Source organism: Neoarius graeffei, chromosome 17 (genome assembly GCF_027579695.1).
Source record: "Neoarius graeffei isolate fNeoGra1 chromosome 17, fNeoGra1.pri, whole genome shotgun sequence".
Taxonomy (NCBI): domain Eukaryota; kingdom Metazoa; phylum Chordata; class Actinopteri; order Siluriformes; family Ariidae; genus Neoarius; species Neoarius graeffei.
The window spans coordinates 14,436,686-14,508,774 of NC_083585.1; the positions used below are offsets into that span (position 1 = coordinate 14,436,686).

Genomic DNA, 72,089 nt, shown 5'->3' on the forward strand with positions numbered 1-72,089 from the left:
CTGACATCATTGTATTCTCTGTTGCTCTCTGCTGGTGGTAAGACGTGGAGCTTTGTCCACATCGGTCTTCCTCTCAGCAGCTGGAAGGGACTTTTGGTAGTTATATGATCAGTGGCTCAGTAGCTCTGCAGCATCTCAGTCACTGCAGGCTTCCATGGATGCTGGGCTACCTCTGCTGCCTGTATACAGTCTTTCAGAACCCGGTTGAAGCGCTCAACGCACCCGTTCGACTGTGGATGGTACACACTCATTTTGATGTGTTTAATGCCCCTTTCCTTTAGGAAGTCAGCAAAAGCGGAGGATGTGAATTGTGGTCCGTTGTCAGTTGTAATTGCAAGGGGGTTGCCTTCACGTGCGAACACATTGGAAAGGAATGTCATCACTGTGGCTGTAGTTGCGTTTGAGGTAAAGGCCACCTCAGGCCACTTGCTGAAGTAGTCAATGAAAGTAATAGCGAATCTGCAGTCATAGGCTGCGCGTTCGAATGGGCCTACGATGTCAATTGCCACGTGCTGAAAAGGGCCCCCAGGAAGCTCAACAGGCTGTAATGGGGCTGGAGAAGCTTTGGCAGTTTTGTCACATGACTGACAGATTGAGCAGGACAGTAGAACTTCGTGGACCAGGTCATCCATGTGTGGCCACCAGTAGAGTTCTCTGAGGCATTGCTTCGTGCGGACCACACCTTGATGGCCTTCATGCGCAAGATGCACGATTCTCTCCTGAAGAGACTTGGGAACCAGCAGGCGAGTACCCCGGAAGATCAGTGGAGCCTCAACAGCAAGTTCATGTCGTAACATGTAGAATGGCTGTAGTTCAGTTGGGAGTGCTTTCTTCACCTTTGGCCACCCTGAGCGGATAACCTGTCGCAGCTGTGTCAGTACGGGGCAATCTTCACTTTCAGCTTTGAAGTCGGCAAGCGGCAGTGCATTGTGAATTGAAATCTCAGCAATCTCTGTGCATAGGTCTCTGTCAGCTTCCGCAGTGGTGCTGGTGTCAGTGAGGGGAACACGGGACAGACAGTCTGCCATGACGTTCTGACTACCTGGCCTGTACTGCATGTCGTATTGGTAGCACATCAGCTTAGCCGAACATCTTGCAATCCTCATGCCAGCTCTGTTCATGCCTTTGGTGTTGAGGAGAGTGGTCAGTGCCTGGTGGTCAGTTCGAAGTGTGAATCTGTGTCCCCACATGTACGTGCGCCATCTTTCCACAGCCCACACACAGGCTAGGGCTTCCTTTTCTGTAGTCGAGTACTTCCTCTCGGCTGCAGACAGCGTGCGTGAAGCAAAGGCCACTATGCGTTCATGGTTGTCAGGGTGCAGCTGAGTCAGTACGGCCCCTAGGCCATAATCAGAGGCATCCGTCGTAATGAAGGTAGGTAGCTTCGGGTCAAAGACAGCCAGAACAGGACTTTCCAACAGCATTGCTTTCAGCTTGGTGAAACTTTTCTCTGCATCACTGTCCCACTGTAGCTCAGAATGTGGACTCGATCTGGGCAGCTGTCGCAGTGGCTCAACCAGCGTTGCATAGTTTGGCAGGAATTTGCTGAACCAGGATGTTAACCCCAGGAAGGAACGTAGTGCTGCCATGTCTTTTGGGGCAGGTGCATCAGCAATGGCAGTGAGATGGTCTGGGCTAGGGCGTAGCCCTTCTTTGGAGATGACGTGACCCAAAAAGGGAATGCTTGTCTGCCCAAATGAGCTCTTTTCGAAGTTAATCTGAAGGTTTCCGTCTTTCAGGCGCTGCAGGACTGCCTTCAAGTGCTCATCATGTTTTTCTCTGGACTCTCCACTGACTATTATATCATCTAAATAGTTCTGTACTCCGGGCAGGTTTTTTAGAATCGATTGCATCATTTTCTGGAATGCTGATGGAGCAGACACAAGTCTGAATGGAACTCGTGTGAATCGGTAGAGACCATCATGTGTAATAAAGGCGGTGAGGTTGCGACTCTCAGTGTGAAGTGGTAACTGGTGATAGGCTGAGCTCAAGTCAATCTGACTGTAGTGTGTGGCGCCTGCTAGTGCTGAGAACAAATCCTCCATATGAGGAAGTGGGTAACAGTCCATGATCACACTTTTGTTGGGCTCACGGAGGTCAACACAAAGGCGTATTCCACCTGAGCGCTTTCGTGCAACAACCAGGGGACTAACCCATTCAGATGCATCCACACGCTCAATGATGCCGGCCTGAAGTAAGCGATTCAGCTCCTCCGACACCTCTTCTCGTATGCTCAGTGGCAACCGTCTCAGCTTCTGGCGAACTGGCTGCACCGTGCTGTTCACCTGGACCTTGTGAATGAAACCTTTCACACAACCAAGTTGTTGGGGTGAAGAAGAATCAATGTTATTCACTGTTGCATTTTCATCATGTTGCCTAGCGCTATTCACCTTGCCTCCAATGATGTTCACATTGAGTGCTTTAATCAGGTCAAGCGCCATCAATGGCGATCCAGCTTTCACGATGTAGAAGTGGGTAGAGACTCGTTTGTCATCTGCAATGTAAACTGTAGCAGGTAAGCATCCAAGTACAGGTAGTTCACCTTTTGCATAAGTAACTAATCTGATTTTTGGTTCACAGAGTGAGCAATCTGCAAAGTTAGTCTTATACATGGCTTCTGACAAGATAGGCACGGAAGCGCCAGTGTCTACAATGAGCTGCATTGTGTGATAATTTCCTTGTGGTGCTTCGACCTTCACTGTGCATGTAATCTTTTCTTCGGCTGCTGCCGCGGGTTTTGTCTCATCACCCACGCAGAGCACCTCGAGCTCCGGCACCGTAACTTCTCTCACTTCACTCACGGACGATTTGCACACTTTTGTGAAATGTCCCTTTTTTCCACATTTATTGCATTCCACAGAGGCAGCTGGACAGTTCTTTTCATTCGCTAAGTGTTTATTGGATCCGCATCTGTAACACTTTCGATCCCGCCAATTTGCATTTGCATGTACACGGCGATCTGTAGCTGAGGGCTTTGCTGGACGCACTCCCCTTTTCCCATGAAAATGTGCATTCGTTGCCCTGATAGCTTGCACTGATGCTGTTGGCGGGTTTTTAGCTGAAGACAGTAGCGTGGAATTTTTAACAGCTTCTTCAACTTGACACGCAAGTGTCTGTGCCTTGTCTAAAGTTAGATCCTCCTCCATCAGTAATTTATCCTTTACAGCACTGAGATATGCACAAGAGATAAGCTGATCTCGATCATTTCGCTTTCCATTGCTCCGAACTGGCATTGTGTAGCTAAGGCTCTCAAAGCAGCTACGTACTGAGAAGCGGTTTCATCAGCTCGTTGCACACGTTGTCTGAACTTGTGTCTGCACGCTATAACATTCACTTTAGGTACAAATGGCTTTTCTAAAGCAGTCATGGCCGCATCAAAAGTAGTACCTTGATCTGGCAAATCATAGAAAATGCGTTGTCCCTCCGGGACCGAGGCATTGTAGCAAAACGGCATGTTTACATGCGTCAGGCCATGTGTTTCCAGTTGCATGTATGGCTAGCATGTAATTATCAAAGATTTTCCTCCACATAGCAAACGGAATCGGTGGCTCACCCACTTGTGGAAGAAAAACTGGTGGACTCGGTACCAATGTGCTCATCCTCGTCGCCAATTTGTGATGTTTGCCCACGGAGGAATTGTAATAGATTTTAAAGAATGAGGAGGCAGTAGTTATCATTCATCCTTTTACTTGTCCTTAACTCTCAACGGTACACTGCACAATGCATAGAACAGTCTCATGGGATCTCTACTCTCCCGAATTACGTCACATCTACTCTCCAATATAACCAGTGCCACCTGCTGGTGGGTGAAGTATACTATGCATCCTAAAGCATTAGTAATCTGCAAACACAACACATCTTAATTATTGTTTGTGTCACAATAAAACAACAATTTGCCCCTTTCAAGTTGTAGGCATGTTGTCTAAATCAAATGCTGCTAACCCCCCCAAAAATCCATTTGATTCCAGCTTGTAATGTGACAAAACAGGACAAACACCGGGGGGGGGGGGGGGGGGGGGGGGGGGGGGGGGAATACTTTTGCAAGACACTGTAATGTGTGTGTGTGTGTGTGTGTGTGTGTGTGTGTGTGTGTGTGTGTACTATTCAAAACTCTTAGGCACCCTTTTTTCATACAAACTTTGTGATAGATTTCTATTTTATGACTTCTGTATTATTGAGTCAGTGCAAAAGCATTTTAGAGTTCAAATTGTTCTTTTTCCAGCACAAAATTATATGTTACAGAAAAAAATGATTGTATCTGAGCAGGAGATTACATAAGAAAGTACTTTTCAAATGTAAAAAGAAAACATAATGAAGGCTACTGGGTTTTGCTGCAAAATTAAGAAGCAAGTGTGACAGTCAAAGTGTCCAAAAGAACTGTGTTCTGCAAGATGCTCAGTAAAACGTATAGCTCATTTCCTCATAAAACTGCACTCACTGTACCTGAGAATACTATTTTTTAAAGTGTCTCATAGCAAATATTGACTTTGACTTTGTTTCATTTTTTTATGGCTTACTGATGTTTCTTTTTTATGTTGAAACATTTCATTTCATAATTTTTAAGCCATTTTTGGTCTACAGCATTTCTTTACATGTGTCTAAGACTTTTGCACAGTACTGGTCTCGCACCATAGTACCTGAGCGAACTTCTGGTCCTCTATGACCCACCACGCCTACTTAGATCAAAAGGTGCAGGCTATCTGCTGGTACTGTACCTCGCATAGTGAAGGCTACATCAGGGGGCAGGGTCTTTTCTTACAAAGCCCCACAGTTATGGAACAGCCTTCCAAGTAGTGTTCAGGAATGAGACACAGTCTCAGCATTTAAGTCTAAGCTGAAAACATATCTGTTTAGTCAAGCCTTTTGTTAATGGTGTTTATGAGGTAAAGGTGTAGATCTGGAGGGTCCTCAGACATAGAGTGTTTTGGTAAACTGGGATGTATGGATGCTGTCAGTCCCCACTTGCTTGCTCACTCGAGTTTGTTGATGGTGTAGTGGCTGGCTGCTTTCTGTCCCAGGGCTCCCTCATGCCTGTGTGCTCTCTCCTTTTAGTTATGTTGTCATAGTTAGTTTTGCCAGAGTCCCTGCTTGTACTCAGTGCAAAATATATACTGTACCTACTTATTCAGGTGACATTGGGCATACCTAACAACCTGTGTTTTCTCTCTCTTCTCCCCCCCTCCCCCCAATCTGTCCCTCTGAGTTACATGTCAATCTTGGGATCGAGGTGCTGACGTCTTCTGCTCCTCGGACCTGCCTGATCCATCCTGATGCCCTATGTCTGGTTGGAGTCTCATCACATTGCTCCTTTGGAGGATAGCCCCATATGGACAATTGAAAGTCACACTTGGAAGACACTTACAGTAATGCTTTTGTGGCTGAGGACTATAGTTGGCTTGCTAACTTTAGGACTGGTTGTCATGAACAGTTTTGCACTCAAGTTTCCATTAATGAAGAGTTATAACATCAACAAAACTGACTTCATGTTGAAACTGTTAATGTTATAGTCATGGTGTTTGTTGTTGTCCAGGTGAGGATTGGTTCCCTTTTGGGTCTGGTTCCTCTCGAGGTTTCTTCCTCATGTCATCTGGGGCAGTTTTTCCTTGCCACCGTCACCATGGGCTTGCTCATTGGGGATAGATTAGGGATAAAATTGGCTCATGTCTTGGGTCATTCAGATTCTGTAAAGATGCTTTGGGACAATAGCGCTTAAAAGCGCTATACAAACAAACTTGACTTGACTACTGTTTTTTATATATATATATATATATATATATATGGCGGCACGGTGGTGTAGTGGTTAGCGTTGTCGCCTCACAGCAAGAAGGTCCTGGGTTCGAGCCCCGGGGCCTGCGAGGGCCTTTCTGTGCGTTCTCCCCGTGTCCGCGTGGGTTTCCTCCGGGTGCTCCGGTTTCCCCCACAGTCCAAAGACATGCAGGTTAGGTTAACTGGTGACTCTAAATTGACCGTAGGTGTGAATGTGAGTGTGAATGGTTGTCTGTGTCTATGTGTTAGCCCTGTGATGACCTGGCGACTTGTCCAGGGTGTACCCCGCCTTTCGCCCATAGTCAGCTGGGATAGGCTCCAGCTTGCCTGCAACCCTGTAGAAGGATAAAGCAGCTAGAGATAATGATATATATATATATATATATATATATATATATATATATATATATATAACCCCGATTCCAAGAAAGTTGGGACAAAGTACAAATTGTAAATAAAAACGGAATGCAATAATTTACAAATCTCAAAAACTGATATTGTATTCAGAATAGAACATAGACAACATATCAAATGTCAAAAGTGAGACATTTTGAAATCTCATGCCAAATATTGGCTCATTTGAAATTTCATGACAGCAACACATCTCAAAAAAGTTGGGACAGGGGCAATAAGAGGCTGGAAAAGTTAAAGGTACAAAAAAGGAACAGCTGGAGGACCAAATTGCAACTCATTAGGTCAATTGGCAATAGGTCATTAACATGACTGGGTATAAAAAGAGCATCTTGGAGTGGCAGCGGCTCTCAGAAGTAAAGATGGGAAGAGGATCACCAATCTCCCTAATTATGCGCCAACAAATAGTGGAGCAATATCAGAAAGGAGTTCGACAGTGTAAAATTGCAAAGAGTTTGAACATATCATCATCTACAGTGCATAATATCATCAAAAGATTCAGAGAATCTGGAAGAATCTCTGTGCGTAAGGGTCAAGGCCGGAAAACCATACTGGGTGCCCATGATCTTCGGGCCCTTAGACGGCACTGCATCACATACAGGCATACTTCTGTATTGGAAATCACAAAATGGGCTCAGGAATATTTCCAGAGAGCATTATCTGTGAACACAATTCACCATGCCATCCGCCGTTGCCAGCTAAAACTCTATAGTTCAAAGAAGAAGCCGTATCTAAACATGATCCAGAAGCGCAGACGTCTTCTCTGGGCCAAGGCTCATTTAAAATGAACTGTGGCAAAGTGGAAAACTGTTCTGTGGTCAGACGAATCAAAATTTTAACTTCTTTATGGAAATCAGGGACGCCGTGTCATTCGGACTAAAGAGGAGAAGGACTACCCAAGTTGTTATCAGCGCTCAGTTCAGAAGCCTACATCTCTGATGGTATGGGGTTGCACTAGTGCGTGTGGCATGGGCAGCTTACACATCTGGAAAGACACCATCAATGCTGAAAGGTATATCCAGGTTCTAGAGCAACATATGCTCCCATCCAGACGACATCTCTTTCAGGGAAGACCTTGCATTTTCCAACATGACAATGCCAAACCACATACTGCATCAATTACAGCATCATGGCTGCGTAGAAGAAGGGTCCGGGTACTGAACTGGCCAGCCTGCAGTCCAGATCTTTCACCCATAGAAAACATTTGGTGCATCATAAAACGGAAAATACGACAAAAAAGACCTAAGACAGTTGAGCAACTAGAATCCTACATTAGACAAGAATGGGTTAACATTCCTATCTCTAAACTTGAGCAACTTGTCTCCTCAGTCCCCAGATGTTTACAGACTGTTGTAAAGAGAAAAGGGGATGTCTCACAGTGGTAAACATGGCCTTGTCCCAACTTTTTTGAGATGTATTGTTGTCATGAAATTTAAAATCACCTATTTTTTCTCTTTAAATGATACATTTTCTCAGTTTAAACATTTGATATGTCATCTATGTTCTATTCTGAATAAAATATGGAATTTTGAAACTTCCACATCATTGCATTCCGTTTTTATTTACAATTTGTACTTTGTCCCAACTTTTTTGGAATCGGGGTTATCTCTCGCCGCTTTATCCTGTTCTACAGGGTCGCAGGCAAGCTGGAGCCTATCCCAGCTGACTACGGGCGAAAGGCGGGGTACACCCTGGACAAGTCGCCAGGTCATCACAGGGCTGACACATAGACACAGACAACCATTCACACTCACATTCACACCTACGGTCAATTTAGAGTCGCCAGTTAACCTAACCTGCATGTCTTTGGACTGTGGGGGAAACCGGAGCACCCGGAGGAAACCCACACGGACACGGGGAGAACATGCAAACTCCACACAGAAAGGCCCTCGCCGGCCACGGGGCTCGAACCCGGACCTTCTTGCTGTGAGGCGACAGCGCTAACCACTACACCACCGTGCCGCCAGGAATCGGGGTTGTATATATATTTATATATATATTCATTCTCATATAGAAATTCTCCTTGTAGACTTCTCTCCACAGGGAGAAATTTACTGACTTATGCAACACAGGCAACCTGGTCATTTGAGGGAGTTTCTTCCAGCACAAGACAATACACAAGGCTACCTGCATATCATCAAACCTGTTAACAGAGAACCAGATCAGATAGACCATGTGTGCATTAGGAAGAAGTTCAGGAGATCCCTTCAACATGTGCACTTAAGGTGAGAAGCCAACATTGCATTGGACCATCATCTCCTGGTAGCCCAGTTGAAGCTCAAGTTGAAGAGGAACTTCACAGGAAAGACTAGCAATCGCCAGTGGTACAATGCCACCCTCCTGAAAGACATAACCAAGCAGGAAAAGAGTTCAAGATCACTCTCTCCAACAAGTGCCAGGTCCTGCAAAAGGTGCTAGAGGAGGAGATCATCAATGAGAAGTGGCAGGAAATGAAGTAAGCAATCACATCGATGTGTCATGACGTGTTGGGCCCCAAGAAGTACAGTCACAAGGATTGGCTCTTGGCAGAGACTCTGAAGAAGACTCTGAAGAATAAGACAGCAGTCAACAACTGTCATACATGAGTGGGAAAAGCCAAGGCACAGGAAGAATACATGGAAGTGAAAAGAAGTGTCAAGGGGAGCATCAAGACAGATAAAAGAAACAACATGAAGATGCTTGCAAACAAAGCAGAAGAAGCCGCTCACCAAGGGAACATCCTAGATCTCTACACTGCTATCAAGAAGCTAACTGGAAAGTTCAACAGGCCAGAGACACCAGTGAAGGCCAAAGACGGAAAGGTGATACGTGATGAAGAGGGACAGAGGAAAAGATGGGTGGAGCATTTTGAACAGGCCAGAACCACAGAACCCACCAAATATCCAGCCAGCTGACAGCAGCCTACTGATCAACTGCAGCACACCTACCAAAAAGGTTTGCCAGGCCATTAAGCAGCTAAGGAACAGCAAGACTGCAGGACCAGATGGTATTTCAGATGGCACTGAAGATTGATATCGACACCAGTGTGGTGATGCTTGTAGAGTAAATTTTAGTGTCATACTTTTTTGTAATTTTCCTTTTCTCTGAGCGTTGCCTCTTCAAGGACAAATGACAGAACATTTTGCACTGAAACATGTTTATCTTATCATGTTCCTTACATGTATAGCAGTTGTACAGTATGTAGCAGATGACAAGACAGCGATTAGACAAGATACAATCAGCTTTAGACCTGATCACGCTCCTGGCGTGATCAATGATGCAATGCTATAGATGTAATGTCTCCTTTTTATCTAGTATAGAGTACCGGTATATATAGATTTGAGAACAAAGGGACGGTATGAGGGGTGTGCTGAACCCTCATCACTTGTCCATTTCTGCAATAAACCTTCTTTCTCTTGCAAAAGGGCAAGACTGGTGTTGGTGTTTGTCATTTTTCTATGACATGCTCTAACCATCTTCAAGAAGATCTGGAAAGGGGAGCATGTCCCATTTGAGTGAAAGGAGGGTTACCTCATCAAGCTCCCAAAGAAAGGTGACCTAGTCTCCTGTTCCAACTATACAGGGATAACATTGCTATCCATCCCAGGCAAAGTGTTCAACCACATTCTGTTGAAAAGGATGAAAGATGCTGTAGACCCCCAGCCTCAAGACCAGCAGGTGGGCTTTCACAAAGATAGATCTTGCACCAACCAGATCACAATACTGCTCATCATCCTTGAGCAGTTGCTGGAATGGAGCTTGCCTCTCTATGTCAACTTTGTTGACTATGAGAAGGCCTTCAACAGTGTGGATAGACAGGAAGCTGCTGAGACACTATGGTGTGCCAAAGACAATCACTGACATCATCAAGAACTCCTATAAAGGGCTGACCTGCAGAGTAGTCCATGGACAACAGATCACTGATGCCTTCCAAGTGAAGACAAGAGTGAGACAAGGATGCCTGCTTTCACTTTTCCTGTTCCTGCTGGCCATAGACTGGGTGATGAAGGCCTCCACCTCTCAGCAGCAGAATGGCATCCAGTAGACACTCTGGAATCAGCTAGATGACCTAGACTTTGCCAATGATCTGGCCCTTCTCTCCCACACCACAACAGATGCAGAAGAAAACTAACACTGTTGCAGACAACTCCATTCAGCATTGGGCTGAATATCCATGGAGGGAAGAGCAAGATCCTTAAGCTCAATACAGCCAACATCTGCTAGAAGGAGAACCACTAGAGGAGGTGGAGGGTTTCACTTACCTTGGCAGCATTGTTGACAAGCAGGGTGGGACAGATGCTAATTTAAGAGTGCAGATCGGCAAGGCAAGGGCAGCTTTCCAACAGCTGAAAAATGTTTGGGGCTCCACAGACCATCGAGATTAGGATCTTCAACACCATAGTGAGGCCTGTTCTATTGTATGGAGCCAAGAGCTGGAGAACCGCAGTCTCAACCATGAAGAGAATCCAGACATTCATCAATACTTGCCTCAGAAGGATTCTCCATATCTGCTGACCTGATACCATCAGCAACCAAGAACTGTGGCAGAGAACAAATCAGCAGCCTGTAGAAGACACGATCCTCCAGAGACATTGGTGATGGATTGGCCGTACCCTCTGAAAACCTGCTTCCAGTACTCCAAAACAAGCCCTTACCTGGAACCCTCAAGGGGGAAAGGAAAAAGACCGGCAAAAAAAAAACACCTGGCGCCGAGACCTGGAGGCAGACATCAAGAAGATGAGCCACACCTAGGGACAGCTGGAATGACTGGCCCAGGATCGCAATACCTGGAGAGTGCTTGTTGGTGGCCTATGCCCCAGATGGGACAACAGGCAGAGATGAGATGAGATAATAACCAGATAGCATATGCATTTACATTTTGGCCCATATCTCACAAACCATACATTGTATAAATTGTATTTTATACTCAAATAAACCTACTTTTATGAACTAGTCCAACTTTAGGGACTTTAGTGTCAAACTAGTAGTGATTTTGTCTTTAGCTTGACTGATTTGCTGAAACTCTGCCATCTCAAATTTGTGATAATTTGCATTATATCTGTGTGGCAGTGGGGGCATGCTCGAGTGCCAGTTTGTGAATGGAAGGTGAGGCCGGGGAAGGTGAGTGGCAAAGTAATCATACCAGTGTTTAATTAATGACTTGTGTGTGTGTGTGTGTGTGTGTGTGTGTGTGTGTGTGTGTGAGAGAGAGAGAGAGAGAGAGAGAGAGAGAGAGAGAGAGAGAGAAAGTATAAGCTGAAAAACTAAAATAAAATGTTACCAGAGTCCTGTCCCACCTGTCCCAGTGCGTCAGTATTCCACCACTCCCAAAAAAGCTGTTACAATGTGAAACCTACTTTTGGCCAATCTTTGTAATAGGAAGAAGAAGAAGCCTTTATTTCTCACACGTACACAAGCACAGTGAAATTCCCCCTCTGCATTTAACCCATCTGAAGCAGTGAACACACACATGCACACAAAAGTGAGCAATGAGCGCGCGCGCATACACACACACACACACCCAGAGCAGTGGGCAGCTATGCTACAGCACCCAGGGAGCGGTTGGGGGTTAGGTGCCTTGCTCAAGGGCATTTCAGCCGTGAGACAGAGGGAGGGGAAAGTGCTGTTCATTCACTCAACTCCCTTCATATTTTTCCTGCCAGTCCCAGGAATCAAACCAGCAACCCTTTGGGCCTAAGGCAGCTTCTCTAACCTTCAGGCCACAGTAAACCTCAATATTTATCAAAAACATGCAGAAATTACTTATCAAAGATGATGAAATACTTATCAAAAACATGCTGAAAGTTTTAAACAATATGGCCACCACATCTCAATCAGTTCTTCGGCAGCAGAGCTGCTTTGGTCAAATAGTTTAATTCCTGATTGGTTATATGGATTTGAAGAAAACTTGAAAGACATGTTCAATACAAGGTTCTGAGGATGTAATCAATGGGGTGTGGTCATCAAAAACGGTGAAGTTAGTTCCAAAGAGCTTTTTCTCAGGAACCAAAAGTTGGATTGAGCTGAACTGTTAGACAAGCCTTCAGTTTCCTCTTGGATATCAGTGTTTTTTTTTTTTTATGGTTGAATCTGGAACCCTGACCTTTTCTGAGGCAGACAAGGCCTGTAGTTCCACAGATGTTCATCTGGATTCTTTTCTGAATTCCTGGATGAGTTGTTAATGCAATCTAGGAGGAATTTTGGTAGGCTGGCCACTTCTGGGAAGATTCAAGTTTTCTCCTTTTGAAGATGATGACTCTCATTGTGCTTCACTGGAGTCCCAGAACTTTAGAAATGTCTCTGTAACCTGTTCCAGGCTGATATAGTTCAATAACTCTTATTTCTCATCTCTGTTCACAGTTTCTTTTGATCAGTGCATAGTGTGCTGCATGGTGAGACCTAATTAGTCTAAATTAATATAATTCACATTGCTGAAGAGGTTTTATGTCAGTGATCTTGAGATTCAACAGGGCTAATAGTAATCAAGTCTGGTGTAATCAAGTGTGTCTAGTCTAACTGATCCCAGGGCTAGTTGGTGTTAAATAACTTTTTCCTTCAATGAATGAAGGAATGACTGTATTTTGTGTTAACTCAGGCAGTCTTTGTCATATACTAAATTTTGTTTTAAGATCTAAAACAATTAAGTGTGACAACATGCCAAAATAGAAATAAATTATGAAATGGAGCATTTTTAAAGGCACTGTCATGCCTGAGAATGGCAGGGTTTGTTTTCTGTGAATGTTTTGTCACAGAGAATAGTGGAAAAAAAAGTATGACAAATGTTTAGACCTGTTGTTGTTCTGTAAAAACTTGAATTTTTTGTCAAAAAAGAAAAAGCTGTCATGCGTGGCTGCATAGGCTAATTGTCAATTTAATTGTCCTGTGGACTCTTCTTTTGAATAACTTTATTGTTTTCATTCCAACTGACACCCAGTGATGATGTGCTGCAACCCATAACTTCAATGTTTTTGATAGACGTCAAGCATACTTTATTTCATGATTGCCAGAAGGATACTATTTAAACATTCTCATTCATATGTATGCAAAGCTTAACATAATAGACTAAGATTGTAAGACTGTGGGTCACATATTGATTTAAAAAAAAAATCACAGTAAAGCACTGCACCACAACATCCTATCATTTGTCAGTATGTGCATTTTTTTTTTTTTATTCAAATTGGTATAAGTGACTGGTATAATAATTGGTATCAATGACAAACACACTAACCCCTAACAAACAGCTGCCTCAGACCTAGAGCTGCTCACTAAAGCCTAATCAAAGTCAGCCAAATTACTGAACAGATGAGAAGAGTGTATGTGAGAATATGAATTGGCTATTGGACTGAGTATTGCTTCATTGTCAGAGACTCAGAGACACAAAAGACAGAGAAGCAAAAACACCACTGAAATAATTATCAAATACAAAATTTCTGCAAATTAATAGAAGAAGAGAAATTGAAAATTGCCTTTGGAGAAATACACACTGCAGCCTTTGGCCTGCACACACCCTGACTGTTTTCTCTCTCTCTCTCTCTCTCTCTCATATATATATATATATGAATGAGAGAGAGAGTCAAAAATCTGGACACACCTTTGAGTTTTTCTTTATTTTTATTAATTAAAAGACTATTCATGTTTTAAAGTAAATTATAAATTTAAATGCTGGATGCAGTATTTGAGCATAAGATCAAAATATACTACTTATACTGGTGTACTGATTTTATGTCACTTTAAATTAAAAATAATCAGTTAATGAAGCAAGTATAAATTTAGCTGGCCTATCCATATGACTACAGTAGACAGTGCAGATTGTTAATACATTACAGTGCTCTAACTTTATAACAATGAGCATAGCGTAAACAAACTGTTATAACGAGTGATAGGCTTTGATTTGTCTGTACTGAAAGAGGTTGAATAAACAAAGTATGGTCTAGGAATGTCCTCTGCCACCCAGGAAATTCTGCCTCACAGATCTGGGTGCAAACAGTCACTGACACAGACACACTCCTCTGCCACATAGAAGATTCTGCCTCACAGATATCCAGGTGCAAACAGTCACTGACACAGACACAACAGAGATGTTCAGAGATGTTTCTCAGTTTACTGTAGGACAAACATGAGTATATTCAAATTCACGAGTGTCTTGTAGCTATGTGATTGGATGATGATGATGATGATGATGATGATGATGATGATGATGATGATGATGTGATTGACAAAGCTAAGTTATCTATGTATGACAGGGTAACATCAACAGGTGATGAAGCATTACATTACTTTAGACTACACTACTTTATGAAAGAAGAGAGACATTATGTACCATGACATCACCCGTCAAGATCATAATCTTCTGAAAGCAGAAAGACATTACTGGTCAACATCACCTTCATTAAGCAGAGAACAGAATGTGTGAGTGAAGATAATTGTAGCAATCAGAACAGCCTGTTCCAGTTTCAAGCATGCCAAACATATATTTCTATCAGTGAGCCTTCCCAGCAGCAGCATTCTTCTCATGACTATGACTGACACACTGCTGCCTTCTGAGAGCTGCATTCCACAGTCCATAGCTGCCCAGAATACTGGTTGTACTTTTTAACATGAAAGGTTTAATAGTGCATTTAAATATTAAATTCTTTGGGCAGAGTCAATTACTGTAAGCAAACTGAATATTTTGTAGTTTATTTTTGGTTTAGAAATACACATTTGTTCATTTTTCCTGGAACACTCACACAAAATGTTTTGATGCATTGTGCAGTGTGTGGGTGGATATTAACCTGTATACGCTACTGAGACTGTCAAATAATACCAAGGAATGGCCTCTAGTGGATAAATTATTAACTGCATCTGAAACCAGAAGATGATGAGAACTAGTAGATAAAGTGTATGGAGTTCATTTTGGATCATCATTAGTGTTTCACCTGACTGTATGAATGAATTATCCTGTGTTGTGCTTCAGTGAATTGGTCTAAAAATTCTTGAAGTGATTCTTTATTTATAATATGATGCATGACACCATTTTAGCATCTTGGTGAATTATTTAGGGAATCTACATTTTAATACTGCTTCATCAGAAATGTATGATATTACTCTAAAATATTGCATTTACCCTTATACCAAATAATAGGGTGATTTCAGGTATATTGGGGCATCTTTCAGACTGATAAATCAACAGCTATGTTACTAATGTGTTGCAGTGGAAGTTTGATAATTTATTTTAAATGAGGCTTTAATTCATGTGACATAAACTGATAAAAAAAAAAGTTGATCCCAAAAATTTTAAGGTAGGAAAAAAATTACATATGTTTTTGCTATTTTTTCAATCATGGTTATACAGTAAAATTTCTTGTTATTACATAAAATTATGTATGTTTATAATTTAATCATTTCCAATAAATCCCAAGTGGCCAATTACATGGTTTGGTCTTAAGCAGGGGAACAAGGTAGACTAGGAAATAAAGAATGTTACTTAAGTCTATTACTTTTAGCACAGATTTTTACTTAGTGTGCCTACTATGTTCATATGTGTGTGTGATACTGAAAGGTGTTATCTTTCTGGGGTGTTTTTCTGATGTGATTTTAATTTCACTTACTTAATGTTTTAAATGTGTCATTAAGGATGAAAGTAAAGACCTTAGCCTATGTGGAAATATGTGTCCAAATCTCCACAGTCATTTAAAAAAAAAAGTTTTTAATCAACTTTGACAAAATGGAAAGCCATGCTTCTTTAGAATATAGTATAAACATTTTTCCTTCACATGTAGCTAGTCAGGTGGAATCACCATTGGTGATTCCACCTGACTAGCTACATGTGAAGGAAAAATGTTTATACTATATTCCATATAAAAATGTTTATACTATATATTATATTCCTGACAGTGGTTAGCACTGTCACCTCACAGCAAGAAGGTTCTGGGTTCGAGCCCTGGGGCCTTTCTTTGTGGAGTTTGCATGTTCTCTTCATGCCTGTGTGGGGTTCCTCTGGTTTCCACCTACAGTCTAAAGACATCAGATTAGTTCATTTGGCTACTCTAAATTGCCTGTAGGTGTGTATGTGACTGTGAATGGGTGCCTGTTTCTCTATGTTAACATAACCTGAGGATTTCAGCAACATCTGCCTTATTAATGGCATGAAAGCTAAGACAAGCTGGAAATATCTGAATTTACGCTATATCCTGTTCCATTAAAGGTCATAGGAAACGGTTTTCAATTTATGCACATTTGAAACTTTATGTTAAAAAACCCTCTGTAATTTTCTTCTGGTCCCAAGAAGTATTGTAAATAAGTAATAATTAAAATAAGTTAGTGCGGATCGCGGCAAATTTCTGTTCAGCGATTTTCGTGACCACTCGGCACATGACATCATTCAAGACAAACAAACTGCTTGAGTTGAGTCCACTTCCGTTTACTTGCCTTGCCATTTGGCTTGAGTGCAGACGTGCGTTCAGGAATTTCCAAAGAAAAACCATGCCTTATTGTTGTGCAGTGAACTGTAACAACTGGACCAGTTCAGGAAGAAGTTTTTACCTTTTTCCGAGAGAGGAGAAGAGGCGGAGAGAGTGGATTGGCTTTTTCCAGAAGAGGAGAAGAGGCGGAGTGAGTGGGTTGGCTTTTTCCAAAAGAGGAGAAGGGGCAGAGTGAGTGGGTTGGCGTTTTCCGAAAGAGGAGAAGAGGCGGAGTGAGTGGATTGTGCGCATGAAACAAAATGAAGCAGTCAAAGAAGAAATGGACCAGCAATGCTCAAGCAAAAAGGAGAAGACTGGAGGTAAACATTTTTACTTTTGCTTGCAATTGACAAGTCAAGAATCCTGAGGGATCCTGTACAATCATTGTGGAAATGAGAAAAAGGGATATTTCCTCGCTTAGAGTAGGCTATAAATAGTATAATGCCATGGATAGCAGGCTAATGTGGCCTACTGGCACACTGTCAAGTAATCGTTACCTATATCCACTAGGGAGAGTGGTTTAATTATTCTTCAAAAGGGCTCTTATTTAGTATTACGATGAAAGTAAGAATTTATCATAACTACCAGGATAAATCATTTGGGCTCGAGTCTTGTTGAGGTCCGGGGTCACCGCGATCAGAGTCAGCTGATTCCGAGGCCGCACGGTCAAACCAGTGAGCCACATTCACCGATTGCTTTACAACGGCCATAGGTTCATACATACTATTTGGTTTCACCTCTCGATATTCAATTTGGAGAGTTCCTACTTCAAAATCACTATCGCTTTCAGAAATTTTACACAACCTCTCACGACCAAAGTCCGTACACATGTGCTCGGTTTGCAAGTAAACACAGAACTGCTCCCAGTCTGTTTGACTTGAATGACGTCACGATGACTGTCCCCTGGCGGTGAAGGTGCACATGAGATGTAAACAAACCTTCGGAAATTGGGCAAAACAGTATATTTTAACCGTTTTATTCAATTTTAGGGTGCAAATTAGACACCAGGAAGATTGAATTCGCTTTTTGGGTCGTTCTTCTAGACAATAAAGTTGATATTCTATGTTTCACCTCCGACCATTGCCTATGACGTTTAAAGCAAAGAAAAAACTATTTTCCCAGCATAGTCTTCTATAATGTGCAGTTCAGTGTATACTTTTTAGCCATTTGCCTGCATTTCTTCACTGTCTCCCTCACTTGTCTGTGAAGATTCTCAATCATCCAGGTCATAGTAAACTGTGGGTGGTAGAAATGGGCAACTGGACTTGCTTGAAAATTCTTGAAAACGTTTCACCTCTCGTCCAAAAGGCTTCCTCAGTTCTGTCTGACTAATAGGGAGTATCAGATATTTATCTTCTCCTGGATCAGAATCAGAATCAGAATTCTGATGACCAGCTCATCTAAGGTGTCATTGAGGCATCATGTTGGTGTGGGTCACTGGAAGCTGGATGTGAACGGCAAGTCATTAGGGTGATCAAAGTATTTCCCGTTAGGGTGATCAATGGCAATCTGACTCCCTCTGTCCTCCTGTGAGTCACCGAAAACAGCTGGGTCCTGGCGTACACCCAGCCGTCTGGGAAGAGTGTCCAAGACCGCCTTGTAGATGTTTGACAAATGATGTTCAGTGATGGCCGTTCCAGGTTGACAAAAATGGCTTCTTTAACTCCTCGCTCATACCAACGATCCTCTCTGGCTAAAATGTGTACATTACAATCCTGAAATGAGTGTCCTTTGTTGTTAAGATGAATGTAGACAGCCGAGTCCTGGCCTGAGGAGCTGGCTCTCCTGTGTTGGGCCAAGCGCCTGTATGGACCCTTTTCACGTGACGTCACGACAAACGCGGCCGCCATTTTGGACATGTACTACCAGTAGTTTACCACAGCCAACATTGAGGAACGGCAGCAAAGAAAGTTTTTACTTTCAGCAAGACTTCCATCATGCCACTATATTGTTGTGCACCTGGATGTAGTAACCATCAACAAACAAGGCAAGGGTTATCATTTTATCGGATCCCGACGGAGAAGATGGATAGCGGCCATTAACAGATTGGCAGCCCTCGGCATACCAACGCTTGTGTAGTGACCACTTTGTTGGAGGTAAGACGAATAAAATTAGCCAGAAAAGGCATTACATTGCTGTTAACATTCTGTGGTGGCGAGTGTGTAACCAAATAGGTTAAAATAACCCATTGTAACCTCTTTGTTCTTCTGTAGTAGCTATTGTTGACTAGCTAATGTCAACAACATAGTAGCTAGTATGTTACTGTAACAATGTTTACGTTCAGTCATTTGGATGACTGTTAATACCTTTCAGTCTCAAGTTTTTCCTTTACTGTATTTACTAGTTTACTGTAATTATGATCCGGCAGCTATTTACACCGGATCCAGTATAAATAGCTGCCGGAGTCAATGTCCGAAGTTCCGGAGCGCACTCCGGCTTGCTCCCCCTCAAATTAAGCAGCGCGCTCCGGCTTGCTCCCCCTCAAATTAAGTAGCGCGCTCCGGCTTGCTCCGGAGCAAGCCAGAGCGCGCTGCTTAATTTGAGGGGGAGCAAGCCAGAGCGCGCTCCGGAACCTCGGCCGGAGCACTCCTGGAGCAAGCCAGAGCACACTCCGGAACCTCGGACGTTGGCGTGTATGTGTATGGCGATGGGTTTTTAACGACATAGGTATACAGATCATGTGGGCCGAAGTCAGGTAAAGACGAGGGCTTCGTGTACTTCCGTACATCAGTGAACAATCCTGGTGGAAGCAGGTAAACGTCGTTCTCTAAGCCTGCTAACCTCAATTTTTGCAAATACCTCTCCCTCTGCTCGCCCTATAAATGCCCTACGTCGCTGGATAGTGAAGGTGTTTTCTGCATCTCGCTCCTTTTTCTTTTATGTTTTTCGTTTGTCGCCTTCCTCGCATTCAAACTGATTCGAGCCGAAGTCCACTACATGTCCAAAATGGCGGTCGCGTTTACGAAGGTCACGTGACTGAAAAGGGTCTATAGCGGTTGTTTTGTCTCCCCAATATACGAATCCGTGCAATCATCACTGCACTGAATTGCATACACTACGTTGTCCTGTTTGTGTCTGGGTATTCTGTCCTTAGGGTGGACCAGTTTCTGCTTCAGGGTGTTACTGGGTCTGAAATGTACTGGAATATTGTGTTTGTAGAAGATCTTCCTGAGTTTCTCGGATAGACCAGAAATGTAGGGAATGACAATGTTCTTGCGTTTGTTCCTGTTATCATCCTTGTCAGTTATGTTCCTTTTTATGCTCTTTAGGAAAGCCCAGTTGGGATAACCACAATTCTGAAGTGCTTTCTTGATATGATTCTGCTCCTTCTCTTTTCCCTCTAATGTTGTAGGAATGTTCTGAGCCCTGTGTTGCAAGGTCCTAATGACCCCCAATTTATGTTCCAGTGGGTGGTGAGAGTCGAAAAGTAGGTACTGGTCTGTGTGTGTGGGTTTCCAGTAGACCTCGATACTAAGGCTTCTGTCTTGTCTAATGTGTACATCACAATCCAAGAAGGCTAGATTATTCTCACTGACATCCTCCCGAGTGAAGTTGATGTTGCTATCCACTGCACTGATGTGTTTCGAGAAAGCTTCCACCTCATGGATTTTGATTTTAACCCAGGTATCATCCACGTATCTAAACCAATGGCTGGGAGCAACTCCTGCAAAATTGGTCAAAGCTATATGTTCCACTTCCTCCATGTATAAATTGGCCACAATAGGGGACACTGGTGATCCCATGGCGCATCCATGCTTCTGTCTGTAGAAACTTTCATTAAACTGGAAATAAGTGGTAGTCAGGCAGAGGTCAAGCAGGGTGCAAATCTGATCCGTGGTGAGTTTTGTTCTATCCAGTAAGGAGCTATCCTGAAGGAGTCGTTTTCTTACAGATCCGACTGCTTCTGTGGTGGGAATGCAGGTGAACAGAGAAGTGACATCATAGGAAACCATGGTTTCATCTGCATCTAGTTTGAGGTCTGCAACTTTAGAAGCAAAATCTTGGGAATTTTTGACATGATATGGTGTATTACCAACTAGAGGAGCCAAGATGGTGCCTAGGTGTTTAGCAATGTTATATGTGACCGAGTTTATACTGCTGATAATAGGTCTGAGAGGAGCTCCTTCTTTGTGAATCTTGGGGAGTCCATATATGAGAGGCACGGCTTCCCCAGGGTACAATCTGTAGTAAAGAGATCAGTTGATGGCTTGGTCCTTTTCTAGTTGTTGCAAACAGCTAACAACTTTCCTTTTGTAACCACTTGTGGGGTCCCTCCTCAATGTTTCATAAGTGGCTGTATCACTGAGGAGACTGGTCATCCTGGAGTGGTAGTCCGCTGTGTTTAGCACCACTGTGCATCTCCCTTTGTCAGCAGGAAGGATGGTGATGTTCTGGTCTCTTTGAAGCACTGTAAGAGCCCTCCTTTCTTGGCTGGTGAGGTTGGAGGGGGGTGCTTTTGCACTGGATAAAGCAGCTGATATCTTCAGTCTAAGTTGTTCTGACTCCGTGTTGGTCAGGTTGTTGTTCCTGATGGCTGTCTCTGTGGCTGTGATGAGTTCTACTACCGGTATCCGCTCAGGTGAAACTGCAAAGTTAAGACCCTTGGATAAGACCTCTCTCTCTGGTTGGGTGAGTACCCTGTCGGATAAGTTCTTCACCCATTTCTCTTCTATGTCCGGTTGTGTAGCCTGGTCAGATTTCTTCCTTCAAGTCAGCCCTTCTGTCTTGCCGGAGGAGGTGGTTTTAGACAGCAATTTTTGAAATTTGCGCATCTGTCGTTCCTTACCTTTGGTGTGTTGTGAAAGCTGTGCCTTCTCAGTGAGATCAGAGACTCGTTCCAAAACTTCACTGGGAAGAAGGGCTGTCAACTCCTCAAACCTCAGTTTAGTCTTGTTCTGGAGAGCATCGATGGTGAAATGTACTTGTCTCACTCTCTCATTGAGAAGCTGCTTCTGGGCTTTCTGCAGGATTGTCTCAGCTCTGTGTCCTTTAACCGTTGAAAATAGGCGTAGGCTGGTGGGGATAATGTTGGATTGTCGGCATCTCAGGTTAAAACGCAGGTGGTTTCTGTAGTCTGCCAGTTTTCTGGAGCACTTCTCATACTCCCACACCAGTCGAAGGGTTCTCATCCCAAAATGCGTGGAAACATGTCTGTGAAGATTCTCAATCATCCAGGTCATAGTAAGCTGTGGGTGGTAGAAATGGGCAACTGGACTTGCTTGAAAATTATTGAAAACATTTCACCTCTCATCCAAAAGGCTTCCTCAGTTCTGTCTGACTAATAGGGAGTATCAGATATTTATCTTCTCCTGGATCAGAATCAGAATCAGAATTCTGATGACCAGCTCATCTAAGGTGTCATTGAGGCATCATGTTGGTGTGGGTCACTGGAGGCTGGGTGTGAACGGCAAGTCATTAGGGTGATCAAAGGATTGCCCGTTAGGGTGATCAATGGCAATCTGACTCCCTCTGTCCTCCTGTGAGTCACCAAAAACAGCTGGGTCCTGGCATACACCCAGCCATCTGGGAAGAGTGTCCAAGACCGCCTTGTAGATGTTTGACAAATGATGTTCAGTGATGGCCATTCCAGGTTGACAAAAATGGCTTCTTTAACTCCTCGCTCATACCAACGATCCTCTCTGGCTAAAATGCATACGTTACAATCCTGAAATGAGTGTCCTTTGTTGTTAAGATGAATGTAGACAGCCGAGTCCTGGCCTGCACCCTGCTTGACCTCTGCCTGACTACCACTTATTTCCAGTTTAATGAAAGTTTCTACAGACAGAAGCATGGATGCGCCATGGGATCACCAGTGTCCCCTATTGTGGCCAATTTATACATGGAGGAAGTGGAACATATAGCTTTGACCACTTTTGCAGGAGTTGCTCCCAGCCATTGGTTTAGATACATGGATGATACCTGGGTTAAAATCAAAATCCATGAGGTGGAAGCTTTCTCGAAACACATCAATGCAGTGGATAGCAACATCAACTTCACTCGGGAGGATGTCAGTGGGAATAATCTAGCCTTCTTGGATTGTGATGTACACATTAGACAAGACAGAAGCCTTAGTATCGAGGTCTACCGGAAACCCACACACACAGACCAGTACCTACTTTTCGACTCTCACCACCCACTGGAACATAAATTGGGGGTCATTAGGACCTTGCAACACAGGGCTCAGAACATTCCTACAACATTAGAGGGAAAAGAGAAGGAGCAGAATCATATCAAGAAAGCACTTCAGAATTGTGGTTATCCCAACTGGGCTTTCCTAAAGAGCATAAAAAGGAACATAACTGACAAGGATGATAACAGGAACAAACGCAAGAACATTGTCATTCCCTACATTTCTGGTCTATCCGAGAAACTCAGGAGGATCTTCTACAAACACAATATTCCAGTACATTTCAGACCCAGTAACACCCTGAAGCAGAAACTGGTCCACACTAAGGACAGAATACCCAGACACAAACAGGACAACGTAGTGTATGCAATTCAGTGCAGTGATGATTGCACGGATTCGTATATTGGGGAGACGAAACAACCGCTATACAGGCGCTTGGCCCAACACAGGAGAGCCAGCTCCTCAGGCCAGGACTCGGCTGTCTACATTCATCTTAACAACAAAGGACACTCATTTCAGGATTGTAACGTACGCATTTTAGCCAGAGAGGATCGTTGGTATGAGCGAGGAGTTAAAGAAGCCATTTTTGTCAACCTGGAATGGCCATCACTGAACAGAGGTGGGGGTCTAAGACATCATTTGTCAAACATCTACAATGCGGTCTTGGACACTCTTCCCAGACGGCTGGGTGTACGCCAGGACCCAGCTGTTTTCGGTGACTCACAGGAGGACAGAGGGAGTCAGATTGCCATTGATCACCCTAACGGGCAATCCTTTGATCACCCTAATGACTTGCCGTTCACACCCAGCCTCCAGTGACCCACACCAACATGATGCCTCAATGACACCTTAGATGAGCTGGTCATCAGAATTCTGATTCTGATCCAGGAGAAGATAAATATCTGATACTCCCTATTAGTCAGACAGAACTGAGGAAGCCTTTTGGACGAGAGGTGAAACGTTTTCAAGAATTTTCAAGCAAGTCCAGTTGCCCATTTCTACCACCCACAGTTGTCTCCCTCACTGCCTTATGCGCTGCCCCAACTATTCTACATCTCCACAATGGCAAGTATGATAGTCTAATGTCTGTGAAGGTTCTCAGTCATCCAGGTCATAGTAAACCGTGGTTAGTAAAGAAGGCAACTGGACTTGCTTGAAATTCTTGAAGACGTTTCACCTCTCATCCAAAAGGCTTCTTCAGTTCAGTTGAAAACTGAAGAAGCCTTTCAGATGAGAGGTGAAATGTCTTCAAGAAATTCAAGCAAGTCCACTTGCCTTCTTTACCAACCACAGTAATAGTCTAATATATATAACCCATACTATATGAAAAATCTTTAATTGATAATAATTAATACTGTATTAAAAAATGAATAGTCTCAGTTTATGACCCTTCAGAGGCTCCCAAAATACCTGTGACCCAGAAAAACAAATTATTTAAAGCATACATTTAAAAATACAAGTATAGAACTGTGGAATTCTATCCCCCAAGGCATACAGAACTTGGACTCAATTAAACATTTAAGAGACATCTAAATGATATACATTTCTAAATTTAAAAATTAATTAGTTCCTTATAACTACTAGTACATATATTTTTAGAGTCACATATCTATAGTTACTAGTATATATATATATAAGAGTCACCTATACCTATACTTATTAGTGCATATATTTTAATAAAGTCACTATTGAATCATTTGATATCATATCTAATATTGTAAACAATTGTAATTTATTTTATTCATTATAATTCTGTTTTATTTTGTATCAGGGTGCCTGGGAGAATAGCTATGCTGAAGTGTGTATCCTGTATAAATAAAGCTTATATAATTATGGTGGATATTGAGTTTGGGACCTAAAGGTTAGAGAAGCAGCTTTGGGACCAAATGGTCACTGGTTCGATTTCCAGGAGAAATGGCTGAAGTGCCCTTGAGCAAGGCACCTAACCCCCAACTGTTCCCCCGGCTGTACTGGGTATGTTGTACAGTGGTGCTTGAAAGTTTGTGAACCCTTTAGAATTTTCTATATTTCTGCATAAATATGACCTAAAACATCATCAGATTTTCACACAAGTCCTAAAAGTAGATAAACAGAACCCAGTTAAACAAATGAGACAAAAATATTATACTTGGTCATTTATTTATTGAGGAAAATGATCCGATATTACATATCTATGAGTGGCAAAAGTATGTGAACCTTTGCTTTCAGTATCTGGTGTGACCCCCTTGTGCAGCAATAACTGCAACTAAACATTTGCGGTAACTGTTGATCAGTCCTGCACACTGGCTTGGAGGAATTTTAGCCCATTCCTCCGTACAGAACAGCTTCAACTCTGGGATGTTGGTGGGTTTCCTCATATGAACTGATTGCTTCAGGTCCTTCCACAACATTTCGATTGGATTAAGGTCAGGACTTTGACTTGGCCATTCCAAAACATTAACTTTATTCTTCTTTAACCATTCTTTGGTAGAACGACTTGTGTGCTTAGGGTCATTGTCTTGCTGCATGACCCACCTTCTCTTGAGATTCAGTTCATGGACAGATGTCCTGACATTTTCCTTTAGAATTCGCTGGTATAATTCAGAATTCATTGTTCCATCAATGATGGCAAGCCGTCCTGGCCCAGATGCAGCAAAACAGGCCCAAACCATGATACTACCACCACCATGTTTCACAGAGGGGATAAGGTTCTTATGCTGGAATGCAGTGTTTTCCTTTCTCCAAACATAACGCTTCACATTTAAACCAAAAGTTCTATTTTGGTCTCCTCTGTCCACAAAACATTTTTCCAATAGCGTTCTGGTTTGTCCACGTGCTCTTTAGCAAACTGCAGATGAGCAGCAATGTTCTTTTTGGAGAGCAGTGGCTTTCTCCTTGCAACCCTGCCATGCACACCACTGTTGTTCAGTGTTCTCCTGGTGGTGGACTCATGAACATGAACATTAGTCAATGTGAGAGAGGCCTTCAGTTGCTTAGAAGTTACCCCGGGGTCCTTTGTGACCTCGCCAACTATTACACGCCTTACTCTTTGTTGGTCGACCACTCCTGGGGAGGGTAACAATGGACTTGAATTTCCTCCATTTGTACACAGTCTGTCTGACTGTGGATTGGTGGAGTCCAAACTCTTTAGAGATGGTTTTGTAACCTTTTCCAGCTTGATGAGCATCAACAATGCTTTTTCTGAGGTCCTCAGAAATCTCCTTTGTTTGTGCCATGATACACTTCCACAAACATGTGTTGTGAAGATCAGACTTTGATAGATCCCTGTTCTTTAAATAAAACAGGGTGCCCACTCACACCTGATTGTCATCCCATTGATTGAAAACACCTGACTCTAATTTCACCTTCAAGTTAACTGTTAATCCTAGAGGTTCACATACTTTTGCCACTCACAGATATGTAATATCGGATCATTTTCCTCAATAAATAAATGACCAAGTATAATATTTTTGTCTCATTTGTTTAACTGGGTTCTGTTTATCTACTTTTAGGACTTGTGTGAAAATCTGATGATGTTTTAGGTCATATTTATGCAGAAATATGGAAAATTCTAAAGGGTTCACAAACATTCAAGCACCACTGTACGTCACTCTGGATAAGAGGAATGGCTAAATGCCATTAATGTAACATTACCCTACACTTCTGATTCAGAACCTATGAAGAAGGGACCTCTGGTGGGTAAATTGGGAACTGCATGTGGACGTCAATAAAAGTCAGAAAACAGCACCTAGTAGATTAATCAGAAAATGTAATGACTCCCAGCCTCTTTCCATCCCAGTTTCTTCATTAGCTAATCACATTAAAGTATGAATGTATTATTCTCTGTTGGGAATTAGTCCAATGTTTCTAATTTCCAATTTACCATTTTATCATCTATTCATATCTAATATTAACATAGTAACAGCTTTATTAAATATGTATTACTTTAGTTTTAAATAAACAATTGTGTTGATTCACTTAGACCGTTTATGCATAGTGTTCACAATTATGGACAGTCAATTTAAAGCTGTTTTTAGTAAAACATAAGTTAAAAATCACCTCCAAATCTCTTACTGTATTTTAGCATAAGCCATGATCCTGATTTCTGCTGCTCTCTGGATGGTTTGCCATTCTCAGTCCACCAGAATCTAGTTATTAATTAGTTATTTTTATAAAGATTTTTTAAAATTATTAAACATATATTAATTTCAGGTATAATTTTATTCTATTTATTATTTTATTAATACACATTGACAATCTAGTTACTGTACTTTTTAATATAATGGGAAAGTTTATTGTCCAAGGTCCTTCTACACATTTCTAATAATGGTTAGATGTTACATGACACATTACAGTCTCCACTAACTTGTCCACGTTTGGAGAAGTTAATTTACTGAGATTTGTGATTATTTAACAATCCAGCTCCACCATTTCCATTCCTCCTGTCTTAGGGTTACTGCATCAAAAAACCTTCAAAACAATGACTGTAAATTAAGTTAAATTTTTCTTGTATTTCCTGTGGATGCCTTTTGCTGACATTTTGAGTTCCATGATTTCTTTTGAGTTCTCCTGATTTTTGCACACAGCTTAGTCCATGACTTTTCTTGGAAAAACACATTCCATATTATTGTATGTCATTATAACCATTCATGTCATTTGCAGTAGTTTTGAGCCTGAGATACTGCTCTACAAAATAATAAGTTTAAAACAATATTATAAATAAAATGTCATAAAATATATGTGTATAGCAGACAACTTTGCTGCTAATTTAATATTGTATATTAGTTTCTCTTTTAAAATAGTCAGCAACAAAAACAAAAAAAAAATCCACAAGTGAATCAAAATATATTTGATTACCATAAAGGCCATACATTTTTGGTTTATGTTCATAAGACATTATAATAACAGACACCACAATATTATAATCCTAAGCAGTGTTGAAGCTTCTTGGTGTGATTCTAAAATTGTGCTAAAAAGAAAAATGCTGAATGCTAAAAAACTGATTGTAGAATTGCAGAAATGAAATGTCAGTGCCACAGAAATGTCAATAAGAAATCTAGCCAGCCTCAAACAAAAATAATTCTAAGCATGTGTCAACATTAAAACAATTATTTTTAATACCAGTATACAGAAGTGTCATAATTTCATTCACACTTGTGCTGTTTGATTCTGATGCTCATATCAGTTATCACACCGAGGATTTCCTGCAGTACTTTCCTTCAATATCAGCATTGTAATGAGTGAACTATTTATAGCAGACCTAATATGCACCTGGATATTTATATTAAAAATATAAATTACATTAGGCCTACAGTCTTTAAGCTCCTCACTAAATGACAGTGATTGTTTGCCGCAAACCTGCACAACAAAGCAAACGGCTTCTCATACTGATTAATGCAATTCCATGCCTTACAAATCGAGCAAATAATTTGGCAGCCTGTAATCGAAAAAATGGCAATAAAAGGTCAAATGGAAGAAACAAAGTCTACTTACTGTCATAATGTACAATGCAGTCATATAATGAGTCATGCAGTAAATCGTAACCTAACATGCTTTTCAATATTTCCAACATGCATTCAGTACCTGAGCCAGTGAAATTACCAAGAAATCTAAAAGCTTACTAGTGTGCTTCAAACCACAGTACATTGGCTGATAATGTACACTGCTTTAAATGTGATTAAATAAAAAAAGAAAAACTCTTAATCCTGCATCATTAAAAAAGACTTGCAAGCAAAATAAAAAATGAAAACACAAAAATGGTAGTCAAAAAAAAGCTAAAATGAAGTACACTTAACATTACATGACTCTGTAGTTACAGCACAAAATAAAAATAGCAGTAATTATTTTATTCTTACAAGTCCCCACTAAGCTATACCGTCATGCCCCACACAACAAACACATCTGAGCTAGCATATGTAGTATAGCTGTTGGTTTCTCCCTCTCTCTCTCTCCCTCTCTTTTTTGGTATAAATGATTTAATATGTACAGAGGATTGTAATAAAAAAAATTCAAACTGAATCATGAAAATGCATAATTTCTTTCGCTCTCATTAGAATACTAAGAATACTGGTCAGCCTAAGGCTAGTATCACAGTGTTCATGATATAATTTGCTAAATTTTATTTAGCAAACCCAGCAAACAGCTCTTTTCTGAGTCTCATCATTTACTTTGAACATCAAAAACATACTACCAGAGCTTGTTTAAAAAAAAAAGTCCCCGCTGAAAAAGCTGATCTTTAATGCTAGTGCTTAGGACAGATTTAGGCACTGGAATCCTCTTTGAGGCGCTGACTCCGAGCCTTATACACTTCAATCAGGAGGTCTTTGACATACTGGATCTCTCTCTCTACAGATTCGGCTTTGTCTCGCAGCTCCCTGTTTCTCCCTTCCAATCCATGAAGTTCTTCCTCCAAGCAGTCCTGCTCCGCCCTCTTCCGCTGTCGATACCTGGTTAATATGTTCAGATCAGATCAGAGTTACTTAGCTATTCTTGTCTGTGTGAGGACAATGCATACACAAAATTTGGCAAACTAGACCTCAAAGGATGTTGTTACATTCTTTAAAAAAAGTGTCTTCATTAAGCAAAAATATTTAACCTCACTTGTCAATGAAAGTTCTTGAATTCAGTAGCTACCTATTGTCACAATGAAACAATACCTGAGATGGAATCAACTGAACACAGACTTGTATTTGAACTACAAGGTGTCATGCAATAGGTGTCATGAAATGTTTTGGTATTTCAGTTGATTAAAATAAGCTTTATTCCATCCTGCTAATGTGGTAAAGAACATTGCCACAATACCTGTAAGCAGCTGTCTTGTTCTGGTCTCTTTTCTTCTGCTTGCGCTCTCCATGACTCCTTTCCAGGCAACTTACTTTGACCTCTGGCTTGAACATACACAGGTTTTCTCTTAGCCTTTGCATTGATTTCTGTGCTGGGAACTCCAAAGAAGATCCAACACTGTCTCCGGACAGACATTCAAAGCTTTGATCTACAAGGCATTCATGGCTTGAGTAACCACTATTCAAAGACTCGACAGCCCCAGACCGGACTGACTGATCTACCTCATTCATAAAGCCATGATATGGTTCTAAATTGGCAGTAATCTGACTAAAGTAACACTCCGCTACTTCTGGGTGTTTAAATGCAGGACTACTTCCATTTTCACTGCAGTGCATTACTGGCATCGCAACTGATTCATGACCATGATTGAGCATCTTCATTCCAGGAACTTGACCTTCCCTCCTGTGGTGGGCATCTAGTGGTGCACCAGCATCAAAACTTTTCACCATCTCTGTTCTGTAAAAAACATCTTCAGTGAAACATCTCTTTTCTTCTTCCTTTAGCAATATGGCACATTCTCTCACCTTTTTCGCACCGATATGGTTCTTCCCAAAAATCTTGTCAACAGCACACTGGTCTAAAGACATCTCTGCATAACCTGAATGAGTCCCTTTGAAAGTCCATGTCTCTTTCTCAAAAACCTCCACATCTTTGCAACCATTCGATGCTATCCTTTGGCTAGTGGAGTGGGTCCGAACATAGCTGTAAGGAGCAGGTCTGGATGTTTTAGATCTTCCAACAGAGCTGCCACAAAACCCTCTTAGGTCAAGCTCACCTGTTGCAAGTGTAACAAGCCTGGGGTTCGATTCGGACTGGTTCACACTGTATGAAGTACAGGGTAACTGGTAATATGATGGGGCAGACATTGCTTGGTAGCCTTTATCACATTTCTGCCACTTCTCTCCTTTCATGGGCGTTGATTCAAATAGGTAATAATCCTCGAGTTGAGCAAGTTCTTCTTTTAGGAGGGAGGTCATAACCTCCAAATCTGAGGGCACCTGGACATCATGTTCCAAAGGGGAAGGTGGAATCGATGAACCAGGAGACGATTCAGTTGATGCTGAAAGCGGGTAGGTGTCAAAATGTTCTGTCATCCAATCTGAAAATTATGAACATGAAATAACAGTAAATTATAAATTACAACAAAAGATTATAAAATAGAAAATTGTCCTTGTCACGAGTAGCGCAATTTTTAAGTCTATTCATTTTGACTTACTATAACTAAACAAACCTACGCCATCATTTCCATCCAGCCCTAGCATTTCTAGCATAACACACAATATGAAATAAAGTCATTAGCTTTACTTACGGTACGCCATTAACACATATACTGCAGTGCGGTGTCCACCGACTATCAGGTAAAATAAAAAACTATCTCTCTGCTTACCACTGTACGTCCGTACGTCTGTGTAGACTCCTCCCCTCTTTTCTGGTATTGGCTGTCATTAGCCAGTGGGAAAGAGAGAATTCGGAGGTCGGCTTTGCAAATGAAGGGAATTTTGTAGAAAAGGATCTATGCTGCCACAATGTTCTCTGATTTGCTTGAAGTACTCAATGGTGTACTCAAATGTGTCAGAATTGAAGGAGTGCTTCACACAGTGCAAAGGCAAGAATAAGTGATACCTATAAAAGACAGAGATTTTTAAAAACAAAAAAAAACACACCAATTGTGTGTGTGTGTGTGTGTGTGTGTGTGTGTGTGTGTGTGTTAATCAAACCGTTGAATTACATGGTTATTATATTGGGTTCTGCTGTATTCTTTTCAAATCCATCCCATAGCAAATAGGATGCTTTGCTTGCTGACTTGTATTTGAATTATTCAGTTTCATCAGTACTTTGCTTCAATATATATATATATATATATATATATATATATATATATATATATATATATATTACATTCAGAAAGAGTTTATAAGCAGTTTTATAATATTAAGATGAGTATTAGAACAGGTTTATTCAAGTCAAAGTAATTGATCTGTATTTACACACAAAATGTTACAGAATGTAAATTTAATGCCTTTTTTTTCGGGGGGGGGGAGAGCAAAAAAAAATCCAGCATGGATTATATAGTGAATAACTAAATCCTGTGGTTTATTTATTGTCATATATTTATAACTCATATATCCTTGGATGATTGAATGAACAGCTCATCTGTGTTCATCAAAAGAGCAGTCACGTGGTTACTGAACCGTTAGCTTTCATCCTCAGTGTAATGATATTAATGGCATTAAACAGGACAGGAGAAGAATTAAAGAACAGAACAGCTGTTGAGTAAACACACACTGAAAACATTTGCAGACATGTGATCTTTATCAGAAGGTGTGATATCTGTATAATAATATTATCTGTGATTGTTTGTGGTGATGATTCTCCAGAGCAAAGGATAAACCTTTGAAGAAAGCGACTTACCGAAATGTTTAAACTTTGTAGACTGGGGGCAAACTCCAGCCAAAACAAGATCACACAACAAAGTTTTTACGTTGATCTACATGTAAAAATAAGACAAATCGTACGCAAAAACACAGCGCAACGCAAAACAAAGTGACGCATCCACCTAGACTTAGACCTCGGGCGTTTTCTATCTTTCATAACAGTCTGCTCTAATAATAAATAAAACAAAGTGTCCACTTACTCCATGATGTTGCTGTGGGCTGAAGTGCGCTGTGTCCACGCGGTTTAACTCCTGCACAGGAAGAAAAAATTAATAAAGCATCGCTTCTATCTTGATCAAACCATATGATGCTGAAGATGATCTACTGAGGAAGAAAAAAAAAACCTTTCTAAAACTTTTGGCCACCGTGAAGCACAACGCCTATCTAAACACAGCCTTATCACAGCCACTCATATCAATCCGCCTCTTTCTGAACTGGGAGAAACGTCAACTGACCCGTTATAAACACTCCATTAGGTTATAACGCGTCATTAACTGATCGAGCTATTTATATCCTCATATCTGAAGGTTATGTCAGGAAAAGAAATGTCAGCTTAAAAGAGATGCAGTTCTTGCGAATGTTTAAAAAGTGGACTAATTTGCACACAAGTAGGTAAACAAGTGTAATTGCAGATGAGATCAATGTCCCAGTCCGTGTAAAAGTGTGAGACAGAGAGGACTAGTTAATGAGCGGCTGTGAGTGAGGAAGGACACCGGAGCTGTACAGTTTGGAGCGGGAGCCGGTTGCACGAGTGTTGCATCAGATCTGCTGCTGGAGTTTTGCCTGGTGTTCAAACTCTGCTGGCACTCACTCTGCTTGTCCATAACCTACGCTTCCGTGTTGAGAAGTTTCGCTCCTATAGTAGATTGTTTGGGAAGAGAAAATCACCCTCGGAAAAAAAAAGTAGTTTTTGTTTTGGAAATGTATTTACTTTCATTCCCCGATGTGACAATCCGTCTCAGGAAGTGTAGCCTGAGGTGTTGGAGCTCAATGTGTGTGAAAGCCTCAAACCCTCACAGATAGGCTGTGATCTGCTTAAAAGACGGACACCTACAGGACCTTGAGCCTCTATAGTGTTTATAAGCCTCTACAGTGTTTACACTGAGCCTCTAATAGTGTTTATAAGCCTCTATAGTGTCTACACTGAGCCTCTATAGTGTATAATAGTGTATAGTCCAAAATCACACTGAAATCTGATCTGACTGAAAACATGATAGGCACAGAAGCAATTCCAGTCTTATTTATTTACTTACTTACGTACATGTTACATGAGTGTAATTGTTTTATGATTGTTGTTGTTATATATTTTATTTAATGCCTTATTTTGCAACTTTTTAATTTAAGTACTTGTTTATTTTTATTTATTAACTTTGATTTGATTCCTTTCGTAAACACCTTAGAATTCTATTGGGAATTAAAGATGTGATGTAACAACAATATAATAATAATAATAATAATAATAATAAATTATTATTATCATTATTATTCAGCATACATAGCAAATAATAAGGCACTACTACTACTACTGCTAATAATAATAATAATAATAATAATAATAATAATAATAATAATTATTATTATTATTATTATTAAGACATTTGTTAATTATAATTTTAATATGATATTATCCTCTTATCATATTAAATCAGTTTTAGCACAGCAAGTCTGACCCTACATTTCATCTAATCATTCTTTATGAATTAATAAAATTTAATTTTAACATTTCAACCATATAAGGATGGAGTAATTAGGCACGTCATTATTCTTTACTCTTCTCTATTCAGTAAAATACACATATCACCAATACTGATGAATACAACACTGATAAATTGTATAGTTGATAGTTCTTTCATACATCATGCATTGCTAGTACATTGATTTATAAACCAGTTCTCATTATGCATTAGCTAAAATGAAGCTAAAAAGGGATTAATTAAACACCAAAATCATATAAATATCTAATGGGCACACACACACTATATATCACACACACAAACACATATACATACATACATACATACATATACATACATACATACATTATATATATATATATATATATATATATATATATATATATATATATATATATAAACTGAGAGTTGTCTCAAGTAGCTGATCTGTGATATGCAAGAGAGCACACCGCTGGTTTGCTAGTACATTGATAAAGGTTACACCATAATTTCATCACCAGCTCCCAAAGAATCATGCTGCCATTAATGTTTTATATGCAACTCAGAGTAACATTACACATGCATGTGTGGGTTGTAAGAATCCATTGTTCCTTTAGTAGCAAAAGCAAATTACCTGTTATGTGTTATATTTAATTAGACATAATTAGATGTAAAAATATGTAATCTGTGTGTGTGTGTACACACACATACACACACACACACATTATTTATATATATATATATATATATATATATATATACACACACACACACACATATACACATTATATATATATATATATATATATATATATATATATATATATATATATATACATACACACACACACACATATACACATACATACACACACACATATATATATATATATATATATATATATATATATATATATATATATATATATATATATATATATATAAACCATGAAATCATAATTTCATAATTGCCCTTTTAAAATGCATCACGTGAGAGAATATGTTAAGGTGACTATTTTTATAATGCTTTCAGCTGAATTGTGGTGTGAAATCACACTAAAGATTAGTCTGTTATTCGTGTTTCAGCAGTTGACTCTGTAAATGAAAGTTATTCATAAACAAAGCAGCAGCTTATTTCAGTCAGTAGCCTTTTCTTTAACACATATGGGACTTTTAAATGGGTACTCAGTAGTCCGGTAGTCAGAAAACTCTGAAAATGTTAGTTTGTTCAGTGTGATAAATAACCTTTGTTATGTTGTTTGTATGCTGCAATAACCTTTTGCTGTAAAATGCTGGAATCAAATTAAGGATGATGTATGGACAACACAGCAATGAATCATTCAAAATTTACTGCAATGAGCAGGAAAGAAAAAACGAAAAGAAAAATTCACTCTTTTTCATATGTCATATTATTATTATTATTATTATTATTATTACAAAAAAGGGCATTTACATAAGTACTTTGAATATACCTTTTTAATTATGCATTTAAATGAACATTTAAAAATCATTTCACTTTTTATTTTGATTTGGTTAGAAGGACATCATTTATTTATAATATAATATGTAAAGGATATTACACGGTTGCGCAAAAATATGAAGTTTATCTTCGAGTGGTGAAGAATATCTTCAACACGAGAAGATAAACTTCATATGTTTGCACCACCGTGTATTGTTCTTTATATGGACACAGCCACAAAAAATGCAAGTTAATCAAAAGAATTTTAATTTTGAACCGGTCCACCATTTTGACAACATCTAGTTAGTAGGAAAACACTGGGAGTGACGTCATAAGAGTGAAATATCAGGAAATATATCACTCAGATCTGTGATGTACTTCATATGAAAAATGTGAGTTTTTCAACATGAGAAGACCAACTTCATAACTTCAAGCCAACATGTGATTTTTCTTTTTATTATATCAACACATTCACAAACAAAACGTACCCAAATTTATAAAAACAATTCATCAATTTCCTCACAAGTGACATATAGAGATTTATGTCACGGTTCTGAATCTCCATGTCCCGGATGGCACTCATATGAAAAATATGAGTGGTCTATTTCCCAGTAAAACACTTGTATCTATATAATATAATACAATATAATACAGGGTTACCCATAAGTCCAGGGTTAATGTGTATTTTTACATTTTTACAGCTCAGGAAGTATCTGAGCAAGGAAGAACAAATCCAAGTTATTCTACGAATAGGAAATCAAAGTAAAAGAGAGCATAATGAGAAAGTTCTGTAAAGAAGCTTTTGTTTAGCCTTTTTAAATGAAGTTTTATTGTATGGTGCTGGACTTAATTTGTGCACTATGTAGTGTATTAACAGCAATCATAATAATTATCCAAATTCCACAAATTTACAGAAACAAAATTACACACACTTTTAAAGAACTGGTGAATCTAAATTGTCCCCTAGGTGTGACTATTGTGTGAATATATGTGTATGATAAAGATGAATGAACTTGAAAGTGTCACATGACCTACAATACCTTGCAAATGGTATACACACAATGTTAACAAAATTGTTGAAATGTGTGGGCAATATGGGAAGCAGAAAATTATTTACTTGCACTTTTGATTTTTTTATCAAGCTATTTAAAAAACAGAAGAAAGAAAGATTCACCAGTGTTTGTGATTTAAATATAGGCACCTACCTAAATAACAGAAATTTGAACTGATTTAATAGTTTTCTTTTGTATTTGTATTATCTTTTAGCATTTTCAATTTTTATTCTTTGTCTATGTTCTTTTTCCAGTATTAGAGAGTTTTTCAGATAGAGAATAAAAATCCATACTGCCTAACCAGCTGTAAAAAGAACTACATTTCTAGTCTCTCTAGAAAACATGAAATTTTAAATCCATTTTATCTTCAATATGAAATGCTCTATCACCTGCTCAATCTCCAAAGTTGGTGGAATAAATTAGCAAGAGCTTTATGCTTCAGAAGTCATACAGCCTGCAGATGTCTGCATCTGGGTTTGAGAAAGTTCACACATCCTGAGAGGTGAAACTTAAAAAATGGCCAAATTAGTGAGCTTCTGAGGGATGTTATATCAATGGATTTCTCTTCTGTGGTCATGACCCAACTTCTCTGATCCTGCAGGGAGAAAGTTGAACAATTATTTTTGTTTTTCTAACATTAAAAGTGTACAACAGTGAATGTGGAGATGTCGAGTTAGGTGATGCACTCAGGTGCATTTCAAGACATCACCATCCCTAATGCAGTACATTGAAGAGAGTGTTAACTCTCTTCATGATGGTGTGCAATTCCTGACACTACAAGTCATTTTAAAATGCAGTGTCAGATAATGTCTGTAAATCAAGATCACTATCATTACATTCCTTTCTAGGTCATCGTCTTACTCCAAAATGCACAGCATCATAATAAATGTGTTTTATAATCACTATGCATTTCACATGCACTTTATCCCTATAAAGTTGTTAATATTTTAGCAGCACCAAAGTCCAAATCTAGTGCTCCATAAAATAACCAAAAGTTGTATGAAGATAACCTCTCTTCTCTTTCAAAGAGAGAATGAGAGAAAGAGAGAGATGTAAAAACAGCCAGTAATCACATGAAGCATTCTTGGGTGACATTATAATATTTTTTTTTTTGAATGATGCAATATACTTTTAATGATGTAAACTGTAATACAAGGTAGATGCACCTTTGACCAGATGCCTGTTAATGTTAAACCTTATGATAGCATAAAAAAAAACCTAATCATCATCAATCCAACACTAAATGAATCAGTGCGTATCATTCTTGGATTTGTTTTTGTCAGTAAGCTTTTTTTCTTCACTGCCATACCATCTTCAGTTTTCCATTTCCTCAAGACACGGCACTGTGAATTTTCTACATTGGACCTTGCAGTAGTTTGTCAAAGTTTGTTTTCTCACTGCATCTTCCATTCCCAAAATGTAAAATAATTAGCCTGATTAGACTATCATGCTGGTTCCACTCCAGGTTTCTTCCTCATGTCATCTCTTGGAGGTTTTTTTTTTTTTTTTTTTTGCCTCTGGCTTGCTCATTAGGGATCTAAATCTGCATCCAGATTTCTGTGCTTTATGGCAATGTCTATTGTTAAAAATGCGATCCAAATAAATTTGAATTTAATTAATTTTCAATTATTTTTATCTGGAACTAGACAGGAACTAGATATATACAGTGTACACTTTTTGGCAGGACAAAGCTTAACAATTTTATCCAGTTCTTGACACTGTCATTGTATATCAGTATAAATCTCAGACATGGAACTCAATATGCAAAGATAATTTCTGATTTGGTGTATATTGAGGATAGTAATTCATTGTCTGCGTTTGATGTATGAAAGTAATTTACTCATCCGAAGAATATTTTGAATGATGTGCATTTTTTTTCTGTGCAAATGAAGCCAAATCCAGCTAGTTTTGATCACTGTCTAGTTGACTGTCCTTTAAAATGATTGCTAGTTGACAATTCTAAGCTGGTCAGCTAGTTAGTATATAAGATTTCAAAGACAGTTGATATTGATATTGTGGGGTCGGTTGTAGCAGTGTTGCCAAATATAAGTATTTTAGATATTTAACAAAACAACAATGAATTAAACTTATTTGAAGAATGCTTTTCATCCTTCCTGTGACACAAGGATGAAGCTTAAAGACTGAAGCACATCAACTGTTATTTATGTTACTGACATATTGGTGCGTCATGTGGAACCCAACTGACCCTACTCTTACCTACTAAGCACCACAGTATCTATAGCATAGTCAGCGTTTACCCCTTGTGTGCTTTACTGCTCTTAAAGTGCATAAAGCCTTCACCGTTGTTTGTATTTATGATGTTCACTTCCATCAGGCTCCAGGAAGTTGAACACTGTATCATGTAGGGGCAGTGACCTCATCCCCACTACATGGATATTATTTACCCTACACTTGCACTGAGTGGATTCTCCCTCTGTTTAAGCGTTTTGTTTTCTCCCTTAAAGTGTTCTACATTCTGGTGGGTGCTGCTACTTAACTGGCTAATTAAGCTTATGACTAACATGAGCTGCTAAGCACCATAGAGTTGGTTGTATATCAACACTGTATACCATATCATGCTGATGCTGCTACTCTTAGCTTGGATTCCTGCTAATTCACAGCTTTTTTAATGTCTGTTTTTCTACACTTAGTTTGGATTGTACCATAGACTATATTGTACTCAGTTGGCAGCCACTGCTAAGTCTGCTACCGGGTTGAGTTAATGCAGATTATGCCACTAAAGACCCTCTTAAAGATGCAGTCATCTTTTGCACTGACTGTGTGATAATGCCAGTGCCCCCATACAACCCCAATTCCAAAAAAGTTAGGACAAAGTACAAATTGTAAATAAAAACGGAATGCAATGATGTGGAAGTTTCAAAATTCCATATTTTATTCAGAATAGAACATAGATGACATATCAAATGTTTAAACTGAGAAAATGTATCATTTAAAGAGAAAAATTAGGTGATTTTAAATTTCACGACAACAACACATCTCAAAAAAGTTGGGACAAGGCCATGTTTCCCACTGTGAGACATCCCCTTTTCTCTTTACAACAGTCTGTAAATGTCTGGGGACTGAGGAGACAAGTTGCTCAAGTTTAGGGATAGGAATGTTAACCCATTCTTGCCTAATGTAGGATTCTAGTTGCTCAACTGTCTTAGGTCTTTTTTGTCGTATCTTTTGTCGCTCTGGCCAATATGATGGATCATGAACAGGGTGGACTTGGCCAACTGTTGATGCCTGCATTGTGTCCGTTGTAGTTTCACCCAGACAAAGTACAATCTCAAATGTATACTGCCGAAACACTGAGTAGAGACATGGCTGGTTCTTGGAACACCCTTGGAAGTTTCTCCATGAGCAAATCTGCTGCACTCTTTGACAAGAAAGATTTATCATCCCTAACCTAGTTGCCTGTGCTTGAAAGTTTGGCCCATCCTAATTCTTAGCATTTTTTCCTTTTTTCAGAACTACAGTCTCCAGGTCTGCATTTTGCATTGAAATAGGAAAAAAAATAATAATCTCAGTATTTGACCATGGCAAATGGGCTGGGTTTAGTATTTCAGAAACTGTTGAACTGGGATTCTCATGTACAACAGTCTCCGAAGTTGCACAGAAAAGTGCAATAAAGAAAAATCTTCCAGTGAGTGGCAGTTCTGCAAATGGAAGCACCTTGTTGATGAGTGAGGTCAATGGAGAATGGCCAGACTGGTTTGAGCTCAGAGGAACATTACGGCAAATCAAATAACCACTCTCTGTAACCATAGTGAGCAGAAAAGCATCTTGGAACACAAAACAGACCAAACCTTGAGGCAGATTATCTACAACAGCACATTAGATTCCCCTTATCACCCAAAAACAGGAATCTGAGGCTACAGTGGGCACAGGGTCACTGAATGTCTAGCCTGGCAAATCTAGATTTCTGCATGAATCCAAGGACCCAACCTGCCTTGTGTCAATAGTTGAAGCTGGTGGTGGCGGTGTAATGGTGTGGAGAATCTTTTCTTAGGCAGCATGGTGGTATAGTGGTTAGCACTGTCGCCTCACAGCAAGAAGGTTCAGGGTTCGAGCCCAGCAGCCGATGGGGACCTTTCTGTGTGGAGTTTGCATGTTCTCCCCATGTCTGTGTGGGTTTTCTCTGAGTGATCCAGGTTCCCCCACAGTTCAAAGACGTGTAGTTAGATCAACATGGGTCGGCCTTGGGCTGAAGTGCCCTTGAGCATGGCACCTAACCCCTAACTGCTCCCCGGGCGCTGTAGCCCACTGCTCTGGGTATGTGTGTGCTCATGTGCATCTCTTTATGGCCACAAGTTAGCAAGTGGTGACTTTAAACATGATAATGCACCACAATATTTTGCAGATCTGAATTCCATATAGCATATTTGGGATGTGGTAGAATAGAAGATTTACAGCATAAATGTGCAGCTGACACCTCTGCAGCAATCATGTGATGCAATCATGTCAACATGGACAAGAATCTCAAAAGAATGTTTCCAACACCTTGTGGAGTCCATGACATGAAGAATTGAGGCTGTTCTGAGAGCAAAGTGGGGTTCTACCTCAGTATTATTATTGCGGAACATTCCTCACCATTTTCTACATTATAAAGAATTTGTTTGCTATCTGATTAGTTGTTATAAGGACCAAGACTGTTTAACATTGATGTTAATGTTGTCTGGGTAGTTGAGCATTTAACATTAGTGACTAGTATCCTGGGTTGAATATTGTAAATTGTGCTGATGGGAGTGCATTTTAAGCTTCCTGTTCACCATTTGCCATTGGGCAACACTCTTAACCTTGGATTAAGTTGCTTGAAGGGTACAATTACCTCAATACCCTTGCTTCAGAGCAGATTTGAGATTGCAAATAAATGTTAGAGTAACATACAGGTTGCTTAGCATGCCTTTTTAGAGTTCTCATTAACATTGTTTTAAAATTCACTCTAAGAGGTGTAGAAGTTGTCAATTCCACTACTTTGGGCAGACTCCATTTGACTTTTACATAGACTGTAAACCATAATAGGTTGACTTTCCTTTGGGAAAAAAGGTGAAACAATTGCATCATAATTTTTTTTCAACTATAGTAATTCATTAGTTGTAATAAGACTCTATAGACAACTTATGTCATGACCACAGACTTGAGAAAAATTCATTAGGTTGCCACTAAAATCTTAGTTCAAGCTTGTTGAAAAATGCAGTGTTAAGTTGGCATCACTCAAAAATAATTTATCTCTAAGCATTAATAGGAAAATGTCAAGAAATGTGCCACAGAATTTTCAAGTATGTTGCACTAAAAAGTGTAACACTGAAGGAACACACTAAGCTTTTGCTTGTTCATCTGTATTGTCTGAACCTCCAGGAAAAGTGAATAAGTACAAAACAGATTCCTGAGTGTCTACAGGAATTTGTCAGGATCCTAATGGAAATGTGGGAAACATCGTCAGTAATACATCACAGTCTTTACTACATCAAGAGCACCGGGACTGCAATTACACATCAAATATCTACTAGTGCCCTATGATAGAAGACAATCATAACCCATACAGGGAGTTGTAGTGATGCAAAACCTATGCAAAACTACAAAAATAAAGATTGATTTATTAATTGACGAAGATATTATTCATTCATTAATTGGAAGATAACAATTGACATAACATAAAGGCAAACTAAACATACAGCAGAATGTAGAAGGGCCTGAGAGCTACTGATGCAATGGTGTAATAAGACAGAGCGAGACAAAGTTTTCAGAACTACCACAGGGAAGTGTTTTTTTGTTGTTGTTGTTGTTGTTGTTGTTTTAAGTGTGTAAGAGATGGGGTGCTGCATCATGTAGTGGTATAATGTATGTTCAAATGATAAAACTGAATATCTTAAGTTTAAAAAGACAAGATATAAGCTACCTAGACAAAATTATGGAGCCGTGAGATATGAGCCATACAGGAACTGTAAGAGGTGTACAGAGTTCAATAATAATTTAGCATGAATAAGAATTAGATGTTTAGATCAGACAGAGATTCCCATAAGCATCACAGCACAAAGCTCATTGTTAACTGGTTGAATAAGAATCACATTAAGCCCTCTTGAATCAAGTTAAGAGAATCTTTACTTTACAGTGCTTTTGAGAAACTGCACCTAGAGCATTAGGCTATCAGATGTGAAAGCAACATAAGGACCAGTGTTATTTAGCTCAAGCATGCTGACAGACAGTGTGGTATGGTGATATAGAACAAATAATCATAATTGCACAGAAAGGAGTACTTATAAAATAAAAGATTACTCAAGAAATCTGTGTTTTCATCTTGAAGTATGAATGGAAGGCCACAGAAGACTGTGTTGACCTCCTACAGTGTCTTGCAAAAGGATTCATCCCCCTTGGTGTTTGTCCTGTTTTGTTGCATTACAAGACGGAATTAAAATGGATTTTTAGGGGGTTAGCACCGTTCAATTTACATAACATGCCGACAAATTTAAAGGTGAAAATTGTTTTTTATTGTGACACAAACAGTAATTAAGATGAAAAAACAGAAATCTGGAGTGTGCATAGGTATTCACCCCCACTCCCCACCCCCAAAAGTCAATAGTTTGTAGAGCCACCTTTTGCTGCATTTATAGCTGCAAGCCTCTTGGGGTATGCCTCTATTAGCTTAGCACATCTAGCCACTGGGATTTTTGCCCATTCCTCAAGGCAAAACTGCTCCAACTCCTTCAAGTTAGATGGGTTGCGTTGGTGTACAGAAATCTTCAAGTTATGCCACAGATTCTTAATTGGATTGAGGTCTAGGCTTTGATTAGGCCATTCCAAGACATTTAAATGTTTCCCTTTAAACCATTCCATTGTAGCTTTAGCAGTATGTTTAGGGTCCTTGTCCTGCTGGAATGTGAACCTTCGTCCCAGTCTCAAACCTCTGGCTGACTCAGATTTTCCTCCAGAATTACCCTGAAAGGTCAACACAGTCTTCTGTGGCCTTCCATTCATACTTCAAGATGAAAACACAGAATTACCCTATATTTAGTGCCATCCATCTTTCCTTCAGTCCTGACCAGTTTCCTGTCCCTGCAGATGAAAAACATCCCTACAGCATGATGCTGCCACCACCATGCTTCACTGTAGGAATGGTGTTCTCAGGGTGTTGGGTTTGCACCACACATGGCATTTCCCATGATGGCCAAAAAGATCAATTTTAGTCTTAGAAAATCTTCTTCCATGTGTTTGGGAAGTCTGCCACATGCTGTTGGGCAAACTCCAAACATGTTTTCTTCAGCAATGACTTTTTTCTGACCACTCTTCCATAAAGCCCCACTCTGTGGAGTGTATGGCTTAAAGTGGTCCTATGGACAGATAGTCCCATTTCCACTGTGGATCTTTGCAGCTCCTTCAGTGTTATCTTTGGTGCCTTTGTTGCATCTCTGATTAATGCCCTCCTTGCCTGGTCTGTGAGGTTTGGTGGGCGGCCTTCTCTTGTCAGGTTTGTAGTGGTGCCATGGTCTTTCCATTTCACTATAATGGATTTAATGGTGCTCCATGAGATATTCAAAGTTTGGGATATTTTTTATAGCCCAACCCTGATCTGTACTTCTCCACAACTTTGTCTCTGACATGTTTGGAGTGCACCTTGGTTTTCATGTTGCTTACTTAGTAGTGTTGCAGAGTCAGAGTCTTTCCAGAACAGGTTGATTTATACAGACATCATGTGACAATTTGATTGCACACAGGTGGAGCTTAAATCAACTAATTATGTGACTTATGAAGAGAATTGGTTGGACCAGCTCTTATTTAGGGGTTTCATACGAAAGGGGGTGAATACCTATGCACACTCCAGATTTCTGTTTTTTTCATCTTAATTATTGTTTGTGCCACAATAAAACAACAATTTTCATCTTTAAAGTTGTAGGCATGTTGTGTAAATCAAATAGTGCTAACTGTCCAAAAATCCATTTTAATTCCATCTTGTAATGCAACAAAACAGGACAAACACAAAGGGGGATGAATACTTTTGCAAGACACTGTATTAATGTCTGCACAGCTTTGCATTGTCAGTGTAGTTGCACTTAATATTTTCCCTTACATAATGAATTACTGAAAAATTTAGAGCCATGCCTTTAGTTTCATTTATTACAGAAACTCAATAAGCCTCTTTCCACCAACTCCACCAACTGTGTCAGGCTTTTTTTGGATTTTTTCAATGATAAAATTGCCAGTATTTACCAACACTTTCATTCTGAAATTCATTCTTCTGTCCCGCTAGTAGCTCTTTCTCATAAAGCTGACTGCTGTCTCTCTGCTTTCTCTCCTGTTGATTCTTCTAAAGTATCGGAAATTATGTCTAAGTCCTCCTCCTCATGTCTGTTGGACCCTGCACCCACTGCACTTCTTAAATCTTGTGTATCTGCTATCTCCCCTTATATTGCTCATTTGATTAATCAGTGTTTTGCTTTAGGCACTGTTCCCATCTCCCTCAAAATTGCTTCAGTTACACCAATACTAAAGAAACCTGGTCTAGATTCTCTTTCACTGTCCAATTACAGACCCATTTCAAATCTCCCTTTTCTAGCTAAAGTAATGGAGAGAGTTGTAGCCTCTCAGCTTCATACTTTCCTTGCTCAAAATGATCTCTATGAACCCTTTCAGTCTGGCTTTCGTAATATGCATAGCACTGAATCTGCTCTCTTGAGAGTTGTTAATGACCTCCTGCTCTCAACTGATGCTGGTCATCTCAATGTCCTTGTTCTCTTGGACCTCACAGCCGCCTTTGACACCGTACATCATGAGAGACTCATTTCCAGACTATCTTCTTTTGGTATTACTGGCTTAGCTTTATCCTGGTTTCAGTCATATCTAGCAAACAGGTAACAGTTTATTTCTATTGGTGTTCATAAATCATCCACTGCTACTGTTGCTCAAGGTGTGCCTCAGGGTTCTGTCCTTGGTCCCCTTTTCCTTATATTATATGTTTCTCCTATAGACCCCTTCGTATGTCTGTAAACAAACCGACCGTTGCCAGGATGCGCGCGCAGCCTGGACCCAGAAACAATGGCGCTGCCCATAGACCGGCATTATGAGCTGTCAGATTATGCAAAACAATTGTCGTTACAAGATCGAGAATGCTACATATATAAGTTAACTCTAACAAGTGGACATCGCCTACCGGATCCGCATTTAATTTAATCCACATTTTATTTAGGACCCCCTTGAAAATGAGATGTCACATCTCAAGGGGTTATCCTCTAAATAAATAAATAAATAAAAAGAGTGGACGGATGATGTTAGTAAGTTCCCTGGTATACAATGGCCAGATATATACTCGTACCTTACTGACAAGACTTCAGTGTACACCCACGAAAAACTTCGTGCCTACAAGTCTTTAGACGCATATGATTATGTTATGTGCGGGCATGTACAACTTGATTAACAATGGGACATTCATATTCATTTTGTTTTAATCAAATTATGCCAGTGATGTGATGGCAATGTGGCTTTAGCTACAACAGCAAATACCAACACTAAACAGCAATTTGCAGGACGGAATGGCATGAAAGGAATGATAGTGTAAAGAGTGCAGCTAAGAGAAATCAGAGCTGCGTAAAAAGCGAGAGGCAGAGAGCAGAAATGAAACTGAACGGGGCGGGAGCTAGATTAGAGCAGTCAACGTAAATTGGCATTTAGAGTGAGGGCACACAATTTTACCTTTCCATCCTTGCTTTAAAATTGTGATTTTCGGCATACACAAATAACGATGGCACAAAATCTGGACTGCTTGAGTCAAGCGAGACCTCTCCTACAAACAAAACTGCATGCAAAGCTAAGTTAACATGCCAACAATATTCATTACATTGTGTAACCATGACCCAGCTAATCAGACAAACGTTACCAAAGTATTTTGCTACATCAATAAACGAAGACTAGAAAGAATAAAAAATAAATATTTAATAAATAGCCTGATCTTACCTGTGATGAAGTGGGCGCTGCAAACCCGCGCATTTTTGATAGTGCTTTCATCCCAGTCTACACGTTTGATGGCTTGTAGCCATAGACGTCGGCGATTTTTTTTTTTGGAATGGGTGAGATCCTGCTGGAATTCTGTACATTTTAACCCCATCACTGCTACGATTCTGACACCCGACAACACAACAACTAGGCATCGCTGAGTCTTTTTTGGGTCCAGGCTGCGCGCGCAATTTCCGCTTACGTATGAATGACGTTTACTGCGAAGGGGTCTATAGGCCAGATTATTCGTGGCCTTAACTTTCATTGTTATGCTGATGATATTCAAATCTACATCACTATCACCCCTTCCATAGCCTCTGTTCAGCTGCTAAGGTCTTGCATCACTGACCTTAAGCAATGGCTGTATAAGAACTGCCTTAAACTTAATGCTGGCAAAACGGAGGTTCTATTGGTAGGTACCAAAAGACAGGTTCAGAATTTCTCAAGTTTTACTATTAATGTAGATGGTGTGTCTATTCATCCTTCCCAAGTTATAAAAAACCTTGGAGTAATCTTTGACTCCACCCTTACGTTTGAACCCCATGTTAAACTAATTACTAAGAATGCTTTCTTTCACCTCCGCAATATTGCTCGTCTCCGCCCTTTTCTTTTGGAAACTGATGCCAATATGTTGGTCAATGCATTTATTTTTTCTCGTCTTGACTATTGCAATTCTCTCTTTTATGGTCTCCCTGCCACATTGCTCAATCGCCTGCAGTACATTCAAAACTCAGCAGCAAGAATCCTCACACTCACCAAGCGCACTGCTCACATCACTCCTGTTTTACAGCAACTGCATTGGTTGCCAGTTATCTCCCGGATCAAATACAAAATCTTGCTGTTAACCTATAAAGCTCTTCATGGTTTCGCTCCTTCCTATCTCTGTGAGCTAATTCATTTGTACTGTCCCTCCCGCTCCCTCAGATCTTCTGTCTGTGGACTTCTGACTGTTCTTCGTTTTAAATTGGCATCTATGGGTGGCAGATCATTTAGTGTTGCTGCTCCTAAACTTTGGAATTCGTTACCACAATCGCTTCGTGACTGTTCCACACTCTCTTCCTTCAAAGCCAACTTGAAAACTTTTCTCTTTACCTCACACTATTCTTCCTAATTTTTTTTTTTTTGTGGTAACTCTTTTGTAAAGCGTCCTTGGGTTTGTGAAAGGCGCTATATAAATTGAACTTTATTATTATTATTATTATTATTATTATTATTTTATTAACTCTACCTCAATTAAATAATATACTGTGAAGTGACATTGTTATACATTACAAAGTCTTTTTTTCTACACTGATCCTCTGCCTTTAATTATGTCTTCAGTGTGTGATATTTCATTAATGTGTTACCTGTAATTCTGTCTACTTATGTCAGGATAAGTTTGCATAAATTGGATTTATTTTTTTAAATATTCTACTGACCAGACAGTGTCTTAAGTGTATTTAACACAGATAAGTGAACAAAATGTACCACATTTGTTGTGCTTGTGTTTCATCAACCAAAGTGTGCTATCGATGGGGTCTCAGGTGGATTCAGATATTGACTCTGTGGAGGAAGTGCTGAAACAAAATACTGAAATTTCAGAAAAGTCCAAGCCTTCCCTACAAGGTCAACAATCTTCAGCAAATGAACTCTGGGCAAGCCTAGATAGATGGCAGTGGGTTTTATGTCACCTACATAAGTCTTGTTTTTCACAATTCAGCACTTTGCTGTCTTCCATAAAAGCTCATTTCTGGCTCACAGATTAAATAAGACTGAATATGATTGATTCTTCCAAGGTGAAAGTTAGTACAGAAGCCCTTAGATCATTTTCTGTTTCAGATAAACTGAAATACATAACATTGTTAAATGAATTTCAAAACAGCATAAACTCACTTCACCTTATAATATTGCTTCCCAAGGTACCACACAGGTGAGCTTGTATACAAATGCAGAGATGTAACCAAGTTTAAACTTGCTTTTATTAAGAGTAAATAAAATGTATACTGAACACCACTAAGAGGGAAAAGAGTTTTATTCACAACTAATATGTTAAAAACCAATTTCTTCATTAGCAAGCAAGTTTTACTTCTTGCGCAACTTTTAACACAGCAAACCAATATTCTATAAAAGGCAACCCTAAAGGCAATCTCTAAATGCTGTACTCCACACTATTCAATTAATTTGCATGAAGGGAAACTAAACTAAGCTGGGCCAGAGCATATGCATATGTATCTCCATCACTCAGACATAGTGCTGGCTGACATGCAGAGCAAAATCCTAAGAAATGCTTCAGTGTTTTCTCCCAGCATATGGATGGCTTGACATTGGACAAAGCTCAGTTAAAATCACTAATTTTAGGGCTGAAGCCACACTATGGTTCATGCACTTTTGTGGAGTCCTGCTCAGGGTCCAAGCCCCCTTCTTGGCACTCAACTATGTGGAGCTCAGCTCAGCTCCAGACTCTGTAATGTCCACGTAGAAGTCCCAATCAGCCTTTGCCTGCTCACTTGTCAGTGAAATCTTGTGAACTGCCTGGACAACATTCAGATCACATCATATGACAGTGCATGCAGCCTTGGGATAGTATTGGACAACCAGCTAGCCTTCTTGCATTACTTCACGGAAGTGATGTAGTAATGCAAGTTTCTCCTTGACAACATCAGGAGAAACCAATCCTCGCTATTCCTGCCCACAGAGGCCACTCAGGTGCTTGTTAAGTCCCACATCATCTTGAGACAGGACTACTGCAGCTTGCTCATGGTAGGTCTGCCTCAGAGTACTTGTAACAAGTTCCAGGTTAATAAAATGGAATAGATGCGCTGTCGACAGCAGATGTGCCGTTGAGGCAATGCATGTGCATAGGACAGTGCTGCTTGCACCCACTGGTTGTACAGCTGATAAAGCCCCTGGAATGGCCAGCAAGACACTGGTTCCTGTGGCTACTCTCCCTAGTGTTTGGGACACTGCCTCTGGGCAAACTTAATTTCTCAGATGAACAGAGAGCTGTGGGTTTGAGCAGCATGGTGGTGTAAGTGGTTAGCATGGTTGCCTCATAGCAAGAAGGTTCTGGGTTCGAACCCAGTGGCTGGCGAGGGCCTTTCTGTGTGGAGTTTGCATGTTCTCCCTGTGTCTGCGTGGGTTTCCTCTGGGTGCTCTGGTTTCCCCCACAGTTCAAAGACATGGGGTTAGGTTAATATGGGATGGCCTTGGGCTGAGGTGTCCTTGAGCGAGGCACCTAACTCCCAGCTGCTCCCTGGGTGCTGTTAGCATGGCTGCCCACTGCTCTGGGTATGTGTGTGTGCTCATTGCTCGCATGTGTGTGTTCACTGGTTCAGATGGGTTAAATGCAGAGAGGAAATTTCACAAGTGTGTGATGAATAAAGTTGTGCTTTCTTTTTCTTTCCTTCAGAATGGTGGCCAATTCAATGACTGTATCATAGCAGTTCAGGAAGCGATCCTGAATGCTAGAGCCGCAAGTAATCTTGTATGCTCTTAGGTGGTGTGCACCCAACTGATTGGACTTGGTGCACTGCCCAGTGCACAAAGTGTTAGCCTTCTTGCAGGTGCTACTGGATGCTGGCAAGTCCCTATTTACAGTGAAAATGTAAGTGGCAGCCATTTCAACTCAATGCAGCACAGTGAATGACAGCTCACCTGGAACTCATTATTTCTGAAAGGAGCTTGATACCTCCATCCACCATGCTCCCTCAAGAGCATGGCATGTGATCTCAAGTCAAGTCAAACAAGTTTATTTGTATAGCGCTTTTAATAATAGACATTGTTGTAAAGCAACTTTACAGAAAATTAAAGGCTTTAAACATGAGCTAATTTCATCCCTAATGTATCCCAAATGAGCAAGCCTGTGGCAATGGTGGCAAGGAAAATCTCCCACAGATGACATGAGGAAGAAACCTTGAGAGGAACCAGACTCAAAAGGGAACCCATCCTCATTTGGGTGATAACAGATAGTGTGATTATAAATAACTCGCTTCTATAACTGTGTCCTATATAGTCACAAAGTATAACTGTGAAAATAGGAAAATCATTATAGTTTTAACATGAAGTCTCTTTTGTTGGTTATAAACTGTTCATTGATGGAAACTTGAGTGCAAAACTGTTCATGACAACCGCAATCCTAAAGTTAGCAAGTCAAGTGTCATCCTCAGACATAAATGTATTACTGTAAGTGTTCAGAGCCATCTTCCAAGTGCAACTTTCGACTGTCCATATGGGGCCGTCCTCCACAGGAGCAGTGTGATGAGACTCCAGCTAGATGTAGGGGCATCAGGATGGATCAGGCAGATTTCCCCTTTGTGGTAGCATTTCACTGCAAACAGGGACTTGCCAAGATCCAGGAGCTCTCCATATAAACCCATAAAGGCAGTTGATCCATCATCGAAGGCAACTTTTGTTGCTGTATGTCTTGGCAATAGGCTTATTCTGTATGTTTTGGTGGCTGAATGATGTCAGTGACCAAACTCAATTTCAACCACATTTGCTATTTGTTGTTGAAACAGTGGGCGGTGTGGTGGTGTAGTGGTTAGCACTGTCGCCTCACAGCAAGATGGTTTCTGGGTTTGAGCCCAGTGGCCAATGGGGGCCTTTCAGGTGACTTTGGGCATACCTAACAACCTGTGTTTTCTCTCTCTTCTCCCCCCCCCAAAAAAAACCCCATCTGTCCCTCTGAGTTACATGTCGGTCCTGGGATTGAGATGCTGACCTCTTCTGCTCCTCGGACCTGCCTGAGCCATCCTGGTGCCTTGTGTCTGGTTAGAGTCTCCTCGCATTGCTCCTGTGGAGGGCGGCCCCATGTGGACAGTTGAGGGTCGTGCCTGGAGGACGAGCTGGACTCTTGTGGTGGTGCTTTTGTGGGGACTGCAGTTGACTTGCTGACTTTAGGACTGTGGTTGTTGTGAACGGTTTTGCGCTCAGGTTTCCGTCGGTGGGGGGTTTATAGCATCAACGAAGCTGACTTTATGTTAGGACTGTTAATGTTATAGTCAAGTTGTCTGTTGTTGCCCAGATGGGGATGGGTTCCCTTTTGGGTTTGGTTCCTCTCGAGGTTTCTTCCTTGTGTCATCTGAGGGAGTTTTTCCTTGCCACTGTTGCCACAGGCGTGCTCACTGGGGATAGATTAGGGATAAAATTAGCTCATATTTTAAGTCATTCAAATTCTGTAAAGCTGCTTTGCGACAATGTTTATTGTTAAAAGCACTATACAAATAAACTTGACTTTCTGTGTGGAGTTTGCATGTTCTCCCCGTGTCTGCATGGGTTTCCTCTGGGTGCTCCGGTTTCCCCCACAGTCCAAAGACATGCAGACTCATTAGGCTTTACAACATACATACAAATCACCCTGCACTTCTCAATCCTGATATTTTCACAGCTATAATTAGGAGGGTTAACCAATAGTAATGTAAAGTTACTCCTGTGAATCTCCCCATCATCTTCAGATATGATGATGTCATTTATGTCACATTACAGAGGCTTCATGTGATCTAAACCTTTCATTGTTCATTAACTATCAAGTTGACATCTGTTCTAAAGGGGAACCCAGTTCATTTATTTTCAGGTGAACATGTTAGAAATACCAGACACATGCCAGACTAGGTATCTACAACATGTTTATACAAATATTTAATTCATTCATCTTTACTAACCATTTTATCATACGCTGGGATTCTGGGTGTAATCAGACCTCAATTCACCAAAGCCTGGTGCAAGACGAGGCATTGGGGGAAGCACAGGGGGTGAAGGTGTTGTGTGTGCACGGGGATGTTCACAGCTACCCTTTGGTGTCGGTCCACATTTTTTTCCAAGGGGAAAAATTTATAGTAAAGGCGGTGGTTAATCCTCGCCTCACCCACTCGATAATTTTGGGGACAGATTGGCCGGGATTCGGGGAGTTGATGAGCCATTTAGTGGAGAGTGGGTCCTGCCATACTTCAGTAGGGGGAGGTCCCGGTGTCGCCTTGGTGGGAGCAGCTGTCACAGAGCCGTCTACGTCATCTCCGCATCAGAGTGAGGAGCCACAGGCTCCTCCTCCCTCTCTCGGGGAATCCCTGGCGGATTTCCCGTTACAGCAGTCATGAGACGAGACTCTGCGGCATGCGTTTGACCAAGTGAGAGTAATCGATGGTCAAACGCTCCCGCCGAACGCCACCCTGTCCTTCCCCTATTTTTCTATTATGAAGGATAGATTATACCGAGTGACGCAGGACACTCAGACGAAAGAACAAATCACACAGCTTTTGATTCCAAAAAGCCGCCGGGAATTGGTATTCCAGACGGCTCACTTTAATCCCATGGCTGGACACTTAGGGCAGGATAAGACACTAGCCCGAATAATGGCCCGATTCTATTGGCTGGGGATTCGCAGCGATGTCCGTAGGTGGTGTATGGCGTGCCGCGAATGCCAGTTAGTAAATCCAGCGGCCATTCCAAAAGCGCCTTTGCGCCCTCTCCTATTAATCGAGACCCTGTTCGAAAGAATTGGGATGGATCTCGTCGGGCCATTAGATCGGTCAACACGAGGGTACAGCTTTATATTAGTTCTGGTGGATTATGCAACATGATACCTGGAAGCAGTGTCTTTCCGCAATATCTCAGCACGCAGTATTGCGGAGGCACTGTTCTGCGTTATCTCCCGAGTTGGAATCCCGAAAGAGATTCTGACTGATCAAGGCACCACGTTTATGTCACGGACACTGAACGAACTGTATAGGTTATTAGGGATTAAGCCGATCCACACCAGCGTGTATCACCCACAAACGGACGGTTTAGTTGAACGGTTCAATCGCACCCTCAATAATATAATTAAAAAATTCGTAAGTGAGGACGCACGTAATTGGGATAAGTGGCTCGAGCCCTTGTTTTCAGTGCGAGAGGTCCCCCAAGCCTCCACGGGGTTCTCCCCGTTCGAATTATTATATGGGCGTAAGCCGCGTGGCATTCTAGATGTGCTGTGCGAAAATTGGGAGGAGGGACCTTCACAAAGTAAAAACGAAATTCAATACGTTATGGACCTGCGCGCAAAACTCCACACACTCACCCACCTAACCCAGGAGAATTTGCGGCAGGCCCAAGAACGGCAAACCCACCTGTACAACAAGGGTACGCGCCTTAGGGAGTTCGCACCGGGAGATAAAGTACTCGTACTGTTGCCCACATTGAGCTCCAAATTGATCGCCAAGTGGCAAGGACCCTTTGAGGTCACATGGCGAGTCAGGGACATTGACTACGAGGTGAGGCGAACGGACAGGGGTGGGGCGCTACAGATTTACCACCTCAATCTACTCAAACTCTGGAACAAGGAGGTCCCCGTAGAGTTGGTGTCGGTGGTTCCAGAGAAGGCGGAGCTGGGGCCGGAGGTTCAAAAGGGCGCATTGGCATCGCATACCTCTCCGGTCCCCTGTGGAGACCACCTCTCCCCGACCCAACTCGCGGAGGTTGCCCAGTTGCAGACCGAGTTTTCGGACATGTTCTCACCCCTGCCCGGCTGCACCAACCTCATAGAGCACCACATTGAGACGCCCCTAGGGGTGGTAGTGCGTAGCCGCCCTTACAGGCTACCCAAACACAAGAAAAAAGTGGTTTGGGAAGAACTCGAGGCCATGCTCGAAATGGGCATCGTCGAGGAGTCCCACAGTGACTGGAGCAGCCCGGTGGTCTTGGTACCCAAGGCCAACGGGTCGGTCCGGTTCTGTGTGGACTATAGAAAAGTCAACGCGGTGTCTAAATTCGACGCGTACCCAATGCCTCGTATTGATGAGTTGCTCGATCGACTAGGCACTGCTCGCTTTTATTCGACACTCAATTTAACGAAGAGATATTGGCAGATCCCCTTGACTCCACTATCCTGAGAAAAAACGGCCTTTTCCACACCGTTCGGCTTACACCAATTCGTCACACTTCCTTTTGGGCTGTTTGGGGTGCCTGCTACGTTTCAGCGGCTGATGGACAGGGTCCTCCGCCCCCACGCCACCTATGCGGCCACCTACCTCGATGACATCATCTATAGTAATGACTGGCCGAGGCACCTCGAACATCTGAGGACCGTCCTTAGGTCGCTGAGGCGAGCGGGTCTCACAGCCAACCCGAAGAAGTGTGCGATTGGGCGGGTGGAAGTACGGTATCTGGGCTTCCACTTGGGCAACGGGCAGGTGCGTCTCCAAATTAACAAGACCGCAGCAATTGCGGCCTGCCCGAGGCCCAAGACCAAAAAGGGTGTGAGACAGTTCCTGGGACTGGCTGGCTATTATCGTAGGTTTATACCTAATTATTCGGACGTCACCAGCCTGCTGACTGATCTCACTAAAAAGGGGGCACCAGATCGGGTCCAGTGGACGGAGCAATGCCAGCGGGCTTTTTCTGAGGTAAAGGCCGCACTGTGTGGGGGGCCACTTTTACACTCCCCTGACTTTTCTCTCCCCTTTATGTTACAGACAGATGCGTCGGACAGAGGGCTGCGGGCTGTTTTGTCCCAGGAGGGGGAGGGGGAGGACCGCCCAGTCTTATACATTAGTAGGAAGCTGTCGGTGCGTGAGGGGCGCTACAACACCATTGAAAAAGAGTGCTTGGCAATCAAGTGGGCGGTCCTCGCCCTCCGTTACTACCTGCTGGGGTGCCCTTTCACCCTCTGTTCGGACCACGCGCCCCTCCAGTGGCTCCACCACATGAAGGATGCCAACGCGTGGATCACCCATTGGTATCTGGCACTCCAACCCTTTAATTTCAAGGTGGTCCACAGGCCGGGGGCGCAGATGGTCGTGGCGGACTTCCTCTCCCGTCGGGGGGGGGAGTCGGCTGCAGGCCGGACAGCCGCCCGGCCTGAGTCGGGGGTGGGGGTATGTGGCAGCGGGGGCGTGGTCAAGCACCGGTCTGTGACAGGAGGGCGGAGTCAGGGAAGGTAAGTGGCAGAATCACTACACCTGATGTCAATTAACCTGTGTTTGTGTGTCTTCCCAGTGACCGCGCCCTACTTAAGGAGGGAGAGCGAGAGCAGAGGGAGCTCTTCCCCGAACCAGACGCCGGTTGTGTGTGTGTGTGTCTGTGGATATACGTTAGATGTTCACTGAAAAGTGTGTTAATAAAACCCCACTTTACCAACCTGAACTCTGTCCTGCCGTCTTCTGTGCTCCGCCCTTTGTGAGAACCTCTACAGTGATTATTATAAAAAAATGCTTTTGTTGTTGCTGTTGGTAGTAATAGTAGTCTCACCCTCTTCTAGTCCTTCTTTGTGAGTCTGATCCTTTCCATGTTATCCATTAGGAAATCTTCACTTTCAAGGTGAGGTTAGTGTCATTATGGTGGGCAGTGATTTATCAAATACTTCTGCAAATCTACAATTCTGTTGTTTCTACATAGTGGAAAAGAACAGAAGTTATAAAGATTGTTGCAGCATACCCAGCAGACGAATGTCACACTGGCACTGTTGGAGCAGTTCTCTTCCCAGCCATGTGACTGTCCCTGAGGCAGTCCTCCCTTCTCCTTGGGATGCCAATATGCTAAATGTTTACCTTACCTTAATGTCATACTTTCAGCATAACCCAATTATATGAAACATTTATTTCATATTCTATCTTGCATTTGTATTAAACATATCTCCATCTAGTCTTTGTGAATTGACACATATTGACTGTGTGCGTGCATGCATGTATGTGTAACTGTAGTTATGAGAAGAGATTATGGGGTGCATCAACACCATACTGTGAAAATGAAAATTAGCAAGGGAAATTAACTTATTCTCCAATTTAATAACCAAAACTACAGGCAACCTATCTGAATGCCATTTTAGAAAATTGTAATTTTTTAATCTTCCCATAGTAGTTAGCAGTATAAAAGCACAAATAGCGCTAGATTTTCTGATACCACTAGAGCAAATATTTTATAAATGTTGAATCTTATTGTGTTTAGATTTAGCATTTAAACTGCCATGAATGTGAAAATTGTTATAATTTACACCATGAGGAAAATGAGCCAGGTTCTTTTTGCCAGAAAAGTGATGCAGATCATTTAAACCCACTTCATGTTATCACCCTTTACATAGCTTGTTGACCTTATTGACTCAGAATATTAAAAAAAAAATAAAGTTGCAAGTTTACTCCAAAGACTTGATTTCACCAACAGTTGTTCAGGAATTATCTGTCTACGAATCAATTGAACCAGCAAAAAACCTTGCTCTGCTACTTTTCAATCAGGAGAAAGAGATTCATAATAATAAGTAAGGAAAGTTAAATTTTTAGTTATTTAGTGGAATTTCTCTCATAATTAGATTATGAATGATGGATCAAATCAGAAAGAGCAGTGGTACAGTGCTGACATAGGAGTAGGGCAGACCTGGGCATTTTACGGCCCGCGGGCCGCATCCGGCCCTTTGGTTCATTCTGACTGGCCCGCGTAAGGTTAATTAGAAATTACAAAATAAACGTATTTTCTAATTTTACCCCATGCATGGACTGAATATGCATTGTTTTTATTTTGAAGTTGTGTTCAACAAAAACACAATGCACGCGACATGAACATGACATGAAATCCCACGAAACCTAATCCCGCGATAACTACTTCCGTAATTTGTCCAGACCAACCACAAACTTGTATGTCATCCTTCAAACGGTCCAGCCAATCACATAGTGTGACGTCACCAGCAGGTGCCGGAGCCCGAGCCGATCTGTAGATCTGATACCTACACCGAATCGACGTTGTTGCGAGCAGGTCACAAGAAGACTTTAGCCCCCAAAATGTCCGCAAAAAGAAGAAAGGTAGATGCAGCAACCAAGACCAGTTTTGTGCTTTCCCACAAAATCGCTAAAAGCAGTAAGCCATTCTCGGAGGGGGAATTTGTGAAAGAGTGCTTGGTGGACTCTGCAGCGCTAATATGTCCTGAAAAAAAACAAGCTTTTGAGCAAGTCCCGCTGTCCAGGCGAACTGTGACCAGAAGGATCAAGGACATTCCGGGAAATCTGGAGCTTCAGCTGCAACATGAAGTGGCAAGTTTTGACTTTTTTTCCTTGGCTTTGGACGAGAGCTGTGATGTCTGTGACACAGCCCAGTTACTCATATTCGTCCGTGGGATAACGGACTTTAAGATTACGGAGGAGCTGGCAGCAATGCGCTCACTGAAAGGGACGACGACAGGGACCGATTTATTCACAGAGGTAAATGCATGCATTGACAAACTGGATCTGAAATGGGACAGACTGGCAGGAGTCACAATGGACAGTTGTCCAAATATGATGGGTAAAAATGTTGGACTTTTGAAATGTCTGCAAGATAAAGTGAATGAAATCAATGCAGATCAGAAAGTGGTATTTTTGCATTGTATTTTACATCAGCATGTGTTGTGCAAGCCTCATCATCTCATCTCATTATCTCTAGCCACTTTATCCTGTTCTACAGGGTCGCAAGCAAGCTGGAGCCTATCCCAGCTGACTACGGGCGAAAGGCGGGGTACACCCTGGACAAGTCGCCAGGTCATCACAGGGATGACACATAGACACAGACAACCATTCACACTCACACCTACAGTCAATTTAGAGTCACCAGTTAACCTAACCTGCATGTCTTTGGACTGTGGGGGAAACCGGAGCACCCGGAGGAAACCCACGTGGACACGGGGAGAACATGCAAACTCCACACAGAAAGGCCCTCGCTGGCCATGGGGCTCGAACCCAGACCTTCTTGCTGTGAGGCGACAGCTCTAACCACTACACCACCGTGCCGCCGTTGTGCAAGTCAATGCTAAAAATTAAACATGTAATTGATGTTGTTACAAAAACAGTAAACTTCATCAGGGCACGAGCACTAAATCACAGGCAGTTTGTTGCACTGTTAGAGGAGCATGAGACTGAACACAGTGACATCAGCTACCACACAGCTGTCAGATGGCTCAGCCTGGGCAAACTGCTACAAAGATTTTGGGACCTGAAAACAGAGATCCGAGAGTTTTGTGAGAAGAAAGGTAAAGGCATCCCGGAGCTCTCAGATGAGGACTGGATGGCAGATTTTGCATTTGCTGTTGATGTGACTGCATTGATGACTGCACTGAACACCAAACTGCAAGGCAAGGGCCTTTTTGTCCACAAAATGCACAGCCTGGTGAAGGCATTCATGACAAAGTTGCAGTTTCTTTCAAGGCAACTGGAGAGCAACGATCTCACTCACATGCAAACCTTGAAGGAAGTCACACCATCAGCTGACCATCTTTGCAGGTACTCAACTACAACCCCGATTCCAAAAAAGTTGGGACAAAGTACAAATTGTAAATAAAAACAGAATGCAATAATTTACAAATCTCAAAAACTGATATTGTATTCACAATAGAACATAGACAACATATCAAATGTCGAAAGTGAGACATTTTGAAATTTCATGCCAAATATTGGCTCATTTGAAATGTCATGACAGCAACACATCTCAAAAAAGTTGGGACAGGGGCAATAAGAGGCTGGAAAAGTTAAAGGTACAAAAAAGGAATAGCTGGAGGACCAAATTGCAACTCATTAGGTCAATTGGCAATAGGTCATTAACATGACTGGGTATAAAAAGAGCATCTTGGAGTGGCAGAGGCTCTCAGAAGTAAAGATAGGAAGAGGATCACCAATCGCCCTAATTCTGCGCCGACAAATAGTGGAGCAATATCAGAAAGGTGTTCGACAGTGTAAAATTGCAAAGAGTTTGAACATATCATCATCTACAGTGCATAATATCATCAAAAGATTCAGAGAATCTGGAAGAATCTCTGTGCATAAGGGTCAAGGCCGGAAAACCATACTGGGTGCCCATGATCTTTGGGCCCTTAGACGGCACTGCATCACATACAGGCGTGCTTCTGTATTGGAAATCACAAAATGGGCTCAGGAATATTTCCAGAGAACATTATCTGTGAATGCAATTCACCGTGCCATCCGCTGTTGCCAGCTAAAACTCTATAGTTCTAAGAAGAAGCCGTATCTAAACGTCATCCAGAAGCGCAGACGTCTTCTCTGGGCCAAGGCTCATTTAAAATGGACTGTGGCAAAGTGGAAAACTGTTCTGTGGTCAGACGAATCAAAATTTGAAGTTCTTTATGGAAATCAGGGATGCCGTGTCATTCGGACTAAAGAGGAGAAGGACGACCCAAGTTGTTATCAGCGCTCAGTTCAGAAGCCTGCATCTCTGATGGTATGGGGTTGCATTAGTGCATGTGGCATGGGCAGCTTACACATCTGGAAAGACACCATCAATGCTGAAAAGTATATCCAGGTTCTAGAGCAACATATGCTCCCATCCAGACGACATCTCTTTCAGGGAAGACCTTGCATTTTCCAACATGACAATGCCAAACCACATACTGCATCAATTACAGCATCATGGCTGCGTAGAAGAAGGGTCCGGGTACTGAACTGGCCAGCCTGCAGTCCAGATCTTTCACCCGTAGAAAACATTTGGCGCATCATAAAACGGAAGATACGACAAAAAAGACCCAAGACAGTTGAGCAACTAGAATCCTACATTAGACAAGAATGGGTTAACATTCCTATCCCTAAACTTGAGCAACTTGTCTCCTCAGTCCCCAAACGTTTACAGACTGTTGTAAAGAGAAAAAGGGATGTCTCACAGTGGGAAACATGGCCTTGTCCCAACTTTTTTGAGATGTGTTGTTGTCGTCATGAAATTTGTTGTGTTGTTGAATGTGTTGTTGTCGTCACCTAATTTTTCTCTTTAAATGATACATTTTCTCAGTTTAAACATTTGATATGTCATCTATGTTCTATTCTGAATAAAATATGGAATTTTGAAACTTCCACATCATTGCATTCCGTTTTTATTTACAATTTGTACTTTGTCCCAACTTTTTTGGAATCGGGGTTGTATGTTAGGAGCACTGCATGGTGAGTTTTTAAGGCAATTTTAAGATTTCAGAACAATGGAGGGTGAAATGCAGATGATTTCCTGTCCCTTTACCTGTGATGTGGATAATGCACCCAGTGATGTTCAGCTGGAACTCATTGACCTGCAGTCTGCTGCGATACTAGCAGAGCACTTTAAGTCAGGAACACTGCTGGATTTTTACTCTTCTCTCAAGGAGGAGAAGTTTCCAAACATGAGGAGACATGCTCAGAAGATGTTTGTTCTCTTTGGCTCTACCTATGTGAACAAACATTTTCAGTGATGAAGTTTAACAAATCCAGGTATAGATCCTCTCTCACCGATGATCATCTGTCAGCTGTGCTTTGCATCTCCACCTCAGACATTCAACCTGACTTTGATGCACTCGTTAAAGACCAACAGAGACTAGATATCTCTCACTGAACAAATAAAAAACTGAAAAACACCAAATGAGGTGATTAGACTACAAATGTGGGCATCATTATTATAATATGATGTATCTTGCTTGATATTTGGAGTAGAAAGACAATATTGTGATGTCTTTATTGTGTTTTGGGGTGAATGTGACTGAAAAAAAATGGTACAAACGTTCACATTTTGTTAACCATTGTTTTGGGAAATTTGATTGAATAAATGAAATTTTTTTCTAAGGCAACCTCATTTTTTCCATACTCTTACCAGTCTTAGCAGCTTGTAAAAACAATGTTATTTACTGCTTTATATAAAGAAATGCAATTAATATTATGCAGAATTTAGTTCAGCCTTTTGGTCCGGCCCTCCACAAAATTTTCTGTTTCTCATGTGGCCTCATGGAAAAAAATAATTGCCCACCCCCGGAGTAGAGAAAGCTATGGTAAGAGTGGATAAGGGTGTAGTAAATTTTCAGTGTGTCTAACTGCTTCACAGATCATAATAATAATAATAATAATAATAACAACAACTGATGAAGTAATAACATTATTCTGTATGCATTGCAAGTGTCAGGATGCAGGCACTTACGGATGTATGTGCAGGGGAGAGCGGGGAATGCAGACTGGCAAACAAATCCAAAATCCTAGACGAAATCAAAGTCGAGAGACAGGCAGGGGTCAATCGATCGGCAGAGAGTAATAAGGGCTAGACTAGAGTAATGAGAACGAGCCAATAACAAGGGTTGAGAACACAATAAGGCAGGAAGAATAACAAGGCTTGGTAAGACACTGAATGATACTTCGCATCGAGTGAGTGTGGGAGAGGTGTTTATATAGCATGGGCTGATTAACCAGGAAATTAGTGACAGGTGTAATTAATAGACAGGTGATAGAGGGCGCCTTGGTTCTTGGGTGTTGTAGTTCAGATTGGCCATGTTTGTAGTCTGACTGGAAGTGGCACTCTCTATTGTGTTACTGACAGACCCCCCTAGGGGATAGGCCACATGCTTTGCCCTTGCTGAAGACCTCCACTTGGTCCAGGTAGCACGTGGGGATCCCTTCCAGGGAGTCAGGGTGAGGACTCTCTACAGAGGTGGAGTAAAGATTTAACTGAGGATGTCGGAGGCAGTTCTGGAAACATGTTGGGGACCACTGGAGAATCTCCTTGTTCTGTCAGGAGATGAGTAGGTCATGGAGCTGTAGCCATGGATAGCCCAGGAAGATGTTGTGATGCTAAGTAGCTGTGACAAGGAGTGATATTTGTTCAGAGTGAAGAGCTCACACTTGAATATGCATGGGAGTGGTCCAGGAGGTGATGAGGCCCTCCCCTATGGGGCCTCCTTCGATTGACCAGATGCTGAGTGGGCTCTGCAGTGATTTTGTGGGCAAATTGAACCTCTGGATGACTGAGCTCATGATGAAGTTTCCCTCTGCCCCTGAGTCAATAAACGCAGACAGTACATGGGTAAAGGAAAACAGTTTCAGTAATACTGGAAGCTTGAAAGAGCGAGCTCTTAGTGATCTCATGGGACTCATCGAATCAGCCTTGGTCTCCTCAGAGTTGATGCATGGTGGGTGGACTGGACACTGGTGACTGGAGCTGATGGTGATGCCACAAATCACTGGAGCTCCTGCAATAGAAGCACAAGCCCTCCTTTCTCTGATCTTGTTTAGAATAGAATAGAATAGAATAGAATAGAATGCCTTTATTGTTACTATACACATGTACAATGAGATTAAAGCATCTCCAATAACAGTGCAAACAGCGTGTAGAGAGGGAGAGAGAGAGGAACGGGGGGAAGGGGAAGGGGAAAAAAAGGGGGGGTGTAAGGTGCACAGTCTGAGATGTATGTGTTGTGTTACACATTATGGAGTGAGGTATTGCACATATAAAGTATTGCACAGAGACAGTCACATTGTAAATTATTGCACGAGAGAGTCACATTATAAGATAAAATATTACACATTTGAATTATTGCAAGGTAAGGTAAGGTGCACAGACTTGAGGTATATGTGCTGTGTGTAAGATGCACAGTCCTGAGGTGTATGTGCTGTGTGTAAGGTGCACAGTCCTGAGGTGCATGTGTTGTGTGTAAGGTGCATAGTCCTGAGGTGCATGTGTTGCATTTCACATTTTGGAGTGTGGTATTGCACATTATAAAAGTATTGTATAGAGAGTCACCTTATAAACTATTTTACTAATTTATAAATGTGCAGTACTTTATAAGGTGACTCTCTATACAATACTTTTATAAAGTCAGAGCATATCTGAGTTCAGGGCGGTTATGGCTTTTGGAAAGAAGCTGTTTTTTAATCTATTTGTCTTTGTCCTGATGCACCTGTAGCGCCTCCCTGAGGGCAACAGGTCGAACAGATCAAAGCCAGGATGGGAGCGGTCCTTGATAATATTCTTAGCTCTGCTAAGGCAGCGGGAGGTGTAAATGTCCATCAGGGAGGGGAGAGGGCAGCCAATGATCCTCTGTGCTGCCTTTACTACCCTCTGGAGCCTCTCCCTGTCTACAGCAGTGCAGCTGCCGTACCATACTGTAATACAGTATGTCAGTATGCTCTCGATGGATGAGCAGTAGAAGGTCAGCAGCAGGTTGGAGCTTAAGTTGTACTTCCTGAGGACTCTCAGGAGGTGTAGCCGCTGCTGCGCCTTCTTAATGACTGCTGTTATGTTCTCTGACCAGGAGATGTCGGCGGAGATGAGGACACCGAGAAACCGGAAGGTGTGGACCCTCTCCACATACTCGTTGTTGATGTAGAGGGGGGCTAGGTCGGTGCTGTACTTCCTGAAGTCAACAATGAGCTCTTTGGTTTTCTTGGTGTTCAGAGCGAGGTTATTTTCTGAACACCAGGCTGCCAACTTCAGGACCTCCTCTCTGTAGACTGCCTCGTCTCCCTTTGAGATGAGTCCGACCACTGTGGTGTAGTCAGCAAACTTGACGATAAGGTTGTTGTTGTTGTGGGTCAGACTACAGTCATGGGTGTAGAGGCAGTACAGGAGGGGGCTCAGCACACAGCCCTGTGGAGAGCCGGTGCTCAACGTGCGGGTGGAGGAGAAGTGGGGGCCAAGTCTCACAGTCTGGGGCCGGTTAGTAAGGAAGTCCTTTAACCAGGCACATGTGAGAGGGGGGAGGCCGAGAGTGTCCAGTTTTCTAATAAGGATGTTCGGGATTATTGTATTAAAAGCTGAACTGTAATCCACAAAGAGTATGCGGACGTAGCTCTGCTGCTGCTCCAGGTGATTTAGCGCAGAGTGGAGAGCTACAGCAATGGCGTCCTCTGTGGATCTGTTTGTGCGATATGCGAACTGGTAGGGGTCGAAGTCTGGGGGGAGGTGGTCCTTGATGTGCTGAAGAACTAGTCTCTCGAAGCACTTCATGATTACCGGGGTGAGGGCCACATGACGGTAATCATTCAGGCTGGTGATGGGAGACTTCTTCGGCACTGGGATTATTGTTGCAGATTTTAGGCAGGGCGGGATGACTGCCTGAGCCAGAGAGAGGTTAAAGATCCTGGTGAAGGTAGGGGCGAGCTGGTGGGCGCACGCTCTGAGCACCTTACCAGGTACACCATCTGGGCCGGCAGCTTTCTTGGGGTTCACTGCCAGGAGCACCCATCTGACATCGTGCTCCTGTACAGTGAAAGGAGTGGTGTAGGAACTGTGTGGTGGTAGAGGCAGGGCAGGAGCAGATGAGTGCTGCTGACATGTTTCAAAGCGAGCAAAGAAGCGATTTAGCTCCTCTGCTAGCAGCGCACTCCAGTCTCCTGTTGGCACATCACAGTCTCTGAAGTTTGTGATGTCCTGAATGCCCCGCCACACCTCCCGCGTGTTGTTGCTCGACAGGTGGGACTCTATGCGCAGCCTGTGGTCTGCCTTGGCTTTATTTATACCTCTTTTCAGATCAGCTCGAGCAGCTCTGTACAGAGCTCTATCACCTGACCTGAAGGCAGCATCGCGAGCCCTGAGGAGTGAGCGGACCTGGCTGGTCATCCAGGGTTTCTGGTTTGGGAAGACCTGGATGTTTTTATCCACCATCACATTCCCGATGCAGAACTTAATATAGTCCAGCACTGTTCCTGTGAATGTCTCCAGCTCCTGATGTTCAAATAAGTCCCAATCTGTCCATTTAAAGCAGTCCTGTAGTTCTGAGAGTGCGTTGTCAGGCCAGGTTGTGATAGTCCTTGTGGTGGGCCTGGCTCTGCGTCTGAGGGGGGCGTAGGCTGGGGAGAGCAGGAGGGAAAGATGGTCTGACTGGCCGAGGTGGGGAAGGGGTATGGCTCTATACGCATGCTTGATGTTAGAATAAACATGATCCAGAGTGTTCTCCCCTCTAGTAGAATACTTAACATGTTGGTAAAACTTCAGCAGTACAGTCTTCAAGTTGGCCTTATTAAAGTCTCCTGCGATTATATGAACACCGTCAGGGTGGGCCCGCTGCTGTTTGTTAACGGTGTTCAGCAGGAGAGAGAGCGCTGTGTTTACACTGGCGTCAGGTGGAATATACACAGCTGTGACAATCACCACAGTTAGCTCTCTCGGTAGAAAAAAAGGCCGGCATCTTACAGACATGTACTCGAGGTCTGGGGAACAGTGTTTATCTATAATTGTTCCGTTGTTACACCAATTATCATGCGCATAAATACAGAGCCCTCCCCCTCTGCTCTTACCAGAATGCTCAGTTCTATCCCAGCGGAGCAGAGTGCGGCCTGCTAGCTGCAAGCTAGCATTGGGTATTTCCGGATGAAGCCAGGTTTCGGTGATAATTAAAACACAGCAGTCCCGAACATAGCGATTTCCAGCGAGTTGTAGTTCCAGATCATTCGTTTTATGTACCAGGGATCTAGCATTAGAGAGATACAGGCTCGGTAGAGGTGGCTTGTGTGGTTGTTTTCTTAGCCTTAGCATAGCACCGGACCTGCAGCCCCGCTTCTGCTTCCTCTCCCTCCTCCGTCTGCGCCGCCTCCTAGACCCAACAACAATCCACGGAGAGCCCGGCGGTCTCGCTATGTCATCTGGGATGTTATGCGTGAAGAGAAAGTCGCTTGAAACAGATACCTGATGTTGGTTACCGATGGCTAAAAGTGTCTGGCGGGTGTACTGGATGTTTGCAGAACTGATGTTGCACAAGCAAGCAAGAAATAAATACAAAAACAAACAAAAAAAAGAGCACTGAAAAGGAGAGCCGTAAGCCGCTGTAACCACGCGTGCCGCCATCTTTCATCTTACATCTTACATTTGGAGCGTTTCAGGTGAGCATGAGAAACTTTCATGGGAGAGGGAGAATCAGAGGTCATGGCAGGCTTGGCTTCCTCCTGGAGGGATGGACGACTGGATAGCAGATGGTCTAGCTGAACGGTGAGATCAATGAGAGTTCCAGAGTGAGATGTTCATCACGGCATGCTAGTTCACTCAATACTGAGGGGTGAAGTCCCTGGCGAAACATTGCCTTTAATCCTGGCTCATTCCATCTGCTGGCGGCTGCAAGAGTCCGGAAATCTAGGGCATAATCGGAGACTCTCCTTGAACCTTGGGTCATGGTGAGTAGGCTCTCGCTGACTTCAATTCCCTCTGGTTCATGATCGAACACATGCTTAAATAACTCCAGAAAGCTGTAGTAGGAGGTGGTGTGTTCGCCTCCACTCTTCCACACTGTGCTGACCCATTGTAGCACTTTGCTGGTTAAAAGCGAAAGAAATCTGGTGATCTTGCGTTCATCCGAAATGTGTGAGAGCGAGGAGAAGTACATGGAACACTGAAGCAGAAACCCCTTGCAGCTGAGCGCATCTCCAACATACTTCTTGGGGCATGAACGTGGGAGTGCGGGACTCAGAGGAGCTTCGGGGTGCGTTAGGAGGGCCTGCGGCATCATAGCAGTGAGCTGAGCCATCTTGGTGTTGAGATCGGCGAGCATCTACTGATGGTCTCCTAAGAAGTGCCCTTGAATGATCAAAGCAGCCTGCCATGCCTCCTCTGCTGCATCCATATGTGGCAAAGTATCTTGTCAGGATGCAGGCACTTACGGATGTACTGTATGTGCAGGGGAGAGTGGGGAATGCAGACTGGCAAACAAATCCAAAACGCTAGACGAAATCGAAGTCGAGGGACAGGCAGGGGTCTATTGATCGGCAGACAGGGTAATAAGGGCTTGTGGCAGCGGGGGCGTGGTCAAGCGCCGGTCTGTGACAGGAGGGCGGAGTCAGGGAAGGTAAGTGGCAGAATCACGTCACCTGAGAGCAATTAACCTGTTTGTGTGTCTTCCCAGTGACTGCGCCCTATATCAGGAGGGAGAGCGAGAGCAGATGGAGCGCAACCCTGAACCAGACGCCGGTTGTGTGTGTCTGTGACTATTATTGTTAGACTGAAAAGTGTGGCAATAAAGCCCATTTATAAAACCTGATCTCTGTCCTGCCGTCCTCTGTGCTCCACCCACACGTAGGGTCCGTTACAGTGGTGCCGAAACCCGGGACAGTGGAGCACCAAACCAGCAGCCCCATGGAATCCTCCCCGTTCGCCGATCTGGTCCACGCCCTTGCCACGGCTCAGCAAAGCCAGCACCAGGCACTCGTCACGCTCCGAAAGGAGCAGGAGCAGCGCTTCGAAGCCCTGGTGCTGGCCCAGCAGGAAGATCGCGAGGCGTTCCGGCATCTCCTCGCGTCGGCGGGGTCCACCAGCGCTCCGGCCGCGGGCCCGTCTCCCCTCATTGTCACCAAGATGGGCCCGCAGGACGACCCCGAGGCGTTCATCACGTTGTTTGAACAGGTCGCCGAAGCCTCGGGGTGGCCGATGGAGCAGCGCGCGGCGCGCCTCCTCCCCCTGCTCACGGGAGAGGCACAGCTGGCCGCGCTACAGCTCCCCGCCGACCGCCGGCTGGCCTACGCGGACCTCCGCCGGGCCGTCCTCCAGCGCGTGGGGCGCACACCGGAGCAACAGCGCCAGCGCTTCCGCGCGCTGCGACTGGAGGAAGTCGGCCGGCCGTTCGCGTTCGGCCAGCAGCTCCGGGACGCCTGCTGGCGGTGGCTGAGGGCCAACGATCGCGACGCCGAGGGAATCGTCGACCAGGTGGTACTGGAACAGTTCATCGCCCGCTTACCAGCCGGAACCGCGGAGTGGGTCCAGTGCCACCGCCCGGCGTCGCTGGATCAGGCAGTCGAGCTGGCGGAGGATCATCTGGCGGCTGTCCCGGCGGCAGGACAGCAGATGGCATCTCTTCTCTCCTCTTCTCTCTCTCTCTCTCCCCCTCCTCCTGTGTCCTGTCCTCGCCCCATTCCCCCTCCGCGGAGGCGGGGGCCGGCACCCCCCCAGCCGGCCCGCCGCACCCGCGGTGCCCTCCCGTTTCTCCCTTCTGTGTCTGTCTCTCCCCCACCTCAGGTGAGTGAGCCCCAGATCACCGGTGCAGAGGGAAAGCCCGGGCCGGTTTGCTGGCGCTGCGGGGAACCGGGCCACCTGCAACAGCAGTGCACGGCAATGGAAGTGGGCGCGGTGGTTCGGATCCCCGACGCGCCAGAGGCCGCCCTCGATCGGGCCGGAGCGTATCGCATACCGGTGAGTATCCAAGGGGCTACATATCAGGCGTTGGTGGATTCTGGTTGTAATCAGACCTCAATTCGCCAAAGCCTGGTTCAAAACGAGGCATTGGGGGGAGCACAAGGGGTGAAGGTGTTATGTGTGCACGGGGATGTTCACAGCTACCCTTTGGTGTCGGTCCACATTATTTTCAGAGGGGAAAAATTCATAGTAAAGGCGGCGGTTAATCCTCGCCTTACCCACTCTCTAATTTTGGGGACTGATTGGCCGGGATTTCGGGGTTTAATGACACGCCTAGTCGAGAGTGGGTCCTGCCATTTGACAGGGGGAGGTCCCGGTGTCGCTTTGGCGGGAGCAGCTGTCACAGAGCCGTCTACGTCATCTCCGCGTCAGAGTGAGGAGCCGCCGGCTCCTCCTCTCTCTATTGGGGAATCCCTCGCGGATTTCCCATTAGAGCAGTCGCGAGACGAGACTCTGCGGCATGCGTTTGACCAAGTGAGAGTAATCGATGGTCAAACGCTCCAGCCGAACGCCACCCCGTCCTTCCCCTACTTCGCGATTATGAAGGATAGATTATACCGAGTGACGCAGGACACTCAAACTAAAGAGCGAGTCACGCAGCTTTTAATTCCGAAGAGCCGCCGGGAATTGGTATTCCAGGCGGCTCACTTTAATCCCATGGCTGGACACTTAGGGCAGGATAAAACACTAGCCCGAATAATGGCCCGTTTCTATTGGCCGGGGATTCGCGGCGATGTCCGTAGGTGGTGTACGGCATGCCGCGAATGCCAGTTAGTAAACCCAGCGGCCATTCCAAAAGCGCCTTTGCGCCCTCTACCGTTAATCGAGACCCCGTTTGAGAGAATTGGGATGGATCTCGTCGGGCCATTAGATCGGTCAGCACGAGGGTACCGCTTTATATTAGTTCTGGTGGACTATGCAACGCGATACCCGGAAGCAGTGCCTCTGCGCAATATCTCAGCACGCAGTATTGCAGAGGCGCTCTTCCGCGTCATCTCCCGAGTTGGAATCCCGAAAGAGATTCTGACTGATCAAGGCACTACGTTTATGTCACGAACACTGCGCGAACTGTATGGGTTATTGGGGATTAAGCCGATCCGCACCAGCGTGTATCACCCACAAACGGACGGTTTAGTGGAACGATTCAACCGCACCCTCAAAAATATTATTAAAAAATTCGTAAGTGAGGACGCACGTAACTGGGATAAGTGGCTCGAACCCTTGCTGTTCTCAGTGCGAGAGGTCCCCCAAGCCTCCACGGGGTTCTCCCCGTTTGAATTATTATATGGGCGTAAGCCGCGCGGCATCCTGGACGTGCTGCGGGAAAATTGGGAGGAGGGACCTTCACAAAGTAAGAACGAAATTCAGTACGTTATGGACCTGCGCGCAAAACTCCACACGCTCACCCACCTAACTCAGGAGAATTTGCGGCAGGCCCAGGAACGGCAAGCCCGCCTGTACAACAAGGGTACGCGCCTTAGAGAGTTCACTCCGGGAGATAAGGTACTCGTACTGTTGCCCACGTCGAGCTCCAAATTGATCGCCAAGTGGCAAGGACCCTTTGAGGTCACACGGCGAGTCGGGGACGTCGACTATGAGGTGAGGCGAACGGACAGGGGTGGGGCGCTACAGATTTACCACCTCAACCTGCTTAAACTCTGGAACGAGGAGGTCCCCGTGGCGTTGGTGTTGGTAGTTCCAGAGAAGGCGGAGCTGGGGCCGGAGGTTCAAAAAGGGACATTGGCATCACGTACCTCTCCGGTCCCCTGTGGAGACCACCTCTCCCCGACCCAACTCACGGAGGTCGCCCAGTTGCAGACCGAGTTTTCGGATGTGTTCTCGCCCCTGCCCGGTCGCACTAACCTCATAGAGCACCACATAGAGACGCCCCCGGGGGTGGTAGTGCGTAGCCGCCCTTACAGGCTACCCGAACACAAAAAAAAGGTGGTTCGGGAAGAACTTCAGACCATGCTCGAAATGGGCATCGTCGAGGAGTCCTACAGTGACTGGAGCAGCCCGGTGGTCTTGGTACCCAAGGCCGACGGGTCGGTCCGGTTCTGTGTGGACTATAGAAAAGTCAACGCGGTGTCTAAATTCGACGCGTACCCAATGCCTCGTATTGATGAGTTGCTCGATCGACTCGGCACTGCTCGCTTTTATTCGACACTGGATTTAACGAAGGGATATTGGCAGATCCCCTTGACTCCACTATCCCGAGAAAAAACGGCCTTTTCCACACCGTTTGGTTTACACCAATTCGTCACCCAAAGAAGTGTGCGATTGGGCGGGTGGAAGTACGGTATCTGGGCTTCCACTTGGGCAACGGGCAGGTGCGTCCCCAAATTAATAAGACGGCAGCAATTGCGGCCTGCCCGAGGCCCAAGACCAAAAAGGGGGTGAGACAGTTCCTGGGGCTGGCTGGCTATTATCGCAGGTTTGTACCTAATTATTCGGACGTCACCAGCCCGCTGACTGATCTCACTAAAAAGGGGGCACCAGATCCGGTCCAGTGGACGGAGCAGTGCCAGCGGGCTTTCTCAGAGGTAAAGGCTGCACTGTGTGGGGGGCCACTTCTACACTCCCCTGACTTTTCTCTCCCTTTTATGTTGCAGACCGATGCGTCGGACAGAGGGCTGGGGGCGGTTTTGTCCCAGGAGGTGGAGGGGGAGGACCGCCCTGTCCTGTATATCAGCAGGAAGCTGTCGGTGCGTGAGGGGCGCTACAGCACCATAGAGAAAGAGTGTCTGGCCATCAAGTGGGCGGTTCTCGCCCTCCGGTACTACCTGCTGGGGCGCCCTTTCACCCTCTGTTCGGACCACGCGCCCCTCCAGTGGCTCCACCGCATGAAAGATGCCAACGCGCGGATCACCCGTTGGTATCTGGCGCTCCAACCCTTTAATTTCAAGGTGGTCCACAGGCCAGGGGCGCAGATGGTCATGGCGGACTTCCTCTCCCGTCAAGGGGGGGGGGAGTCGGCTGCAGGCCGGACGGCCGCCCGGCCTGAGTCGGGCGGTGGGGGTATGTGGCAGCGGGGGCGTGGTCAAGCGCCGGTCTGTGACAGGAGGGCGGAGTCAGGGAAGGTAAGTGGCAGAATCACGTCACCTGAGAGCAATTAACCTGTTTGTGTGTCTTCCCAGTGACTGCGCCCTATATCAGGAGGGAGAGCGAGAGCAGATGGAGCGCAACCCTGAACCAGACGCCGGTTGTGTGTGTCTGTGACTATTATTGTTAGACTGAAAAGTGTGGCAATAAAGCCCATTTATAAAACCTGATCTCTGTCCTGCCGTCCTCTGTGCTCCACCCACACGTAGGGTCCGTTACAGGGCTATACTAAAGAGTAACGAGAATGAGACAATAATGAGGGTCGAGACCATGATAAGGCAGGCAGAATTACAAGGCTTGGTATGACAGGTAAGACACTGAACGATACTTCACTTCAAATGAGTGTGGGAGAGGTGTTTATATAGCGTGGGCTGATTAACCAGGAAATTAGTGACAGGTGTAATTAATAGACAGGTGATAGAGGGTGCTGTGGTTCTTGGGTGTTGTAGTTCAGATCGGCCATGTTTGTTGTCTGACTGGAAGTGGCGATCTCTATCGCATTACTGACAGTAAGAAATAATATTTTAAATAATTTCCAGCCAACAGTCATATATAATTGCTATTAATGTGCATTGTGAACTAATAATCATCTTTAATCTGTAAAGACAAAATGTCTAACACTACGTTCAGACTGCAACCTGAAACGACCCATATCCGATTTGTTGTGAAATCCGATTTTTTTGTTAGGCCGTTCACATTAACAATTATATGAGACTTGTATGCGATCTCCAATATGAACGGAAAATGACCCAAAAGTGTCCCGCATGCGCAAATTGACACGTAATAAGCACATCTACGTAATACGTAAACAAAAAAAAGCACACTCTTCATGTTTAATGATTTCTTTTTTTGTTGTTTGTTTAATTATCTGGTTAGTGTTAAAGTGTGAGGTCTTGTGTGTGTTTTTGTTTCTGAACTGAAATGAAAACGTGTAGCCTGGTAACGAGGGTTGACTCCTAAATGTCTCTCTAATTTCTATATAAGTGCACTACATGTTACTAGGAAGTAATGGATTTTTAAA

General features: G+C 42.9%; 1 protein-coding gene across 3 annotated transcripts; it reads right to left on the reverse strand.

The window, feature by feature from the left end:
* Positions 1 to 27,797: 27,797 nt before the first annotated feature.
* Positions 27,798 to 32,964, reverse strand: atf5b (activating transcription factor 5b). Of its 3 annotated transcripts, none has more exons than XM_060898034.1 (5): positions 32,914 to 32,964; positions 32,183 to 32,233; positions 30,935 to 31,170; positions 29,506 to 30,646; positions 27,798 to 29,150 (listed from the first exon to the last, which is right to left on the reverse strand). In XM_060898034.1, the coding sequence occupies exons 4-5, from the start codon at positions 30,639 to 30,641 to the stop codon at positions 28,964 to 28,966; spliced, it is 1,323 nt and encodes a 440-aa protein (XP_060754017.1). In that variant the 5' UTR covers positions 30,642 to 30,646; positions 30,935 to 31,170; positions 32,183 to 32,233; positions 32,914 to 32,964; the 3' UTR covers positions 27,798 to 28,963. The 3 variants fall into 3 exon arrangements, with proteins under 3 accessions (XP_060754017.1, XP_060754018.1, XP_060754016.1); XM_060898035.1 differs by lacking the exon at positions 32,914 to 32,964 and adding an exon at positions 32,327 to 32,345; XM_060898033.1 differs by lacking the exon at positions 32,914 to 32,964 and having other exon boundaries at positions 32,183 to 32,320.
* Between the last annotated feature and the right edge of the window lie 39,125 nt (positions 32,965 to 72,089).

Bases quoted from the DNA above. Each gene is read 5' to 3' on its own strand.
- atf5b (XM_060898034.1), bottom strand. From the start codon at position 30,641: ATGACAGAACATTTTGACACCTACCCGCTTTCAGCATCAACTGAATCG. The intron at 29,151-29,505 runs GTATTGTGGCAA...CATATTAACCAG, and splicing joins AACAAGACAGCTGCTTACAG to GTATCGACAGCGGAAGAGGG.